Genomic DNA, 71,338 nt, shown 5'->3' with positions numbered 1-71,338 from the left:
CTAAATGTAAAACTCAAAACAATGGGAAACAAATTGTTTTCCCTAAGTTAATTTTTTCAATCCTCATAAATATTTAGATTCATGATTTTTTAAAAAAAATTTGTACTTTCATCAAGCCACTAAATCATACGATGAAAAAGAAACAGGAATAATAATGAAGTCTATACTGTCATCAATCAAATACAATTAGTTCATATTAATCTTCTACAAATATTGCTAAATCCATCAACTCCTTTGGCTTTGGAATTGAACAATGTAGTCAGTGAACCATCCAAAACCCCATGAACTATGGCTACCCCTTCCCTTTTTCTTGCTAGCAAACTCAAAGCAGAGTCTCTAGCAAATGCAAAAGTCAAATCTCTGGCTATATCTCATGCCCTTCCTGCTGTAACCCCATATACCATCCAAAAATCAATGTTACCATCAGTGGGAGTACAAAGGGAGTCATCATAAGCATATTCAAAGGGATTTTGAAGTGAAACTTCAATTAAAATATCCTAAACTGATTATCATAATATAATAACATGATATAGAGATTCTATATTAATTTGAAGAAGGCAATAAGACTTACAGAAAAATAATGACTTTTCTATCACTAAGACCCTTTCCCATCTTTATTGCAACAGTTGCTGCTACATTAGATGAAATCCCTACCTGAAACAAATATGCTCTCACATTCACCACAGAATTTGAAAACCAAAAAGTCTAACAAGTAGCAACTAAGAACTTTAGAAATTATGTGTTTAACCAATAAAATGAGTAAGGAATTTTTTTAGTTGAAGATTGGAAAAAGGGGCAACTATGGCTACCAAAACTTTTGGAATAAAACCTGAACCTAATTAAATCAATGAGTTTAGCATAAAACTCCTAAAAAGCAAAGAAAATAATACTATTGGTAATTCGATTCTAACTCTTTATTTAATATCATGGTGTTACTAGATGTGGTTGGTGTAATGGAATCTATTGGGCTCATTGAAATATTCACCTCCAACACATAACAAGTTTTTACACAATTGCGTCATCAAATCTTGTACCTTGAAAAATTACAAAATCCATTACTAAATCTCCTTCATATCATGTTCTATTTTTTATGCATTCTATTAGAGGTAGAAAGAGACTCGCCAAATGTTGTCATAAGCAAAAGAATTGTTAGTGTGTTGTGCTATAAGATAGATTGGTAAACAGCCTATTGGGAAGATTTCTCTGACAACTTCTTGGGTATCACCATAACCAATGACCCTATGGAACAATAATGGAGAATTAGGAATCAATAATCATAACAATTCATTTTGCAAGGAAAATAAAAAGTTTTTTTTTTTTTTTTGCTAATAATACTTACTGTAACAGCATCTATTTCATTCCCTCCAATCATGAATATGGCTAAATTAAGTTTCTCAACACAATTTATCAAAAACTAAAGAAACAATAAAGAAAAAAAGAAAAAATGTAAATAATAAATTTAACTTTGTTTTAAAAGCTTAATTCAAATGATAGGCTAACCATCAACATTGTGATAGATCCCACCGAAATATGTGAACATCCAATCCAGTTGAACATTGAGAGAGCTTCTATTAGCTAGCTATGAAATATTCTTTTTTGCAAGAAATATGTCAGTTACATTTGTTAGTTATGCAATACAATTTATATTTTAGGCATATTCTAGGCATATTTGTTGATAGATCAATTAGGTATTTGTCGGTTATATTATAGGCATGTAGTTTATACAATACAATTAAATTTTTTTAATGGCATATTACAAACCTTAATGAAACTAACAACACCTTAAATCTGCCAGGTTTAAAATGTTCTAAAGGAATGTATATGACATTGATAGAGTTACTGATTAATAAGAGAAAGCATCGCTGATAGCTCAAAAGAACTTTAATCTACTTATAAGTAGAGTATAAGGTCTTACCCTTTGGTGCTCCTTCTTTTTGTAGTAGTACGTGCCTCCCCTCTCTTTATGCCTCCATAACCCTCTTCTTTTTTAGTGAAGAACCCTAATTTCTTGTTTGCCATTGACAGAGAGAGAAAGAGCTATCAAGGATTTTAGAAAGAACCCACCTCATCTTTGTAGAGAAAGGAATTGACAAATATAAATCCAAAATACTTGAAATCAAAAAATACGAATAACTAGAAAATATTTAATAAGAATAGTCACAGCTGAAAAGCATTCATCATTGATCCTGAGAGATGCCTTTCAAATTTCATAGCATTCATTGAAAAAGAGGGGACTTGTATTTCTAATTTGCGTTTGATTATTGTAGAAGGGAAGGTGAACTTGTAAATATGCGTGTCTGATATTTAAAGAAGAGCAAAAGGTTTTATTTAGCCAAAAAAAAGAAAAAAAAAGAGCACAACATATAAATGTAAAACGCAAGATACATAAATAACCCTTTGAATACCCAAAACCATGTACCATAAATCTTAAGAAGTCTACAATTCTTATCCATAATCAGTGCATTTCATCTGGTTGTAATTAATCGGTGCAATTCTTTTTAAAAGAATTCTACAATTCTTATCCACATTAATTACAAATCGGTGCAATTCTTATCCATAAAGACAAAATGATTGTAATTAATGAATAACCCTTTGAAATGCACCTCCTTTGGAAAAGAAAATAAGAATTGTAGACCTCTTTTCCATCCATGTGTGCATCCATGCGCCACTTCTTTTCCAAAATTGGTGCATTTCATCCATCGGTCTAAAAAAAGTCAAATAAAAATGATTGTAATTAATGTGGTCTTTTTGGTTTTCGATGTTAATAACACATTTGTACAAATATTTAAAAAGTAACATGGTAAAGATGGAGTAAAATTGGACTCCAATTTCAGATTTGAATTGAACAATTAGAAGGATAAATCTAGACACATGGCACAAAATTAGGACTCTAATTAAGAATTCTAACTTGAGTTTCTCTCTACTTCACCTATTATTATATATATAGATTATCATGGGAAAAGCTTTGCTGCCTCAATACCTTTCCCAATTATCAATCACAATGTTTATAACAAAAAGGGCATACAACTATACAAGTAACTTTAGTTTACACTTTTTTTTTTTTTTTTGAAACCAACTTTTTTTTTTTTTAATAAACAAAATATTAGGTGAGGAGAGGTTACCTCATATTGGCTAAGGCAAGTTGTAAGCCTCAGAGAGGACTTATATTGGACTTATAAATCACTCATTAAGAAGAACTGTTGGTAGCGAAACTCAAACCTAAACTTGAACCTAAGGGTACATTTGGTATGCTGTAATAGCTCCTGTAATGGAATGGTTATTCATATGTAATAGTAATTCGGTCATTTGGTTGCATCTTTATTACATGGATTAATTATTACATTAGAATGACTATTTTTTAAATTGAAGAATAGCTATTCTTCTTTAAAATGGATGTAATAGCTATTCCTTAGTATATATAATAGGTTTTAAAATTAATATATTTCCAAAAATATAAAGTTTCCTTATATATCATCTTTTACAAGTTTTCTATATGTAACAACCAAACTTATGAATAGTAATAGTTATTCCATTACAATGTCTTCTATTCCCAGTAATAAAGATTACTATTCCTAATGTAATCTACATTCAGTGTACCAAACATACCCTAAGTCTTTTAGGTGAATCGTTCAAGCTTGATCAACTGAATCAACCCCCCTAAAAAAAAAAAACTGAATCAACCCTTAGAGCATCAGCATCAAAGAATGCTATGCTATACTATTATACCATCTCAAAAAGTCACTTTATTACTTATACCATCCCATTTTACAATACCTCCTACATCCTAAAACTCTATTTTTATTAAAATATTATTTTATAATCTTTCTTTACTATTTTTTTCTAACCGTAACTTCTGTTTTCCTACGCTTTTCCAAATTCATCACCACACACACACACACACACACATGCAAACACAACCATCAAACCTTAAACAGAGCAACAAACACACATAATCCAAATATCCGCCGGCGATTCGATTAACTGATTCCGGCGACATGTACAAATGAGTTTCTCTAAAATCCCACCGAAACAAAAATCCTAATTAAAAAAAAAAAAAAAACAACAAAAAAAAAAAAAACCAGCGTCACAATAGAACCCGATCTCCAATCTCTGATCTCCACTCCGATCTCCAATCTCCGATCTCCGTGACCCACGCCGTGACCAATTAGCCATACCCACAACCCACTTCAGCCCACTCCGATCTCCGACTCTGTGACCCATGCCGTGACCCGCGTTGTGACCCACTTCAGCCACTTCGATCTCCGATCTCCGTGACCCACAACTCACCTCAGCCATACCCACCACTTCCTTTAAGCACTAGTCACAGCCAAAAAAAAAAAAAAAGCAGATGAGAAAGAGATGGATGATGTTTGGGTTTGAAACCCACCACTTCCTTTAAGCAACGATCACAGCCAAAAAAACAAAGCAGATGAGAAAGAGATGATGATGTTTGGGTTTGAAAGAGGAAAGAGCAGAGAGAATGAAGAGAGCGGAGAGAGCAGATGATGTTTGGGTTTGGAAGAGGAAAGAGCAGAGAGAATGTGAAGAGAGCGGAGAGAGCAAATGAGAAAGAGAGAGTGAAGAGAGAGAAATACCGGTGGATTAAAATATATATATATATATATATTTTTTACAATTGTGCTACAGTATAATTCTAAAGATAGAATTGTATTGTAGCACTATTGTAAAATTTTTTACAATAGTTGTGTTTAGCATCCTTTGATGCAGCACATTTTAAGCCATAAAATGCTAAAAAAGGCTTAGATATAGCATTAGCATTTTTCAATAATGATGCTCTTTTATAGCTTTGAAACCAACTTTACTTTACGCGTTAAAATTTCCCCACCATTAAAATATATATATATATATATATATATATTTACACATTAAAATTTCCAAAAAAAAAGAAAAAAAAATGCACACATTAAAAGAAAAAAAAAAAAATGTAGAGGCTGCAGCGAGAGACATTGCAGAAACGTCAATATTTATATTGGAAAGCTGACAACGCTGAGCTGAGAGTGGAGAGTGAGAGACACTGTGCCATGAAACGCTTCTTCAAACCAGTAGAGAAGGAAGGGTCTTCGAAAAAGCCCTCTCTTTCACAGCCTGAAAAGGAAGAAGACGTTTCATTATCAAATGAAAACAAAGGAGAGCCATCAAAGTTCATGACTTGGAATGCCAATAGCTTTCTTCTCCGAGTCAAGAACAACTGGCCTGAGTTCACCAAGTTGGTCACCAGTTTTGACCCTGATGTCATTGCAGTACAGGTGACTCTCTTACAGTTCCTATACTCCCTATTTTGATGTACCCCTTTTGAAAATAGTGTTTTTTTAGTTGATTCTATGTGGGAATTTGATGAATATCGATAAGATGAATGAAATGGCAAGTGGGTGTTTTTTAATATATGGAAAAATTGATGAATGTGTATTAGAACATTGTATTTAAAGTTTGAGTCTTTGTGTTTTTTTTAGTTAATTCTATGTAGGCATTAGATGAATATAGATAAGATGAATGTAATGGCAAGTGGGTGTTTTGTATATGGAAAAATTGATGAATTTGTGTATTGGAACATGGGTATTTAAAGTTTGAGTCTTTGAGCATTGATGCAGTGTGGAATGGCACATTTGCTGTTTGATGATTTGGTATTTGATTGAGGTGTCTCATTATTTTTGTTTGTTTGTTTGTTTTTTTTTTTTTTTTTTTTTTTGGGTAAACAAATGAAATTGAATTAAATGCGAGTTAACGATCAGAGTGATTTATAGCTAGAACAGAAGAATATCCATTGGCAGATAGTAATGGATTAAAAAGTCTTCAACTTGTTTACAATACCTCTTGGCAAGGTCATCAGCAGCTCCATTGGCTTCCCTGAAATTATGCTCCAGTTTGAATTTTTGGAAAGCTTGGAGAATAGTCTGTATTCCATCAAAAAACTTTGTATTAGTCTTTCAGGAGAACCTCTGTTAGCAATAAGGTTAACAACTTCCTAAGCATCCATTACTACCCAAAGCTTCTCAACCCCTATCTCTTTAGCCATAATCAACCCATCATGCAACACCCATAGCTAGGCAATAACACTGACGTGATGCCAATGGCTCTAGAGAAACCCTGGACCCATCCACGAGCTGAGTTGCCAATAAGACCTCCCCCACCTGCTAGGCTGGGATTCCCTAAAGAAGCCCTATCTGAATTGAGTTGAAACCAACCCTTTGGTGGCTTGCTTCATTTAACTAAAATCTTTGCTTGTGAGGTTGGGAGGGAGGGAATGAGCTCAGGAACGATTACAAGATTCCACTACCTTCATACTTCTTAGAGCATTCATTATGAAGCCTTATATCGGAACCCTCTGCTTGAAAGACCATTTTGTTCCTATGAAGCCCTAGACACCAAATTCCAAACAAGAATAAGACACACCAGGGGATGTTATGCCTTTGGGAGCACACAAATGATGTACTATTTTTATAGAACCAATCATGAATGGTCTTAGAGAAGGAAGGTAACAACATATTAGGAATTCCAAGGTTGTTTCAGAAGGTCTTCGAGAAGATCCATTCTTGCACATAAGAGATAGTCTCCGTTTTTTCTGTTACAAATGGCACTTCTGGTCAAGGTTAAAACCCCATGCAAAATAATCATCAACAGCACTTGAGTATAGGGACGACTTGAATGTCTTGCACATAAGAGATAGTCTCCATTTTTCTGTTACAAATGACACTACTGGTCAAGGTTAAAACCCCATGCAAAATAATCATCAACAGCACGAGTAGAGGGACGACTGGAACAGTTTGCATGAATTTGGTCAGGTGTGCAAAGGATAACTGCTTCCAATTCCAGCTTCTGCTTTCCTCTAGCACTTAGTTCATCCTCAATTCTTCTTTGCCCCTATCTAGAGGACCACTAATATAATACGCAGAGTCCCTAGACTGGACCCTTAGTCTTTCCAAAAGAGGGTTGATTGACCATCATTGATGACCTTCCTGAGATTTTTCTCTAAAATGGGTTTTGAAGCCTTGGAAGCAACCCAAACTCTAGAACATGGCCTCCTTGGATTCCACAAACCCGACATTACATATCTGGCCTTTAAGGCTCGGGCCCAAGGGACTTATCTTCATTCAACAACCTCCAGTTGGTCTTGGCTAGCAGGCTTAAATTTCTAGGCTTTACTTACACCAAACCCAGACCACCACTCTTTAGGCATTGTAACTTTGTTATAGTTAACCAAGTGCAATTTCTTTTTTTCCAGTGTTGATCCCCATATAAAATTCCTGTTGGCTTGGCCAATTCTCTTACAGGTTCTGATTGGCAATAGAGAACCTTGAATAACAAAATTTGGGATTGATTTTTTGACTGATTGCATAAGAATCCTCCTTCCTGCGACTGAGAGGAGACTTGGTTTCCAACCAGCCAATTTATCTTGCAGCCTCTGAATCACAAAATCAAAATCAGGCTGTCCATGGTTACCATATTTCTGTGGGAAGCCCAAATATATGTCAAATGTTTGAGCTTTTGAAATTGTAAGAACTGCACAAATTCCATCTCTAGTTGAGGGAGGGGTGTTTCTAGAGAAAAGCACCTGTGACTTTTCTCTGCTAACTTTCTGGCTTGACAGATTACAAAATCTGGCAAAAACTTCATCAATCACAAGGGCATTTGGAGGCTAGATTCAACAAAAAGTATTAAATTATTAGCAAAAACAAGTGTGTAAACTCACTCAGGCCTTGAGCAAGACACTCTTACATCTTTCCAAGACCCATTGGCATGCTTCTCATAAATGAGAGATCCAAGATACTGCGTACATTTTTACATTATTGTTCTCTTTTACTTATCAAAAAAAAAGATACTCTGTACATAAAATGAATAGAAAAGGGGATATAGGATTCCCCTTGTCTGATTCCTCTTGAAGGGAGAAAAGACTCAAGCTAACCTCCTTTTTAAAGGATAGATACTGACGTTAGAGAGACGTAGCTCATGAATCATGATGACATTAATCAGGTTAGTTGGAAAGTTAAAAGTGAGATTACACCTCTCCAAAACACTTGTGTAAACTCATTGCTTAATTTTGATGGAGTTGTACATATTACACTGTTTACCTGTTGGATTTGAGGGGGTTCTTTCACGGGGGAAGTAGTTATATTTAAGCTGAGCCCACGGGATGGTTTGGCACAACTTATGTGTGCTTCAAAATTGTTTTGTGAATTGTTTAATTTTTTTTTTTTGGGCTTCATCCCTTTTTGTTGGCAACTAACCAGACATCACTTTTAGGAAGTAAGGATGCCTGCAGCTGGTTCGAAGGGTGCACCTAAAAATCCAGGAGAATTAAAAGATGATACAAACTCATCACGCGAAGAAAAGCAGGTAAACCATTTTCAGGTTACTATGACATCTCAATGAATTAAAGCTTTATAGATTCTCTATTGTAGAATGTAATTATTATGTAATGTAATTCTTTAGGGACTATCTTTGTATATACACTGTCTACGTTGGGTTTCCCCACTTTCAATAAAATTTATTACTTTTTTTTAATCAGGTGTCAATAAAACTTATCTCTCTCTCTCACACACATACACACACATGTGCACATGTGGATACATGTTTCCATTGAAACCCTTTACCTTTACCTTTTTTACTTAATAAATAAGTTTTATTCAACTGAGAAAGATCAGCTGTCCCCAATAATTTTGGGATTAAGGATTTGCTGTTGTTGTTGTTGCTGTTGTCAACCGAGAAAGTTGCAGCTGCAATAGCAGAACAAACAGTGACAGTGACTCCTTACTATTATGTGAATTTGAAATTCTTTAGAAGATTTTCAAATGTATACTAATCATATTGATGTTTGATGTATGATCAATTTGTTTGGTGTGTTGTGTTAAGTATTAACCATCAAAAGTTTGAAACTTATAATGTTGAATGAGTGCACTGCATCACTTATACTTTTTTTTTTAATCAGTAGAAGTGTGCTTTAAATCCTTCATCTGAATCTTAAGACTCAGTTCTAAATCAAATATTGAAGCTTTTTATTGGCAACCTTATCAAGTGTTATTACTTACCCATAAACATAGAGAACTTGAAGATAGCCAACCTAGTAATTGAATAGGGTTGTTATATCTTTCCTTGTCACAATTGGAAATGATAACGTTGCTTGGCTTTGAATGATATGGAAGCATATATCCTATTTGTTGTGGATTTCATTAACAGGTTTTTTAGAAAACAATTTGATATAGGTGTAACACTTATGATATCTCTAACGTTCAATCATTTTTGTATTTTTATCAAAACCATACAGATATTGATGCGTGCTCTTTCAAGTCCACCCTTTGCAAATTATCGTGTTTGGTGGTCTCTTGCAGATTCAAAGTATGCTGGAACTGCATTAATTGTAAAGAAGTGTTTCCAACCGAAAAAGATCTTTTTCAATCTTGACAGAATAGGTATTTCATTTGCAATAACTCATGTTTTCATTTTTTTTTTTATAAATAAAAGATTTTATTCTGAAATAACTACCTCATGAACAATACAAAGCTCAACATTGTCTAATAATTTTATCATAAGAGGATATCGAATTAGCGAACTTAGTCACTAAAGCCCAAGACAGTCGCCCATTCACTGAGTAATCTATGAAATGAAAGCTTCAACTACCCTTCTGAACATTCCATATCCTTGAAGGTGAGAGAATTCTGCTCATGCCACAAAAGCCAAATTGGACAAGCGTTTAACAAACCAATTCCTGAACCCAACCAGTAAATCAAATTGGACAAGCGTTTAACAAACCAATTCCTGAACCCAACCAGTAAATCAAATTGGACAAGCGTTTAACAAACCAATTCCTGAACCCAACCAGTAAATCAAATCTTCTACATGACATCGCCCAATTAAATCCAAAAAGACAAAATATATAGCCCCACAACATAGACAGAAACACAATAAGATAGCAAAATGATCCATTGACTCCCCACTACACTTACATAAACAACACCAGTCTACTAGTGTGATTCCTCTCCTTTTAAGGTTATCATTAGTCAAAATCTTCCCCCACATTGTTGTCCACACAAATAAGGCTACCCACTTTCGTGCTTTGATATACCAAATTCCTCTCTCCATGGGCTCTGAGCACACCATGGTAAGATTGCACATTAAAAACCCCTTTACCTCGCAAACTCCACCCCATTCTATCAGGACCTGTCCTCCTTGGTATTTTTTAATACAAGTAATCCAAGCAAGGAAGCAACCATGTTCATCTCCTAGTCATTAATTTGGCTTATGAACCAGAAATCCCAAAGTTTCTCCCTCTCATTGATATTGCCTTTCAAGTATGAAACTATGAAAGCTTCCTGGTCGACTACCAAAGAGTACAAGGTCAGGTATAGCTCCTCAAAATAGAGATCTCCACACCACCTATCATGCCAAAATTGCACACGTTTCTCCACTGCTGACCTCAAAAAAACACACATGGCTAACAAATATGTCCCACCCTGTTTTAATACTCCTTCATAAGCTGCACCCAACTGTTTAACACACAGGCTTCATTGTTCAACCCCCCCTATTGGCCTATCCTGCCCATACTTTAAGCAATGATTGGTCTCGATAAATGAATCTCTTAGCCAAACCACCACAAGCAATTGAAGAACAAATTGTATTCCAATCCACCAAGTGAAACTTAAACCACTCCCCCCTTTCCTCTCCATAAGAAATTCCTCTGCAAACTTCTCTAATCTATTTGACACATAAGACGAGATAGTAAACACAGAAAGGTAGTAGATTGGAAGGCTTGACAATGTACTCTTAAGCAGTGTTAGTTTATCTTTTCAATCTTTCCTCCATTTTCTCAATAAATCGATTCCACACTATCATAGCCTTAAAAGACAACCCCAAAGGTAGGGGTGACAAAATTGGACATGACCTGCAAACCCGACACGACACGACACGAAATTAGCAAGTTATAGGTTAAGACTTAATGGGTTCGTGTCATATTCGGGTTGACATGACTAATCCATATAATAAACGGATTGGGTTAGTGTTCAATCTATGGAACCCGTTTGACCTGTTTGACCCGTTTAGTTAAATGACATTTTACTAATATACCCTTTAAATCCTAGGTATATAAACTTATTAGTTGTTGTATTTTACTTTCTTTGACATATTGTGATTGATTATTTGTGATATTGAGATATGGTTTAGTTCTGAATGATTATTTGTGATGCAGTTATTCGTTAGTTCTTTATTTTATATTAAAAATATTTATTTGTTTGTTTTTACATAAATTTTTTGTTTTTTTCATTTTGATAAAATTTGATAAACAGGTCAAGACGACTGACTTGTTTAATAAATGGGACGTGTTAGGTTGAGGAATCTTGACCCGTTTAATAAACATGTTGGGTTAGTGTTGACCCAAATAGTTAGATACTCATGAGTTGACATGACATGAACCCGACACGCGAACATGAATTGCCACCCCTCCCCAAAGGCATTCCCAAATAATTCTTGGGTAAACTCCCAACTTTACATTAGTAAAGAAGCTAACTCCTCCAATCTGTCAATATCTCCGACCTTGACTACTTCACTCTTATTCTGATTAAATTTCAAACCTGCAACATCTTGAAGGAGTTGGTACCTTACTGCATTTTAAAACAGAATCGTATTGTCAGCAAACAACAGCTGAGATCTTAAACCATTATCAAAACCATTACCAGCATTGAAGCCAGATATGTATTCCATGCCCTCCATCCAACTCAACATTTTTCTCAAAACCTCCATCATCAAGATAAACAGCTAAGGTGAGAGAGGATTCCTTGCCTTCAGCCCATATTGGAAAAAGCCTATTGGAGAATTGTTTACAAGAATTGAAAACCAGACCGTAGTAATACACGTATGGATCCAACCCCTCCATCTCTCACCAAACCCTATTCTCTCTAGCAAATACAGTAGAGTTCCCTAGCTAACATGATCATAGGCTTTTTAAATATCTAATTTGCAAATCAAACCTTCTTCAATATTATTATTGCATTGTTTTGGTTTGCCCTGTGTCAGTAAACTTTTACTTTCTCAGATTGAATGCATGTTTAAGTACTTGCTAAATAAAAAAAAAAAAAATGAATGTTTTCATTTTCCTATTTTTTACATTTTTATTTCCATATTTGGTGAAGTCTTGGATGCATATTTATGCTTGGAATTCATCCCTTAAAATCTGTTCTTCTTTTCTGCATTTGCAATGGAATGCCAGTTGAATCATACACTTGTCTTTGTTGTTGCTAGCTTCAAAGCATGAACCAGATGGCCGAGTCATTTTAGCTGAATTTGATACATTTAGATTATTGAATACATATGCACCAAACAATGGTTGGAAAGAGGAGGAAAATTCATTTCCAAGGAGAAGGAAATGGGATAAAAGGATATTGGAGTTTGTCCTTCAATCTTCAGATAAGCCTCTCATATGGTGTGGTGATCTGAATGTTAGGTAATTGTTTTTCTCTTTCATTTATCACCTTATTCTTGGGGAAAAAAAAGGGGGGGGGGGGGGGGGTTGAGCTTATATACTCTTCCAACTGCTTGCATTTGTTACTTGCAGCCATGAAGAGATCGATGTGAGTCATCCAGAATTTTACAGTGCAGCAAAGCAGAACGGTTATGTTCCTCCAAATAAAGAGGTGTTAGTCTATTGGTGCTTGTTTGGACATTTGTAATACTTTAGTTCTCTATCCATTTGGCAAAATACTTGAGCTTTGTTTTTTAAATGTTTCTGTAAACATCATTACCATTTCAGCTAATGATGACTATTTTCTGAGATGTTTTGTTTATGAATTATGAATTGTTATCTAAACTAATTTTTTTTAATGACATGTAGTTATGTGCACTTTACTATGTAGTGTACTCCATATTTAATATAATTATGATTTGGCTTTTATTTAATTTTTTATGATGCAGGACTGTGGGCAGCCTGGATTTACATTAGCTGAAAGGAGGCGATTTGGTACTATACTGAAAGAGTGCGTGATTAGAAAATCTTTGCTTCCTTCATTTTGCATAGAAATTAGTATTGTGAAATTATCACCTGCAAGCAAATGGCTTTTCCATGAGACTGAGGTCAACAGGAGGGAAAAAAGGAAAAAAAAAGTGAAGTAGCAACTTGTTCCAACAATTGCTTTAGTCGCCCTGTCTTCTATTCCCCCCTACATTTAGTGGAAAGAGGAAAGCTGGTTCCAGTTTCCCCATTATATCTATTGCTGCTCTACCCCTTTTCTCATGGAGCAGAGGCTCTATTGGTCATGGATTCATGTATAATTCTTTTTTTTCTTTACTCTTCTCTCATGGCATGCATGTGCTTGGAGGAACATCATGGCTCCATTTCATACAGTTTCTCATGGAAAAGCTCCATTTTTAGTTTTAGAAAAACCTTTTGTTTATTTTCCCACATTGTTAAATATAAAGGCTCCACATTATATAAATTTTTTTAGCAAAAAAAAAAGGAAGATAATCTCCCAAACTTGTTTCAGGTATCAGCATGATAGTTTTGTGATTTTGTTGCAACAGATCTTCCAATCTTTACTAGTTGTGAGTAGGAAGAATGAAGTTGGGTTTCTTGAGCAGAAAATTCACCTAATATTAGCAGATTGTTGCAAATAAACTTGTCCTATAATCTGTTCTCTTTTTAGTTAAAAATGAATATTTACTTTGCCTTTAATCTGAACTTACATATGAATAAGTTGGTTTTATATTAAGTTCAATATATCAGGTAGATTAATGTTAAGTTCAATTCAGTTGTATGAGATTGCTTCTTTGTTCCTGAAGGAATTAGGAGTTTGCATTTATAATCAACAAACTAAAATATCCTTGTGTTGAACCAACTCGATGATGTGAGTTTATAACCCTTTTCATGATCCTGGGCTGGCATTATGGATGTTGTGTAGGAAGCTTATTTATTCATTTTGCTATATTCTTAGTGATTGATGACCAAAAATTCAAAGTTTGAACTCCATTGACTTCCTTATGGTTATAGGGTTTTTTTAAATTCCGTTGATAAATTTCTCAATTTATATGTTGATTAACATGGCTTATGCCTCAGGGGAAAGCTAATAGATGCATACAGATTCCTACACAAGGAGAAGGACATGGAGCGTGGTTTCTCATGGTCTGGAAATCCCATTGGGAAGTAAGAAATTGAAATCACAACAATCACTTACATATGTATATATATATATATATCACAACTATCCTAGCAAATTGATGCTATATTAACAATGTTGGATTGTTAATTTGTTGCACTTGTTGACATTGGATAATCAATATATTTTCTAGCTGAGTGATTAACTATCCTAGGCTGGGATTTACTTACTCATGAATGTAAAATGGGTGGTTTTCTTGCAGGTATCGAGGAAAAAGAATGAGAATAGACTATTTCACAGTTTCTGAGCAACTGAAAGATAGAATTACTGCATGTGAGATGCATGGGCAAGGGATTGAATTAGAAGGTGCATGTTATTTCATTTTGATTATACTCATAAAATAAAAAGTAAATGACATAGAAATTGTTTATTTCTTGATAGGTCAGCCCCTACAGAAAGTTTACTCTTTTTCTAGCATACTAAATTGTCTAACATTGATCTTAAACTCTCTTCAGGCTTTTATGGAAGTGATCATTGCCCAGTTACGCTTGAGCTCTCACAAGCGTGCCCCAATTCCAAGCAAGACGAAGTTTCCATGTAAAAGTTAATATGTGCTCTTTTTAAAGATTATTAAAACTTAAAACAGAGTACTATTATGGGAGTTTTTCCTGATGCTTTTTTAATATTTATTGTAAGTTTCCATTGTAGATTGCACATGATAACAATGATAATCTATTGAAATGAGCACTTTTATCGGGCTAAGTCTAGACTGACCCTGGCTTGGTATAGTAAATATGGACTGTGGTGACATAAACATGGCTGATTATGGCTAAGTCTAAATCAGTTTCTTCTACTTCTGCTATGACCATACCATTAGCCACAATTGATGATACGATCGACTGTGTGGTTGACGTTCACTTTTACTTAGATTCTTTTACCTTTTTTCCATCACATAGTCACCACCTCAAAATTATGGAAAAAATTGTCTCCAAACTTTGTCGAGCCAAAAAAAAAAAAAGTACATGCAAGTGGCCTGCTTGGATAAATACTGCTCTTTTAAGTTCTAAAACCCTTAGCAAAATATGAAAATAGAAACAATGACCTATACGTAACTTTTTCCTTTTTTTTTTTTTTTTTTTTTTTTTTTTGGGAGGAAATATACGTAACTTTATTGGAATACCTTTAAAATAACCATGATAACCCTCTTGCTTCTCTCTTTTTGGTTTTTAATCAATTTGGTTATGTCATTTTAACTGCCTCCTCAATCAGTTTCCTTATTCATTATCGTTGACCATTTTGTTTTCCTATGATTGAAATTACTTTATTAATTGATTTTATTTATTTTCAAAATAAATTAGCATAAGCTTCGTTGTGTAATTTTTTTATAGAGACTATAATAGAATCAATGTAAAAAAAGGTCATTAGAGGCACACCGTTAATATGCTTCATTTCTTTTTTCTTTTTTCTTTTTTTGATGGGAATATGCTTCATTTCTTTGATTGCATATGATGATAGCTCTTTTACAATTATAATAGAAGATTTCACAATCTCAACAAGAAAATATAGAGGGGAAAATTGAAGAAAAACTGTCATTCTAAATTTGAGCATAGGGATACAGGGTAAGGCATGCTTCATCAGATTCATTTTAAACTGTCATTTTACAATCACAATTTCATGATTGAGAAAAGCTATCTAACTATTTTTTTGGGGGGTAAGAGCTTCCTTCAAAAGAGTACATATTAGTCCCGCAGAAGACATGAGTTCAAACCTTCACACAATCTAGACATGGACACAGCTTTAATCATGTTGGACTTGGCTGCATCTAGCAATGGGTCTGCTTGGAGGGCTTTTTCAAAACAATACTTTGCTTCCTCCCAACGACCCTCAGCAACAAATACAAGTCCCAGATTGTTGAATGCAGGAGCATAGCCAGGTTGAAGTTCAAGTGACTTTGTAAACATTGCTTTTGCACGCTCATATTGTTTTTGCTGGCGGTAAAGATTTCCAAGGTTGGAAAATATAGCATGTGCTTGTCCAGTTAATGCCAATGTCAAGGCCCGCTTGTACACTTCTTCAGCTTGTGATCGCTCCTCTGATAGTTGCAGTGAGATACCTAGTGATGCATATATGTAACAGCAAGATTAATATATTAACAGAAAGCACTTACTTTTCTTTCCTTTTTTTCAGAGGAGACGCAAAAAATTGACATAAAAAAAGTCATGACTTGCACATACCAAGATTTGACCATGCACAACTGCACTCTTTAAAACGTGCTACTGCCGCTTTCAGGTACTTCTGTGATGTTTTGAATTGTCGAGTGCAGAGGCTATGAAGGCCAAGCTGATGCCACTGGACAGCATCATCTGGATCCTCTGCGATTGCCTAACTCCAATAGAAATGCATAGATTAATGCAAGATAATTTCATTTATTATCTAAAAAAAACAATGGAAGAATTTATAGACATGAAAAACAATACCAAGCTTGGTTCTAGCTAATCATTTACATCAACTAGTTTAATTCTATTAGGTGAGATCAATGAACTGTCTATTACTTTGCATAAATACAAAAGACATGAATTGGTTGTTCTCCAAATCTGACAACCATAAGAAAAAAGAGTACAAGTTCAATGCAGAAAATATACCACTAGAATAGCTAGGGGATACAATTCAATATCTTTTCATATTATAATCATCATATTACTATGATGTATACTGGACATGTAAAGTTTGATGCATAAATTCCTCCTGTCATGCAACCATTGGCTAATCAATATATATATATATAAATATATAAAAGTAGAGATCTCATGTTAGAGAGTATGGAGTTGTGCCATGTGGAGCATTCCTTGAAGTTCTCTTTATTTAGGGTTCTAAATCAACAAAGTTTGCATTTATATCAAAGTATTAGTTCATTAAATTAGCTAATAGAATAAATGCTTATATTAATTATCTATAGTTGTGCATTAATTATTTATATCAAATGAATTTATATGATTATTTTTATAAATTCTATCTAAAAGATAATTTTTAGTTGGAATAATAATAATAAATTTAGAATATGACATTCTTACTCATGTTTAATTGCTTTGACAACAATTGACACAAGAGCCATATAAAAATTAAATATTTGTGAATTCACTAAAATAAATCTTTTTTTTTTTTTTTTTTTTTTTTGTATAGGTGAACTCACTAAAATAAATCTTAGTCCTTTAAATTTCCTAACTCCTTTCAATCACATGTAATATATATGTGTGTCGCTAAAATAAATCTTAGTCCTTTAAATTTCCTAACTCCTTTCAATCACATGTAATATATATGTGTGTGTGTGTTTTTAATATACTTTTTCTACATTTATATGAGAAACAATAATTGAAGGATATATGCATTTTTTTAGTAGACAAGAAACATGCTTATCTAAATTAACCACAGTATCATGCAATTTTCAATTTGTGAACACACACACATATAGTATGATTTCTATTTTGTCTATAAAATAACTAAAGATTAAACTTTTTTACAAGGAAATTTATTCAATTTTTTTTTTTTTTTTTTTTTTACATCGATAGTTTGGGATATGAATCATGAATATATCTATTGGAAATTAAGGTGCCAACCAATTAACCTACAATATTCTTGGCAAACTTATTGAAATATTGGAGAAAACTAATAATAAGTTGCACTGCACATCGTGCGGGAATTTAGCAAGTTATTATAAATCAGAGGGTATCAAGTAAATACAATGCAGGTATTTCTACAAACAATGTTCCAAAAATACCTGCTTTAAGCTGTTAAATGCCCGATCTTCCAAATCCATCAACTCACTTTGCTTAGATTCAAATGCAGCAGAAATCTCATGTTGTGCTTTGTGAACCATGGCTAGCCCTGCCCATGCCACGGGAAGATCAATCAGAATAGAATCCCCATCTCTTATAATTGAAGCCATTTCATTTCCAGCCCAAGAAAGTTGTTCACTAGGATCTTGAGACCTTTCTGCATCCTTGATTCGGTTAACCGCAACAGCATATCGGGTAGACATACAATTGGGCTCCAATTTTGCTGCCTGTAGAAAAATAGCAAGCTTAAGTCAATTGAAACCCACAAGTTAAAAAGGCAGACACTTTTGTTCAAAAATAATTGAATTGACACACAAGCTTAGAAACAAAAATGGTAATTTTAACATTATAAATAAACACGTGCAATAAATAGCTACAATAATTAGTGTCAGACAACAAAGATGAAAACCTTTCCATTGAGTACAAGGAGACCATAGATGACCCCAAAAATAACATAATAATGACTTTAGCAATGAGCCATGAGCACCTTCTCCAAGCACTTGCCAGAACTCCTATGATCCCCAGTCATATAATATGCATTAGCAAGATTTGACCATATATGTGCTGCTTTTGGATCTGCTTTTAAAGCTGCTAGCAAACATTCCTTTGCAACATTGACAGCTGTAACCTGCTCTGTGAAAGCACCTTCACCAGCATTTGCCCCAGCACCTAAGAATTTAGAAAGAGGGAACTGCATTTATGAAGGATTCTTAAACAATCTAATAACAACATAAAATAATTATTCCACAAAGATTGAATTGAATCCACCAGAATCATACAATGTGCACAATAAGCACAGAGAACAACAAATCAGTAGAGTTTATCCCAAAATGAGTTCAAACTCTTCAAAAGCATACCTGCTACAACCGAGCCATGTTTACATAAAAGAAGGGCAGCATAGTTGATCAAGGCAGTAGGATGATTTTGATCCTTTAGAATCAAATCCTGGAAACATCTTTCAGATAGATCCAAATTTCCACTGCAGGGTAGAGTAATCAGTAACGTTTCCCAAGTAAGAAAATTATCAGTCGAAGCAAAAATTTTCAAAAAAATTTGGGGGGTGTGGGGGAGAAAACACTTCAACTGCTGTTCCCATATTCATCAACAGTGTAATACAAAAATCTATCCCATCCATATTTTTTTTTGGGGTTAAGTTATACCCCAGCCATATTATTCAAGGAAAATATATAAATAAATATAATAAGCTGCCAGAGAATCAACCAGAACATGACAATTTTTTAAAAAAAACACTCTTAGTAATCACAATCATAGAATGATTTTTGAGACAATACTATGGTGTTAAATACATTCATATTGCTCCTATATGAATGCATATAACACCATAAAGCAGATGAAGGAAACATATCTTCTTCTTTTAAAAAAAAAATATAAATAACATACTTTATTGGGTAAAAAAAACCACTGTATACAGGGGAGTATATCAGAGTCATACAAGCAAAAATGAGGGAAATGAAGGAAACAGACATTAAAATAGGTTAATCTTAAGTCAAGATTCATGATCTTTGAATTATAATACTTCATAATTGTCAGACCCATGCCATAAACCTTCTAATTCTATCATATATAATGATCAGTCAAAGAAATACCAAGAATAACTGGAAGATTCTAGAAGGGCAAAAATCCTGCTTCCTCAGAAGTACATCTTAGAAGCAAGAAACAGCATGCTTCAAAGTTCTTAAAAGAGGTGATAATCAAAACCAAACCTTCCACGCTTTTTTTACCCCCCAAAGTTTATACATCCATCCAATAATTGTCAATAAAGGTCCTTGATCATTAAGAAATGAGAATATGTGCTATGATTAGTAGAGAAATCATCATCACTAGCACTAGCAAGAGGACAATGACTAATCATTTAAAAATTTCGTACACGTTATTGTTGATATTTCTGTTTCTTTATCCTACAAATTCGAAATGTTTGATAATTTTAGTTCCCAGAATAACATGCTCATGCTCAAACTTGTCTGATTCACTTCTTGCGTTTGCACTCCACAATTGCATCCTTCATTTTTATGCTAACTTAGGTAACTCTGATGACAAGATCTTAACATACATGCTTTTGACCTCATTTAGATACAATAAAGATGGAATATTACTACACTCTTACTTTTGAAGGTAAGCAATCCCAAGGTTTCCAAGGCAATCATAGTTGTCAGGGGAAACAGCCAACAATGATGATAGAACCGTAATAGCACTCTACAGAAAATAGCGAAGTCCAAATCAGATTACAAAAGGAGAATACGCAACAGTGAACAAAAGAAGCTTCATACATATACCTGCAGACGACCAGTTTTAAGAAGTATCAAGCCTAGGGAGTTCCACACAGCTGCCTGCCTGATATCTGACTGCATTGACTCCTTCAATTTAGAAAGAATCTCCTCAAGCTCTTTGGGTTCAAGTTCTTTATCTGAATTATTATCCCCCGAACTTTCTAGTATAAGACACTACACAGTTGACAAAACATGTTACCATCCATTAGGACCATTCACTTAATTATCTTCTTCTTCTTTTTTTAAATAATAGTAATAAGTCACTTACTTATCGTGTTAAAAAAAAAAAATATTACATACACTGGAAACTAAAATAAAGTCATAAGGATTACTGCACCTGTGCATGGTGAATTTGAACCAATGAAAGCAACTCTGGCCTGTCAATCTCTGCCTCAGGGCGGAGTAAGATCTCTTCTGACTTCTCATATGCCGAAACTGCCTAAGAATATTCTAGAACTTGATGAAATATTTACAGAACTCATATTAATTTTTAAAATGAAACGTTCAGAGAGTTTCAAAGTCTACCTTCTGAGGTTGACCCAACCTTTGGTACATAAGGCCAAGTATAAAATGAGCATGAGCATTTTTGGGCATCTTCCTTGCAACATGAACTAATCCCTGCAAGCATGAAATGAGTACATCAGAACTACATCAAAGAAATTTTAAAAGATATCTGCCACAGTATGAGTATGACTAGTGTGTACAAGACAACCAACAAGGCTGTTCCAACTTCCACATGCACAATCACATCTGACAAAGAGAACAATCACATAATTCACAGAAGGGTATATAGATTGAGTTTAAAAAGCTGGAATCTTATTGATTTATTTTTGTAGAATAAACAATACAAATCTTGAGCAGTGGAAATCCAAAAGAGTTACCATAGATCAGCTGCAACTATTGTGCAACTGTGGTGTGAGCCATGGTAACATGAAAGGAGTTGACAAGCATGCTCAATGCCTATAAAATCCATCACATTTGATAGGCAGAAAAACATAAACAAAAAAAATATATGGATGAATCACTAGAGACTTTTCCTAATCATAAATCACATGAAATATCAAATAAAAAAGGTCATATCCAGTGTACAAAACTCCCACTTTGCAGGGTCTGGGAGAGGTGATTGGTAGGCACCCTCACCCCCTTTTTTGGAGAGGATGAAATATTAGTTCAAGGCACAAAAAAAAGAGTAATGGGAACAAAATCTAATACACTATCTCCTAACATTTAACTAAGCTAGCTGCTAACATAATCAGACAGAAGGAAACAAACATATGGAAACACAAACCTAGAAAACTACATACATCTATACACATAAACGCAAATGCAGCACAAACCCAACTTTTGGCAAGGCTGTGTCAAATGTTACAGAAACATGAACAAAATGCAGTAAACAGCATAATTTAAACGCTGAAAAATAGATACAGAGACAAAAGAGTTGAACTCACAGTTTTAAGACTGCTAACTTTCTCCTCACGCAACGAAGGAACTCCTTGACCCTGCTGATCGCCATCAGCATCAGCTCCATAATCAGGAGAGCAGTCCGCTTTACTATTTCTAGAACGGAATTTCCCTGATTTGTTTGACCGTTTAACTTCACCTTCCATGGTCTCGCTGTCCTTACACATCACTGTACTCTTATCCTGACTGCTCTCATCATTAGTCAACCTATAAAATATTACACCAAAGTTCAGACTATTTTTCCATACGAAACAATTATCTAAACTAAAATCAATTCATCAAAAACTGTAGCATTGAGCAATTTTTTGAATTACTTATCAAAGTTCCACTACACATTATATCAAACTACTCTCCAACACAAACTGTGACAAATCAATTATCTAAATTTTTTTTTTTGATAAGTAAGAATGTTATATATACGAATGGCTACTCTATGCATAAAAAAAAAAAAAACATAGAGCAAACCCAGAAAGTACAAGGAGGAAACAACGAAAAAGCAAAAAAGAAAACCAAACCACAAATTAATTACAAAGAGAGAGAGAGATAATGAAAGAAGGGAGAGAATCACTAGTCGTGAGTCCCCAAGCCCGAGACCAATCAAAAAGAGTCCCACTGAAAGAAGCCAGCATCTGATCACCGGAGCTAATCAAATCCTCAAAAGTCCGCTGATTCCGTTCCTTCCAAATACACCAAAAGATGCACAACGGAACTAAATTCCATATCTGAGACGAGTGTTTCCCCAACCAATTCCACCAGCCAAAAAGCAAGTCTGGTATGGAACTAGGTACAACCCAAGACAAACCAAAAGTTATAAAGACAAAGCTCCATAACCGATAAGCCATCTCACAATGAAGAAGTAAATGATCTACCGACTCTCCACAATGTCTACACATAATGCACCAGTCCACAAAATGCACCAATCTCCTCAATCTTAGGTTATCACCCGTTAGGATCTTATTCCAAGCTACACACCAAACAAAGAAGGAAACTCGCCTAGGGGCCTTTACTTTCCAAATAGCTTTCCACGGAAAAACAATTGAAGGAGAATTCCTTAATTTGTTATAATATGACCGGATATCAAAATCCCCATTAACCTTCAACTTCCACCTCATCCGGTCTCCCACATCCATAGGAGGAGTATTAGCTCCCAACATACAAAGAAAATGTATCCCTTCCTCCATCTCCCAATCATTAAATTCTCGAGTAAATTATACTAAATTATACTAAATTCATCAAAATCTCCACAAAAACTGTAGTGTTAAGCAACTTTTTCGAATTGCTTATCAAATTTCCACTTCACATCATATCAACCTCGTCTCCAATATAAACTGCGACGAAATTATACTAAATTCATCAAAATCTCTACAAATACTGTAGCATTAAGCAGCTTTTTTTTCCTACTGCACATTATATCAAACTAATCTCCAATACAAACCACGACGAATCAATTATCTAAATTACACTAAATTCATCAAAATCTCTACAAATACGGTAGCATTAAGCAGTTTTTTTCCCCTGCTTTCCACTATATCAAACTAGTATCAACTACAAACCGTGATGAATCAATTATCTAAACTATAATAAGCTCATCAAAATCTCTACATATACTGTATCAAAGTTCAACCGCACAGAATAGAGAATTTCATTGTGTATAATATTTAAAAGCTAAACCTAGTTTCCTTAAGCATTAAAGCAATGCAAAACCTTGTGTTCTTTCAGTTAGGGTTTGAGAAAGAAAGAAAATTCATTTTTCCTAATCTTTTTTTTCTCGGATTTTTCGAGCAACCAAACAAAGAGAAAGAGAGAGAAAGAGGGACCTGGAGAGGTCTGGAGGTGAGACGTGGAGGGAGTCGTTGTCGTCGGCTTCAGGAGGTTCGTCGTTGAGGTCGGCTAAAACGACGAGCTTAGGAGGTCGTTTTGAGGAGCTTTCTTCGACAAAGCTCTCTGCGGTTCGGAGTTGAGGTTCATGCGGTTCGGACATTTTATGCTTTTCCAAGTTTTATAGTGTCGAAGAAGAAGAAGAAGAAGAAGAAGAAGAAGCAACAACAAAGAGAGATAGTTGCTTTGCTTGACAGTTGAGATGGAGCTATAATAGGCTTTGTTTGTTCACAGTTCTGTGCGAGTTGGGTCGGGGTTTGGTTTCATCCTGCACACGAACGAACGAGGCGAAAATGGGTAATTACCCATAAAAAACAAACTATCTAGTTAGTAGGGTCCGTTTACAAACTATATGTATTTTTAGCAACTCGAGTCTCAAAGACTCGATTTTGGGCCCTAAATGTCGCGTCTACATGGAAATCGAGTCTCTATAATACTATATTGCTAAATTTTAGCTACACTACTGCTTAAATAATGCTCCAGCAGTGGAGCTAAATCCATTTTTTTTAGCTCCACTGCTACAGTGCACATCTATAAATAGATGTGCACTGTTCATTAGAGCTAAAAATAAAAATATTATTTTATCACCCGGTTTCTATTATTTTATTCCACCGGTTCCACTTGCTCATTTCTTTTTCATTGTTTTATTCGTGCCTCTCTCTCTCTCTCTCATTCACTGTCATCTCCTCTCTGAGACTTTGAAGCTCATTTCTCTCCATTCACTCTCTCAACTCCGGTCCAGTCTCTCCATTCACTCTTTCAACTCCGGTCCCTCAGACCCACGCCGCCGAATCCCAACGTCACCGAAGCTCAACTCAGGTCCCTCAGACCCACGCCACCGAAGCCCAACGTCAGCTCAACTCTGGTCCCTCAGGCCCACGCTGTCGAAGCCCAACGTCACCAAAGCTCAACTCCGGTCTCTCAACTCCTATCGAAGCTTAACTCTGGTCCCTCGACGTTTAGGTAGCTGGATTTGGGTTTGGTGGGTTCGATTTGTGATTTGTAGCTGTGGGTTTGTTTTGTGGTGTGCTGGGGGTTTGTTTTGTGGTGCTGTGTTGGCGGTGGTTGTGCCGTGTTTTGTGGTGCTGTGGGTTTTTTTTTTTTTTTGCTGTGGTGGTGGTGGTGGTGGTAGTGGTGGTGGCGGTGGCTGTGGCTGATGGTAGAGTGGTTATGGTCGGTGCTGTGATTTTTTTTTTTTTTTAATTGTAGTAGGATATATTATTTTATTGTAGTAGTTATATTATTTTAATGTGATGTTTATATTATTTTATTGTGTTGAAAGCTAAAATAGATTCACTGCTGCAGCACATGTGTAGGTAAAATAGATAAAGGAACTTTTGGTGGAGCTAAAAAGCTAAATTTTTAGCTCCACTGCTGTGGATGCTCTTATTGACCCAAAATGCAACCCAAGCGGAAAAAAAACGCAGAAAGAAAGAAAAAAAAAAAGAAAGAGAAGAAGAAGAAGAAGGAATGGAGATCAGCTCAAGCCGGCCGGCGACACAGGCCGTGCGCGACAAGCAGAAAAAAACGCAGAAAGAAAGGAAAAAAAAAAAAAAGAAAGAGAAGAAGAAGAAGAAGGAATGGAGATCAGCTCAAGCCGGCCGGCGACACAGGCCGTGCGCGACAGATCTAGGCCGGCGAGGCGACCCAGGTCGCCGCGACTATTTCTGGTTTTTTTTTTTTTTTTTTTTTCTTTCTTCTCTGATGAACACATTCTTGGTTGTTTTTTTTTTTTTTTTTTTTTTTTTTTTTTTTTCTTCTCTGATGAACGCGTTGTTGTGATTTTCTTTTCCTGCTGCCCTTGTGGTTTTTTTTTTTTTTTTTTTCGTTTTAAATGTAAATCGAGTCTTAGAAACTCGATTTTTATGTAGATGCCACATGGAAAAAGTGCCACATCAGACAGGAAAAACTCATAAAAATCGACCCTTAGAGGCTCGATTTAGGTGTCCAAAATCGAGTCTTTGAGGCTCGAGTTGCTAAAATTCCAATATATTTCCAAACCGGGCCAACTAACTGAATGGTTAGATTTTTATGGGTAATTACCCATTTTCGCCCACAAACGACCCCGCTCCATTAAAAATATACCGTATAGACTATAGAGCATATAATATAGTTTTTAAAAATATATATATATATATATATATATATATATATATATATATTATAAATCCAATAGTTTATGTGAATTTGAATTTGAATTTTTTTTGTTTGTTGATAGGATGTGAATTTGAATCTTGAATGTTTTAATCGATAACTCCTAAAAATACCGTTAAGTTTCTTTTTGAGAATAAAATACTAGTTTAGTTATAATACTCTTAACTGTTTAAGTCATTATTAAACATACTTATCTTTTACTAGTCTCATGACTCTCATCACACATGTTTTGTGCGTGTGATGAGGATTTTTATTTTTTATTTTTTGGTGGGTTTAGTGTATGTGAGATTAGAAATTAAGGAAATCATAAATTCAAAAAAAAAAAAACAGAATAATTAAATAAAAGAAACCGGTTGATAAAGTATTAAAAAAAAAAGTTAGAACATGGTCTTGAGAGAAATATCAAAGTGGACTAAGAAGTTTTTTTTTTTTAATTTTAATTTTTAGATAAGTTTGTTTTAAAGACATGAAGTAGCGTGTGATGAAACTTTTTTTTTTCTTTTTTTGGTTTAGTGTAGCTGTGTAGGTGAGATTAGAAATTAAGGAAACCCAAAAAAAAAAAAAAAAAAAAAAAAAAAGAAGAAGGAAAATGAAGAAGAAGAAGGAAGGAACGTAGTCTTGATGGGAAATATCAAAGTGGACTAAGAAGTTTTTTTTTTTTTTTTTTTTAATTTTTATTATTATAATAAATTTTTGGATAAGTTTGTTTTGAAGACATGAATTAGTAGAAGAGTGTCCTATTTTGTAATCAATTTATGTGGAGTTAGAGATATATTTTTATCAAGTTATCCTCAAGTTTTATCCTATTAAACATAAGATCTAGGGGTATTTCTGAATCACAAAAAAGTCTAATCCAAAGAGGGAAATCTTCTTAGAGACAGTATAGATTGCATAATTAGTTTTGTAAATTGACTTTTAATATTATTTTTTAGGTTCGGTTAACAGGTGTCCTTTGAGTATTTGATAATGGACTATTTTAGGAAAATTTTGATACCACTTTCATGAGAAATATACAAAATTGTCAAAAAAATCAGTTTTTTTTTTCTTTTTTTATAAAAAGTTTCTAAAAATATTTCCTAACCCAATCCTCTTATAGTCTTATGTCATTTGTTAACCCTTTTTTTTTTTTTTGTGTGTGTGTATTTAAAACAAGGTATTTGATATTTTGTTACATTTTCTTCATTTTTATTGGATAGGAAATTGGCATGTAAACATCATGTATTCATGTGAACAAAAACATGTGATATATGACATCATTCCTCAATTACAAAATTTGACTTTGTAAATTGACATTTAATTTTCATGTGAGTATCACATGTAAAGTTTTAATTAATTTCCACTGGTACGTGATAATTTTACTTCCAATAAAATGGATGGAAGTCTAAGAAAAAAATCAATTACGTTATATTTTAATTGCTTTAAAGATTTATTATGAAAATAAATATTACTATAAAGATTTAACTTAAGATCCCACAGTTTTAGAATCTAAAGCCTACAAGAGTATCGTCTTGGTATAATGGACTCTTTAGTCAGAGTCTCGACCTTTTTTTTTTGGTTGCTGAATAAGGCAATATATTAACACAAAAAAAGAAGAAGAGCAGAAACAAACAGAAGCAAGGGAAGGGGAGAGATTTAGCCTACACCTCCTTCCACAAACTCAGAAACTACAGAGAAAGGAAAGGGGGGACCCAAAACTGTTACAAAGTATGCCCATTGGGCTAGGGAATGGGCTACAGAGTCTCTAAAAACAAAATAGACATTCCAAGATACAAAAGAGTTTAGAGTCACGCGGATATCTTCCATAATAGCATTGATGGACCAGTGAGGATTTTGTAGATGGGTTTAGGAAAGCTTTTATCACAGATTGGGCATATCCTTCTAGCACAACTCTAGCAAAACCTTCTTTACAAGCCAAACTAGCTACTAAGAGAGCTGCTTTAGATTCTGCCCATATAAGGACTCACTTGGGCATTCTTCCTGAGACTGTGCTACTATTATGGATCCGTTGCTATCTCTGCAAACCACTACCAACACGACCTTATCAGGCTTCACTGCTGCATCAAAGTTACATTTGATCCATCCAAGAGGAGGAGGCTTCCATGAGGGAGAGTTCTCTTTTTCTCCAAGAATCAATTGCCAAGCTTGCTTGTGTTGAATAAATACCTTATTTAGTTGGATGGAGAGCTTGATTGAGTCTATTGGTGGGTTTCCCCACATTGTTTGGTTTTTGTTCTTTCAAATTTGGTCACAAAGAACTACTGCAAAAAGAGTAAACTCCTTTGCTTCCTTGCCGTGGATCTTTAACATTTCTCTTGGATTTATTATATAATCTTTATCCACTAATCAATATTCATATATTTGAATACATCCATGTTTAAGGCCAAACTGAGTTGGCCCAAGCTTGAACTATGATGGGGTAGCGTATAAAGACGTGTTCCACAGTTTCAACCTCTTCCCCACAAACTGGACAACTTATGTCAGGAATTAGAAATCTTTTACTAAGAATCTCCCAGACCGGAAGAGATTTGCAAATTATTCTCCAAAGAAGAAGCTTAAGCCTCTCATGCATTTTACTCTTCCACAACATCTTCCAAATTTCCAATACTTCCAAATTTCCAATACGCTTCATGCAAAGAAGAACAAAGAAAGAGGAATAGAGAAAAAAGAAAAGGGGCTGGACTTTCTGATCTGATGCAGCCAAGAAAATAGGATAAGGGAGAAGACTTTTGGGGTAGCAAAAAGGGGATAAGAGATGTGGACTTTGATGGAATACGTGTGATGCTTAGGAAAAAAAATCTCACAACCCACTTTTTCAACTTTTTGCATTCACACTCACACTTTTTTACAAAGAATAACATCACTTTACACACACACACACACACACACACACACACACACATATATATGTAGCCTTACCTTTATAAAGTTATATCCATTACATTAATAGAGCATATATGTTCTATAATATCACAATATCAAAGCTTCATGCACTTAAAAGTAATTAAGATAATAACATGCATATAAACCCATAAAATTAATTATGCAATTAGGTTGGGGTGTTACAGGAGTGGTCTCAATCTGTTTGCTAATAATTTTGAAATTATCTTATACAACACATTACAAAGCGAAATCGGCTTGAATTGGTTAACCATGGCAGCCCTCTCATGCTTGGGGATTAGGGTGATAAAGGTATGATTTATTTCTCTCAACATACAATCACCTCGGAAGAGGCTTAAAACTGCATCCACAACATCACCACCTATTAAGTGCCAGTAGTGTTCGAAGAAAAGGGGGGACATTCCATCAAGCCCAGGTGCTTTATGAGAATCCATCGAAAATATTGTTGTTTTGATCTCTTCCATCGAAGGCATGACTAGCAACATTTCATTATCTTTTGGAGTGATGCACCTTGGAATTAAATTATTTAGATCATAAGGAATATTTGGGGTTGAAGAAGAGAACATGTTATTAAAGAAGGTTTGAAAGCATTGACCAATCTCCTTCCAACTTGATATCCATTCTCCATTTTCTTTCTTCATAAAATCAATGGAATTTCTTCTATGCCTTATCACTGTACTTAGATAGAAGAATCTTGTATTGAGGTTGGAGCTTGTAAGTGATTTGATTCTGGGTTTTCGATGCCATAATATTTCCTCCATTTTCAACAGTTCTTGGATTTCCATACACAAATTTGCTTCCTTTTCCAAGTTTTGTGGATTTGGGTCTAAGCTTTGAATTTGGTCTAAATTCTTCCATGCCTCCTTGATTTTGGATTGTGCATTGCCAAAGGAGGATCTATTCCATTGTTTTAGCTTTATTAGCTTGTTTGATCTTCTTGCATAATCTAAACATTGGGGAGCCAGGGAAGTTGAGCCTCCAAGCATTCTCCACCACAAGATTACTTGCCTCCTCCCTTGTCCATATTTCTTCAAATTTGAATGGTCTTGGTCTACTACCCCATTCTCCTCTAGTGAAAAGAACAATTGGGATATGGTCAAAGGAATTTGAAGGAAAGTGCTTCAGCAGTACTCTTGGGAAAATTTCAGTCCACCTAGTATTAACTAGAGCTCTGTCAAGTCTTTTATGTTGGCAAGGCCTAGGCGTTTGTTGGACCAGGTGTAAGGTGCCCCTACAAATTTTACATCAATTAATCCCGTAGAATCTACCAATCCTTTCAATCCCCCCGTGGAAGATGAAGATACTAGTTTCCTACCTTTCTTATCACTTGGCCCCAACAAGTTGTTAAAATCTCCCATGCACATCCATGCCCCGGCAAATGACTCACCAACCTTTTGAAGATCTTCCAAAAAGGCTTGTTTCCCTAACCTTGCACTTGGCCCATAGATCATTGACAATAGCCATGGTTCATTTATTGGGTCCAAGAATACAAAGGCCATTTATCACGTTATCGTTTGACATCACAATTTCCACATCTACACAATTTTTCCATCCCAAAATGATGCCTCCTTTTAGACCTCTTGGTTCAACACATTCTAACTTATAGAAACCCAATGAATAAAGGAGAGATTTGACTCTATTTGAACTAATTTTAACTTCAGACAAAAATAGCAAGTCAGGACTGACTTATTTACAATGGCTTTGAGAGATCTTTTCGACTCAGCTTGAGCTAGGCCACGGCAATTCCATGGAAGGAGAATCATAGTTTGCCGAAATTAATTCACGGACAAAGAAGACGGCAGAGAATCGACAAGATTTTTGAAACGGGTTTATGATTATATTGATACCCACAAGGGGCAGGGACAGCCCACTAACAGGGCAGATGATAGCTCACTAAGGAGCCAAGAAGACCCACGAAGGGTAGGGAATAGCTGACAACGGAGCTAGAGCTCACGAAGCTGCCCCGGAAGACTCGCGCACGACAGCAGACAAAGCTAATCGTGCGCTGAGGAAGAAAGCTGGTACAGTCAGTCTTGACCTTGCCATGGCCCCCAATGAGTAATGACATTGCTTGTTCCTCAATCCCCACCAGTTTATGTTTCGAACTTTGTAAATTTAGAGTATATTATTATTCCTATGAGTCTCTTCTATAGCAGCAGCTCAACAAATCCAGTTTGATTTGGCCACGATAAACAAAACGTAATTCATCCAAATAAATCCATTGTTAAACATGAAAATACAGATTAAGAAGAAAAAAAAAAACCAAAAAGCTTTCCATGAATATGAAAAATCTAACTCTAACCATCATCATATTGCATGTAAACATGTCCCTCTCATTGCAACACAAGCCTAATAAGCTGTCAATGGAATAAAAGAGCAACTTTATACATCAGCTGAGATTAATAAGAATCTCCGTCAGATGAGATGAGCACAAAAAGAGAAGCATCAGAAACGAATTCAAACATCCCATATCCATCCCCGTTGAAGCGAATTCACCATTTAACAATAAAATCATGTAACGGGTAAGCACATACAAGAGAAAAACAAGTAAAAATACATGTTATTCTCAAGAAGCTGCTGCTTGAGTTAGCGAGGCGTCCGGTGCTGATGAACCAAAGGATGGTAGGAGCCACCCCTTCTTCTGGGCATGCTCTAGATAAAAATTGAATTTCTCCCCAGCGTTTGGGATGTCAAGAGCTAGATCATCAAGCCCATCCTTGATCCGAGTGAAGCCTTTTGTCATCTGGTTGATAGTGATCAGCCCTTCAGTAAAACATTCCTGCAGCAGATCCAGAATCCTATCATTCTTCTTCTCCATAGCCATGACCAATGCCTTCTTCACCACCTCATGGTTAAAGAAAGGCATGCCAAGATCCCGAATACACTGGCAGGCTTCACCCACAACACCCCCACTTTCATATTCCTCCAGAAGCTTTAAAATCTTATCCTTTGCATCCTCCACAGCCCAGCCAGTCCCACCTCCCCAACACCTCAAGATCCTCTCACCAGCATGTCGTGCAGAAAGGAGTGCCCGGGCCATTCGCAAAGTCTCACTCCCACTGGAATCTGGGGGCAACTTGCAGCTCATCTCTTCTAAATTATGTGGAACCAAGACATCATCAATCACTGCCCTAGCCAGAAAAAGCGCGAGCTCATTAGAAGCATCCAGAATATCCAGTGCTGTATCTTCTGCAGATTCCAAAAGCAAGAGAAAACCATTTGCTATATCGTCACTTGAGAATATCTCACTATGAAGAGAGGACAGCAAAACAGACGCCATTTCTTTTTCTCTGTTCTTCCTATCCATAGCAAGGGTGATAAGCTTCTTCAAAAAAATTGGGTTGTACTCTGGCACTCCAAGATCCACAAGGCTCTGGATGAGTTCGGGAATGTCATCTGACAGGAAATATTCATGAATTATTGTCACACACTCTTCCTTAAACCGCCTCACCTTCGCATCATCTGGTACCACCCCGTCTTCACCTGAGGGCTTTGCAAATGAAGCATCAAGCCATCCTTCAGATACTGCCTTGGGGACAAGTGATTGGAACAAAGTTTTTGCTGATGGAATGTCAAGGGCAAGGTCATCAAGGCTATCTGCCAAACGAGAGAAACCCTTTACCATTTGACTAGAACTAATCAGGCCTTCCTCAGCTGCTTCTTTTAATAGCTTAAATATAAGGGGTTCTGCTGTACGAATCTCCATAGCAAGTACCAAAGCCCTCTTCACAACCTCATGATGGAAGAACGAAACCCCTAACTCCCTTATGCACCTACATGCCTCGATAGTATCTCCACTCTCCACATATTCCCTCAGCAGATCGGCAATCTTTTTCTTCACTTCCTCAACAGTGATATGAGTGCTACCACCCCACTTCCTCTCCACAAGTTCTGCATGGTGTGGAGCTGAGAGATAGCTCTTGTCAGCAATTTGGATAGCCTGAACTCCCTTGGAAGATTCTGGGAGCCCTTTCTTTGCCCGATTCAGAAAAGCTGGAGGAATAATGTCATCAACCACAGCACGCGCTAGGAACAAGGCAAGGATATCAACTGCATCAAGGATGTCCACAGCAAGGTCATCAGCAGATTCAAGAAGCATAAAAAATCCATCCTGTATCTGGTCAGGACTGATGACATCAGCATACAAAGCTGAAAGCAGAACCGAAGCCATTTCCTTCTCTTTATCATGCCTGTCCATGGCCATTGAAACAAGCCGCTTAATAAAGTAAGGAAGATATCCACTTGACCCTTGTTCTCTGAGGTCAGAAGCTGCCAATTCTACATCTCCATTGCTAAAATATTCCTCTATGATAGAGGCAACAGCTTTCTTGTAATCATCTAAGGGGTCTGAAACAGATGTTCCAACAAGTTGATAGGGTTCCTGTTGAAAGCAAGGATAAAAGAATCACATTCAATAAGGATAGGAGGATGACAACAACAACATTAATGTTACAAAAAGTTATACCCAGTGAACAAGACACTTTTGTGTAGTCAAGGAGAGGAAAGACAGTCCACCAGCCCCGCCACCCCAAAAAAAAATGGAGGCGCTGATCTCCAGATTAACATTAACTACAAGTATTGATATATCTCATTACAGTACAAAGTCAAACTGCAGCTAGCACAAGTGCTATTTCCTAAATCCTGATAAAATATAACTAATTAATACACAGAAATTAAGAACTGCTATTACCTCGCCACTGTCATAATTTGGATCATTCCGATCAAGATGAGATTCACCATCAGTGTCTAGGAGTTTTCCCCACGTACCCTTACCACCAGCACCATCTGCACATATCAGTTAAAGAGAAGAGCAGCCAATTATTATACAAGAAAAGGTGCTTTGAAAAACCACTAATATCATCATATACTTGCACTGAAATAACTAAAGTATGACAAGGAAACATAAGGTAAATGACTCAGCTACCTTGACTAACATCCATCTAAAACTGGCCGAAAGAGAAGAAAGATGACAATCGACAATCATAGGGTTATGGAAAATTGACAATCACCCCCAAGAATAATGTAAAATATGACTACCATCGGTTTTTTCTTTTTGATAATGAAGTCAAAACTCATCATAGGGTTATGGAAAATCTAATAGCAAATTTTTAAAATTTTAATAAAACTAACATCTGCATGCCTCATTTTTGCCACTTCATAAAAGAATATTTCTAGTCTGAAATCAGAAACACAGTGGCACATTATAGATTTTTAATATTCATTTGTTTCTTCCAGGTTGCAGCATTCTTATTTATTCAGAATAGATCATGAGAACATAGAACTCTAACAATTGAAACAATCTAAGCTTTGACCTCTACGTGGGATTAATTAGTTTTAAAAAAGATTGTTGAAGCCACCCTTAACTAGCCGTTAGATTGCTGTGGCAAATGAAGAAGAACATTATAAATCTGTAGTCACTATTGATGGAGGCCACAGAATATATAGAAATTTTCCAAACAATGCCTATCAACTGCATTCTAGACAGTGTTATTAAATCTATCAGGTAATAATTTACCAAGACTACACCAATATCCATGAAAATCAATAATCTTCAGCAGTTACAAAGACAACATTAGTGCAAAAGGAGAGAAAAAAGAGAGTGGGGAAGGGGGGTAAATAAAGACCAATCAAAAGGGAAACAAAAATAAGAACAAATCTATACTCTTGCGGTTGTGTATGATAGATTCTTAAAAGAAGATAAGAAAATTAATTTCAAAGGTCAATCTGAATCTGAAAGTATTAAAAAGATAAAGAATTGATGCATGAAGCATATTAGAACCATTGCATATTTTCACATGCTTTCACTATGCAGGAACTATAAATCTTAATAAAAAGATCATCTTCATTGAAGAAAACAAATGAGCAGGTAAAAGCATTAATTTCCAATCAAATGAAAAACACATTATTTAACATCTAAAAATTCAACATGAAATAGTTCCAACCTCAACTGTTCCTACTTTTTGATCAACCCCCAATCCCCCTCTCCCCCCACCCAAAAAAAAGCAGCAGCCCACAGAACACACACACGCAACAGAAAATATTCATTTTAGCCACTTTTACTTCCAATAGTGAAAGCAGCTTAACATATACATAGCAGACAGCCACTACCAATAATCCAAGAATATAAGACCAACTTCCATGTTAAACACCCCATATACCATTTGTTTTTCTTTTTTACTTTCCCCCATATCCATGATGAACAACACCCATGCATAATTCTTCCAGGGATCAACCTAACTAAACAATTCAATTGTAGAAAATTCAGGAGCCTCATTACTACAGAAACTACCAAAAAAAAAAAAAAACTAGACATCTGTTCATAAAATTGACTTGGGTATTTCCAGCTCAAGTGAAAAATTGTATTTAAGCTCCTGACTATTCCATAATTAACTTGTTCAATAAGCCACAAATTAAAGTGCAGTAATCATACACAAAAGACCAAAACATTATAACCCAGTAAAGCACATAAAGAACCAAAAAAAATCGTTTCTATTCCCTTAAATCACTCCATCAAGTTAGGAGAAACCAACAAATGAACCTAAAGCACATAGAAAAAGCTATTCATGAAGTGATTGAAACACTGAAACTCTTAATCATCCTAGCACACAGCATGTCAATATCGCATTAATACAATACAAAATATAACCTAATTCATCAAATTCATGGCGAACACTCACCCTTCTTCACCCGCACACACTTCCCCGAATGTGACCGGCGCACGTGCTTCACGGCAATCCCAGCACTGGCTGCCTTGCCGCCACCGCCACCGGCAGGAGGAGCTTTTATGCTGTATTCCGAAAGCAAATACGTTGGCGATTTCGGCGAAGAAGACAAACCCCAACTCTCCACATTTTGACTCGCTATCTTCAACTTTTGCCTCTGTTCTTCCGTCAGAAACCCCTCACTCGACGCCATTCACACTAACCAAATCCTAAACACAATCTGATCAACAACAACAACAACAACAACAACAAAAAAAAAAAAAAAAAAAAAAAAAAAAAATCCAATATTTTTTGCACTTATTCTATAAATTCTAATCAATAAAAAAAAAAAAAAAAAAAATAGTATCAGTGTTTTCTAAGAAGTTAGAAACGAAAAAAGAAATCTAAGATTTCAATAGTTGATTCCGTATTTTCCTAGAAACCAAACCAAACAGGAAGAGAGTGAACCTGTAGTGAATCTGGCGGCGAATCCGGTAGTTGAGTGCTTGGCCCGGATCTCGAGCCAAGCGAACCGGATCTTCGAAACCACGCTCCAGAAAGAAACCCTAGATCAGGAACTAGGTCCGGCCGGTCCGACCCGGAGCGGATCCGAATATTTTGTTTGTTTGTGTCTATTGAGTCTGAATCGGTTAAGAGAGAAAACAGAAAATGAAAGAGAGAGAGAAAGAGAAAGAGAGAGAGTGAGAAACGGATGAGAATGAAAAAAGAGGGATAGAGGAAAGAAGAGTATTTATAGGGAGGCTATGGTTTGAGAGTGACACGTCATCGTTGGATTAGGGTGTCCACGTGGCACGTGGCATAAAAGGAGCTGCTAGCCAGTCACAGTGGTGGTGGTGGTCGACACCCCAGGCCCAATTGGGGGGGTTGTGGAGGTGGATTTACCAAACTAGCCTTGTATTGTTTTGTTGTCCAAGTCTCCAAGATTTGATATTTTTATTTTTATTTTTTTAGGGTGAGATTTGAAATGAAATTAGAAACATTAGTTACTAGAAGAAGACTATAAATTTAGTAGATGATTCTTGATGCTTGCACATCAAGACATTTGTTTTTAGCGTCTGATTAACGGGTGTCCTCAATGTATTTGTTTTTTTTTTTTTGAGAAACAACTCAATGTATTTGTTAATGAACTATTTTAAGAAAGTTTTAATTTTTAATACCACTTTTATGAGAATATAAAAAGTTGTTGGAAAATTTAGCTACTTTTTTTTTTCTTCCAATTAACTGTTTTTAAAAATATTTCCTAAATTAATTTTTCTCTTTGTTTTAAGTCATTCGTTTGTTTGGGGTTTAGAGAATTGCATTTAATGGATCTTATGTATTCTTATCCTTCAATTAATATATAGAAATGTTAATTCTTAAATGAAATTTATTGCAATTATTATTATTTAAGGATTTTTCCTTGTGTTTACTATTTTGTGACATAGACAAGAGACATAAAAGTTTATGTGTTATTTTCATGTCTGGTCCAATACAATGAAACACTAGATCGAAACTTTACTCATAATTAAATATTTACGATTTTATTCATAGCAAAATATAGAATTTTCTTTTTAGTATGAGCAAATCTCAGTGTCTATGACACATACATAATATGTGATAAGTCATCAAACGTAACATGTGAAAAGTCATGTATCATTTCAGTGACACGAACATAACATGTGAACAGTTATCAGACAAAACATGTGAAAAGTTATGTGTCATTTTTGTATCCGGTTCAATGCTCTTGAGTATGGAAACAAAGCTTCACCCATAATCAAATAATTGTGATTTTATTCATAGCAAATTATAAATTTTCTTTTTAATATGGGAGTTCACTTCCTATTGAGGCAATTTTCTTGCAAAATCCAATTGTTTTCAACACTATTATAATTAAAAATATATGTTTTTTTTTTCATTGGATTAGATTACCGATTACCATGGTCTCCTAACAACATAACGTGAAAATGTTTGCTACTGTTTCTTAACCTTTTACGTAATGGCAATATATATTGATTTGTTTTTAAAAGTATATAATGCCAATAGTTTTGCAAAGTGAGAAAATGATATTTAATCCACTAGTTTTCTTGAAAAGAGAAAGGTTGAATGTAAACATGTAATGACCTTTTCTTTCTTTGGATAAACATATTTAATGTGAACACCTAAGTGACATTTACTATATTTATGTTCATTTACCAAAAAAATACTATATTTATGTCCAAAAGTTTAGAGTAGACAAAAATGTGAAGTAGCTTGCAGGGCAAGTAAAAATTTGATAAGACAGCTTTAAAAAAACTGGAATTACTATTTTGTTTATTTTGGAGTATCATAAATTATAGGTTATTGTTGTATTAATTTTAGCAATCAAGGAAAATGCCAAAATTTCATAATTTTCATTATTACCTGCCCTTTGATGACATTTATTACTACAAAATCCCATCAATCCTGAACGCGTTTACCATCATTAAATGAATTATTGAGGAACGCATTGCCCAATTTGTCATAACAGTCACACACCACCATTAGATATTATTGGCATTGCATTGAGATATTGTTTGCCACATCTTTGCCAATAAATGTTTTTTTAAAACTCTATAACCCTTTTTTTTTCTTTTAACAATGAGATTAGAGTCGCAACAAAAATTCATAGTTCACAAACAACAAGTTAAACGAGAAAAAAAAAAAAAAAAAAAAAAAAAACCAACATGAAAATGTGGATGAAAAGCTTCTAGTGAATGTGGTGTTTATTAAATAATTGAAGTGAGCCTAGTCCAAATTATAGCGGTTTTTAATTTTAAATAATATTAGAGATACAAATTATTTTATAAAAAAATTTATAAATTATTAATGTGATGAATGATTATTGATAAATAAAAAAATTATATTAATAATAGGTTTAGATAAAAACTAATAAAAAATTGATCATATCAATTGTGGGGACATTAGAAGGCTTTTGTCCGCTTTGGGGAGCCAGTCCCTCACGGTTTTGTCCTCGTCCCCGAGTGTGGTTGGGGGATTTTTGCCCTTGAGGTGATTGACACCTAGTCTCACCTTTGTCTCACATCGGTTAGAGAACCCTCCCACTCAAGGTTTATAAGCTTCTAGAGCAACCAAGAGTGTACCACTACTACACGTGAGGGACTGGCTTCCCAAAGCGGACAAAAGCATTCTAATGTCCCCACATCAATATTTTATAAAAATATTATAAAATAATTTGTAACCGTAATATTACTTATTTAGTTTTTTCCTATTTATAAGAAAAGCCAAAAGTTATTTCCAATTGGTTTTTTCTCTAAGAAGGTGGAGGGCTTTGTCGGTTTGTCTTTAGAGGCTGGCAGTGAGTGTGTGAGGACTGAGGATGCTCAGACTCAGTGCACGCATGACACATCAAGAGGCAAGTACAAGTAGACAGCCTTCTAATTAATATATATAATTATATATATATTACAGGTAGATAGTCAGTCGACATATATTTGATTTATTTTATTTTAAAAAAATTACAAACTATCTGTCTTTTTTTCATTAACAGGGATTAGATTAGACTAATATAAACCGTATAAAACAAACTTACTACAAGAATGGGCTATAGAAAGCCCATAGAATCACAAAATATAAAAAAGTCCAAAAGAAAAGTAACTGGGTGAGTTTTAGTTAGTATAATTAATAAAGTTTACTGTGTAAAAGATCTAAGATACCCACTTACATAAAAAATAAATTGAGGTCTAGGCCCGATGATAAATAACGATTATCATAAAACTGATGTTATAGATTGAACGCTTATATTATAACGTTTAGCCAATAATATCGTAACTTTTTTTTTCTAGAAACTATAATATTATAACTTAATTAATTGGTATCTCTCTAAGTATCCGTAATATTTATGGTTCAAATTTCAAATTATCCTTTTCTACTGTAGCTTGTAAGTTTTATCATATTCATCTATTTTTTTCTCCAACTATTTTGCAATGGATTATTATTTTCTATTAGAAACTCATAGTTCTCAAAGAAGTTGCGAAATTTAAATAATAATAATTTTTATTATTTGAAAAAGACGTTTCAAACCAACAATCAAAAAAAATTACGGCCTCCTATAGTTAGTATTTAAAACTACAAAAGTATTTGCTATTACATCATAACTAAGCAATTAAATCTTATACCTCATATGCATCTTTAAAAATTGATGGTGTCATAAACTTGATAGATAGTTTATGAAACTAATCGCTTTCACCATTGTTGAGAGAGAACTAATAGCTGGGACTAAGGCCAATAAGCATTATGTCTTGAGTTCGAAACCTTTCCCCACTAGTGAAGTGGTAATGCTTCTTATACTTCATAAAAATGAGGTATTGCCCCAAGGCGGTTAAGGGGTGACTATCCCCTCATAACCATTATTTTTTCTACCCAAAAAAAAAAAAAAAAAAAAAACCTATCCACTTTTGTTGACAAAAACAATAAATAAAAAAATTTCTTTCAAACTAGATTTAAGAAAATCCTCAGACCAATTACATGACAATTCATATCATCATTCATATATATTTGACTCACATAAGTTATAAAATCATTTTAAAAAATCACATGATTATTAAATGGATGAGTAATAGAATATAGACCATGTCTTCACATAATGGTGGAAAGAGCTTTTCTCTAAACTTGTTTTAGGAAAATTCTGTCCAAAATAATACTTATAACTTATAAGCGTCCAAGCACATTTGGAATTAGAATGATGTATGATTGACAGAAAATAATGATGAGATTAGGTGCAAATAATACTAAACGATGATTAAAATAAAAAATAGGGAGCAACTGAGTACCCCAGCAGAATCTTGAGAATGAGAGGGACAAACCATAACTATGAATACTATTAGTAAGCACAATATATAAAAAAGAAATAAAGAAAAAGACAGCTTCAAAAAGCATTTACCATTACATCTATACTACACATTTAGACAAAATCTCATAGCTCATATGCATATTTAAAAATTGAAGGTATCATAAACTTGATGAATAGTTTATGAAACTATCCACTTTCTTTGACAAAAATAATAAACCAATTTTATTTCAAACTAGATTTGAGAAAATCTTTAGACTAATTATGTGACAATTCATGTCGTCATCCATATGTATTTTATTCAAATAAAATATTTAATCCTTTTTAAAAAATTACATGATTATTGAATTAGTAAGTAATAGACAATGTGAATGCTTATTTGAGTCTTGACATAATGGTGGAAAGAACTTCTCTCTAAACTTATTGTCAGGAAAATTCTGTCCAAAATAATACTTATAAGTGCTCAAGCACGTTTGAAACTAGAATGATGTATGATTGAAAGAAAATAATACTGAACAATGATAAAAAAAAAAAATATGGAGCAACTGAGTACCCCAGCAGATTCTTGAGATTGAGAGGGACAAACCATAATGATGATTATTATTAGTAAGCACATATATATAAAAAAGAAATAAAGAAAAAGACAACTTCAAAACTATTTATGAGTCAGTTTGGTGCCATGACCAATTAAGTTTGAAGATCAAGGAATCTTAATCCTTGCAGAGTCTTGAGAGGAAAAAACAAAATCAATACAAGTGATGCTTAAATCAAATTTCAATTAAGTACATATAAGAAAGTAAGACAAATAAAAAATAAAACAAAAGAAAGAAGTAGACAAATCACTTGTGAGTGGAATCACTGGTGCATGTCATAACCAATATCAGGTATGAAAAGAAGGATAATACACGATGCCTAAACAAACCTCAACCCACAAAATCTGACACAGCTTAAAATATGATTTTGCACTCACATTATATGACAGTTGACACCACAAGACAAAAGTGTGCATGTGTGAGTATTAATCAATTTCTTTGTACTGTTGGAAGAGACCAGCCATAAGGCCCATAACATGAATGCCACAGGTTTGGACGAGTTTTTCTATTGTTTGTTTGTGAGTGGTGAGCTTTCCAAATTTTGAAAATTTCTTCATATACAATTTAGTAATTTTTATTTTAGGTGATTTACATTATTGGGCATGGGATACCATGTTAGTTGTACTGTATTCCGAGAGTACCTAATGCTTTTCCTATGATTCGTACTCTATGTCTAATCCATAATTCCAATTCTATATGCAATTATTGAAATTTGAAACACAGACATACTGCAGAAAAGTTGTAACAACCTTCTGATAGTAGAGTTTAAAGTAGCTAGGGGGCTATAGATATATAGTGTTAAAAGCAAGCAAAGTATAGTCTGCCACTGATTTACCAAAACAAGAGAATGGAGTGAGGCTTGTTGTCACTTGTCATGTTAAGCAATTGGTCATCACTCATCCCTGCACCCAGTTTGTCCAGTCAAAATCTTAAGTCTAAACACCCCCCCCCCCCCCCCCCCCAAAACACCTTCCAAATATTTTTAATTCCAGAAAAATGCCTTGTACAAGCATCACCAAACCTTCAGTATATTCCTAGTTCTTCAGTGTATCCCTCCACAAAGAAGAAAGTTATTCTGGGCTTTGCATTTAAAAAAAAAAAATGCAGTTTCTCAGCTATATGCTTCTTGGTATATGAGCAATGTGCTAAAACAGAACCAGTTAAACTCAACCAAGTCAGCTTAACAAAGTCCACATCATCTTGTTTGCCCCTAAATCTTCTTACCCAGACAGCTCAAATACTTTCTCTTAAGGTATGCCACCCTTGGTCCCATATACTTCCTCTTAAGGCTTACAACTACTACAACCAAGCCTTGATCCCAAAATTCTGAGATTGGCTAAGGATTTGCAACATCCCACATGATTTTTTATTTATTTTTTGATAAGTAAGAATGATATATATACGAAAGGCTACTCTATGCAAGAAAAGCATAAAGCAAACCAGAGAACATCCCACATGAATTCTTTACTGTCATAATATTTTATCCGAAGTTATACCCTTTGTTTTTTCCTTAATTGACATGTCCTTTTTTACTACTTCTACATGGTTGGATTACACTAATGAAAAATAAAACAAATGGGAAAAGTTGCACTTGAATATTTTATATACTTTACTTGTTCGTATAATATGACAACATGATTTTACACAAGGGATTCACTCAACAAGGAAAAAGAATAGCTTTCAATATAAATAAGGCATGGACCAAGAAAATTACCCAGTTCATCACTTGGCATGGCATGCATCCACTGCAAACAATGTCTCTGTATGAGTACTGTTCTGTGAAGGCTTCCATTATAAGAATGACAGCAGGACTATGCTTTTCCCAACAGTAGCAATCTCTTGTATGAAAGAAATATCTCGTTTAACAACAACCAAGTTTTAGTCTCAAAATTTTTGGGGTCAGCAATGGATCCTCAACAGACTTATTGGAGTCAGCCATCAGTATTTTTTTCCCCGCTATTCTATTCTATTTGAAGCAAACCCTCAGGAGAAGCCATTAACTGACACAGTGAAGATAGCTCAACCATACAGAGAGCCTGTGTGTGAAAATGATTTTACGGGGATCACAGGACTCCACCAATAGCATCATCATTGTCCACCATGAGCAAAACTATGAGTTCTAACACTTTTTTTCTTGTTCTTCCAGAACTCATCTTTCTTTCCCTTCTTCTTAGCTTTCAACAAACCCTTTTGGCTATTAATTATACCAAGTATGGCACTCTTGTCCTTCCTGTTCTTAACTGCAGCTTTTACATCCAAAATTGCCCTAAGCTTCTGATAAGACTTGGCATCTGGCACTTGTCCACTTTTTACCATCTTTTTGTGGTAGAAGAATGCCCTCTTGAAATCACGGACACGAACAAAGGCATAGATCATTGTTGAATAAGTGACAGAATCAGGTTTTAGATTCAGAGCTGCCATCTCATTTAACAGTTGCGGCAACTTTGAGTGCTGCCCTCCTCGTGCATATGCATTCATCAACATATTAAATGTCATGACAGTTGGATGTAAGCCTATCTTCCCAAATTCAGAGATCACATCCCTTGCTTCAATGTAGTGACCTTGCTTAGCAAATCCATCAAGAAGAATGTTGAATGTTACCCGAGTCCCTTCAACTTTCTCACTGATCATCAATTTCCATATCTTCATCAATGTCTGTGTGTCACCAGCACGCCTAAATGCATCTAGTAAAGTAGTATATGTTTCTATTGAAGGTTTTATTCCTTCCCTTTGCATGTTCTCAAATGCAGAATAAGCTTTCTCATGCCAGCCACTAACCGAATAAGCATGGATAAGAGCTGTATAAGAATGCGAAGTAGGTTTTATGCCAACTTTCTTCATCCTCAAAAATGCATCTGCTGCCATGTCACTCATCTTCTTCTGCCTCCCATACGCACTAATGAGACATGTATATGATTTGACATTTGGCTTCAAGCCCATATCTTGCATTTCTAGCAGCAGCTTCTCAACAATGTCAGCCTGCATTCTTCTGCTGTATGCATCCATTAGAGTGTTATAGGTAGCAGATGTGGGTTTTAGCCCATTCATTTTCATCTCAGAAAAAAGACCTTCGGCTTCTTCAATTTGGTTGGATTTACCAAAAGCATCCATTAAAGTGTTATACACTACGGTATTTGAGGAGATTCCCTTTTTCAGCATTTCAGTCTGGATGATAAGGGCTTCATTCTTCAGCCCCTCATCACAGAATGATTTGATTAGAGTACCCAAAACCTCTACACTCCATTTGACTCCTTTCCTATTCATTCTCTCAAAGAATTCCCATGCATCTTTTGCACTGCGACCAGTTTTTCTCATGATTGTAATCATAATAGAACATGTCACATGATCTGGAAGCACATTATTTGTTTCCATTGCCTCATACACCTGCCAAGCATCATTGTACCTGAAATAAGTCAGCACACATCAATAATGAGCTCTTGTATATCAACATAATATGAAACACTTTCCTCTATAGTAGCAGAAGAAGCTTTTAAATATATATTGAGAGGGAGAGAGAGAGAGTAAGAGAGAACTACATAATAATTTAAAAAAAAATTGATATCTAAATTATAATTTGGGCACTGAGAATCCCAATAGGACCACTGAAGTGGTACCCTATCTGATATGAAAATGAATGCCTTAATGTATGCCACAAAAACATTGTGGACGTCTTTGTAGCTCATCATAAGCAGATGACTTCTGGGTATTGACTCATCAATTGTAGTCCTTCACAGTCTTCTTAAATAATAAGAGAACCCCCCCACCCCCACAAAATGAGAGAGTTACGAAATAACTAAGAGGGAAAATCACTGAAATGCTATTTGCCATCAAGGACACCTAAACCAGTAGATGAAATGCATCAAAGGTTTAAGACATAAAGAACATAGAGTTGCATTATTTAGAAATTCAACAACATAAGCTTAATAAGGAAAATGATCCAGATCACTTGGAAAAATAAAACAAGAAAAAAAAAATCAATGTGTTTTTTGCCCATCATTGTAAGAATTGTATCAGATTTACAATTTTCCCATTTCCAAACTTCTTTTCTCAAGTATGAAATTCCCTCAACACATTGATGAAAGATGTAATCAAGTGCAGAAGTTGGTCAAGCTGATAAAATAGACAGTCTATTTTGAAAAAAATCATCAATAAGCTGCATTTAAAAGAATTGGTCTACGACAAAAATGGGCTGCTACATTCATCCTATGCTTTATAATTTCATCATTTTAAATTAGTAACATTAATTTTATCAACAACAAAAAAAAGGCACCTACATTCACGCACTATAGACAACTGCTTTTTTTTCAAAAGCAAATATTTTTTTATACATCAATAATTGGGGGTGGGGGATTTGAATCTCATATGTCTCTGTTGAAAATACCAGGAGATACCAAGTGAGCTATAACGCTCTTGGCACTGAAGCAACAATTTGCAAAGGGTATAAATTCACATTGAATTCTTCCACGGGATAACAGCCTTGATATTGCTTCACAGCAACTTTATTTGTCCCCAATTAGCATGACTCTGCTACAAAACCCTTCCTGATTGACATGTGCACAAGTGATACTAATGAGGCAAACTATAATGTCTGAAAAGATGTGCTTTACTCTTGTTTGACATATAACTTAGAGCACAATAATTGAGGATGCTACTATCTCTAGACTTGGCCTAAGTTAAAGCTTATTTTTTAGCTTTTGAAAATAGGTTGTTTGGTGGGTTCTAGTTAGCTCAACTAGAGACCAGGGTACTGATGAGCTATAGTGCAACTGGAAGTTCCTCTTCCAGTAATAATGGGATGGAGGCTGAGGTTGTGGGTGCCTATGTAAGAAACTAATTAAAAAAAAAAAGTTTTTCGAAGAAGTTGTACCAGAGAAAGTGATGTTTTAGAAAGCTGTGATTTGAAACAAACGGGTTCTAGACAACATAACAAAAACATCAGCCAAAATCAATAACCACCAACTTATAAGTCTAAATTACTAGACAACATAACAAAGAGTAATGCTATAGTATAATTACTACAAATTTTATTACATAGGCTTTACAAACCAATGTGTAACTTTTGAAAAACAAAACAACAAAGTAATTAAGAAATAAATTTTCTACGTGTTGATGCAGGACCAATCACATTCATTTGCACATCCTTTTATCACCATTTTGCAGTAAAATTTGTAGTACTTTTAGCATATTCTTATAACAAATACATAAAACCAAAATCAATAATTAAAGAATCCCATACCTTCCACAACACAGAAGCCCCGAAATGGCAGCGTTATAAACATGAACATCCCTGAATTCTTTCTTGGGCGGCAAGTTTCTAAACAAGACCATTAACTTCTCACCCATTCTAGCTCTTCCCAACACTGGAAACAAAACTGAACACGCTCGAGGAGTCAGAAGCAAAGGTTCTTGCAACCCCATCCATTCAAAGAAATACAAGCAACTCATTACAAGACCCTCCTCACTCATCAAACCCAACACCTCCACACACTGTTTCTCACTAACCCTTTTCTCAAAACCACCCAATGCCTCTCCTAGCGTCATATTTCCAGGCAACTCCCTCGCAGTTCTCACAATCTCACCCACAATTCCCTCCGGCAACGGCCTCGAGTTTGACTTCTCGACATGACCCACTTGTTTTTTCTCCTCAAAGATTACGTTTTCGACATCGGTTTCGGGTTCTGTTTCGGATTCCATATCGGAAGCTAGATGCCACGTGGGGCGGCGATTCTTTTGGAAGGAGAGTTTGGATTCGCGTTGTGGGTCTTGGGTTGAAGACGAAGTGCGAGACTTGAAGAATCTTATCATTGAGTCTTCTTCATCTTCTTCTTCTTCTTCATCTTCATCTTCATCTTCTTCTACTTCTTCTTCTTCTTCTTCTTCTTCTTCTTTATCAAGTTGTTGTTGGGGTTCTGGGAGTTCTTCTTGTTGGAGAAAAGGGAGGAAAATGTGGGTTGAGGAGTCGGAGGAGTTTGTGGAGGTGGGTGGAGTTGAGAAAAGAGAGAAGAGGTTTGGGGTTTTGGATTTGGACTTGGAGAAGAGTGAAAGTGAAAGGTAAGGAGTTGGATTTGGAATTGGATAGTGAGTGTGAATGAAGGAAAATGGAGAAGAAGAGAGGTGGTGGTGGTGGTGTGTGAGAGCCATGGTGGTTTTTTTGGATAGCTTGCTACTCAGCTTAGTAGTAGTCAGTAACAATTACTAAGCTTAAGCTTAAGAGGAGAAGAGATATGGTTCTTTTTCTTTCGGGAGGTTTATGCTATGTCACCGTGCGACAGCGTTAACGGTGAACTTTGAGGAGAGAGACACCAAGAAATTATACAAACGACAAGTCGTTAGTGGCAGTGGACAAAATTACAAATTGTTCAATGTGTAGCTCTGTTTGGTGAGCAAGTTCTAACACACATTTTCATATTTTAAACAACTTTACACATATTTCAACACACTTTTTCACCCACATGTATATCAAAAATACTCAAACAACATTATTCAAATTCTTCTACCAAACGGGCCCTAGTCTCTGGGGATTGTCAATTTAAATTTGCTCTACGGATATTTGCTTTGCCCATTATTATGATTTGAGAAGGTTTTATAATGTTAGAATTTTTTTTTTTTAAAGAAATTTTTAATTAGTTTTAATTTAATATATTCAAAATAAAATTTTAATGAATTATATATATAATAAAATTGAGTGTGGCAGGATGGATACCCGCAAATATCTGCTAGAACAGGGTGGGAAAAAAAACCTGGAAGTGGAAGTGGGGCAGGGACGAGGAACATGAAACCCGCCCCATACCAAGCAGGTTGTTGCCATTCCTATTGTGTCTACTCTATTTATTTATTTTTGGTGGGGAGGGGGAATTTAGATTCTAAGATTTAAAGTTAATAATTAATATGGTGAAACAAATTAAATTTTCTAGTTTCAAAAGTAATTAATTAAATTATGAAGTTCAAAAAATAACAAATTAGACGTTCAAAGAGTAATAAATTAAACATAGAGATTTCAAAAGGTAACAAATTAGACCTCCGCTCATTTAAGTGGATTGTGTATGAGGTTTAATATAAGTTCATATTTAATTTGTTACTTTTAACACTATAGGGTTTAATTTATAACTAAAAATTATAGGATTTAGTTGCTTATACTCTAAGGATGGCAAAAATTCCACCGCACACTTGATTTTCCCTTCCCCACATGAATTTCCCCCAGTTTGAAGAGGTCACAAGAGAGAGACAGATTTTGCCCGCCTTGTCCCGCCTTGAATGTTATATATATTAATAATCTTATACATATTCTATTACCATCCTTAAAGCACTTGATTTCTCTCTTTTTTTAGTGCACTTGCTACCTCCCTTCCATTTTTCTTTCATTTCTATCTCATTAATGTGGAAACAATCTCATTAGGGATACTAAAAGATACCTCCAAACCAAACCTGTTTCACTCTCGCCCTGTAAAGGGCACGGAAGACCCCTTATCCGACTTTGCCCCATTGCTATCCCTATTACAACCTCTAAACTATACTGTTAATAATAAATAGAGATAACAATTTAGATCATCTTCAAGAAAAGTAAGGTCGTCTTGGTAATGTCTTTGGACTTTTTTTTGGCTTTTCCTTTGTAGGTTGCTAAAGAACCTTACAGAAGGATTAATCGTGCTATTATAAATTTAAAAAAAAAAAATCCAGTCAAATATGAATTCAGGAATCATCCTCAGCCGAAGTAACAAGATTTGATTTCTTCAGATCCATAATATTTGAACTTTTTACACTTCATTGAGAAAGAGAGAATTTTCATACTGTTGTTACACTCTATCCACCATTTTGTAAAGGTTGAAAAGAACTGCTAGGATTTCTTAGAACGTGCAAACTTTTTAAGCAATTTAGATTCATATGCAACTAGCACAGAGCAGTGTTAAGTAGTAACATGGGTTTCAGCAGTAGCAAACAGCTATAGCAACCAACACTCCTAAAGTAAGTTATATATAAAACAAGGGTGGCCCAGTTCCACAATTGAACAAGAAGCTGATTCAACCAGAAAATAATGGCAATGAGAAAGAAATTGACCGTACTTCATCGTATGCAAATCACAAAATTAACTATGACTTTCAAAAGAAGACAAAACTCACAATTGGCAACTATTTACCACTCCCAGTTCACCCTAAGTTCCAACAATTTTTTTAATTCATTTTTGGGTAGTCAACATTGGTTGCATGTACATAACTTACTGAAAGGCTGCCTCTTCTGCAAGGAAATTAGAGGGTAAAGAGTTGGTGGTAACTCCACCTCGATTGTCCAAATCACACCATGTTTGGTCGTTGTGGCAACAGAAGATTATAAAACTTATCATGTAAGAAGAAGCTCTTTCCCTTGCTATCAACAGCCTTTTTCCACCCACACCATCCACCATTTACAATTTTCTTGAGATCATCATTGCCAGTGTAGTGAGGATCAAGTATGAGAAATGCACAATCTCCGCTTGCTTCGTTATAGTCAACTCCCAATAGGGTATATGCAAGAACACCACCACCTGCATTCATTTATATACTTAGAAAGAGCCAAATGTTTCTAACTATTTACCAGACCAACTCGTGATATCTAGGCACCTTGTAGCCATAGGAGGGCCAAACATAATCCTAAATAGGAAATTAATTTTCAGCAACTCTGTTGACGCTATAAGGTGCAATAGTACATCACTTTATCTTTACTTGAGAGAAGCCACAAATACATGGCAGATGAGTAAAAGAAAACAGTTTATTTCAACCAACTAACCAATCATAATAGGTGTTCCCTGATTCTCAAAGTGCAATGCCAGCTCTCGACACTTCTCAGGAACCTCAGCTCCAGATCTTAAGTTCATGACTTTGCAACTGACCTGTTCAAGACAGCAACATATCCCGTCAAACTTGAAAACTAGGAAGCACACTTCATTTAAGGGTGCCCATGTCGTACCCGTTCCCATGCTTCCTAGGTAAGGATTAGTAAGGGCTAATTTTTTGAAAATTGTTGTGTTACTGTGTCATACCCATACCGATTTGTGCATAAGACACAATTTATTAGATATATGCATAAGATACAATTTATTAGATATACTTTCTAGTACACTGCTTTGATCATCTATGGAAAGGTCAAATTTACTTTGTGTGTTATTCAGGCAGAGGACTATTCATAGTACCAGTATTATTCAATCTGACAATTCATCTCATTCTCATGTCCATGTGCAGACTGGAAAAGCAAAAAATAATCAAGTGACACTTAAGAAATTGCAAAAGTTAACTTACACCCAGAAGTTTGTCCAAGACAAAGCTCAATTCAATGGCACCAATCCATTCACGTGAACCGATAAAAGAAGGATCCTTATCGTCAATCTCTACAAGTGACTGCTGTATTTCCCTGATAAATTCAACTGATTTGTTAGATTTAATTTTACAAAATTGATATGATCGCAAGGACCCTCTTTACTCAGTTATGACTTCCTCTTAATTAATAAAGTACAGAATTACAGATAAAAAATAACACAACTTCAAGTAATGAAATTGATCAAAATCAAACTTCAAAAGCAGTGAGTTCTTAAGAGCTCAAAAGCCTGATGAGCACACTACCTAAACAGGTTTAGAAAGAAAAATCTGAAGCTCCACATTCTAAGCATTGACTTTTCCGTACCTATGTGAAGGAACATCTATGGATGTGTAGTGCTGGAGTCTAAACCATGAGATGATAGTCTGAAGAGAACGGTAAGCACAACCCCATCCCTGGCAAGTGAAATATAATTGCAGAATTTCAAATACTAAAACTAAACATGACAATGATAAGATATGCCATCCAATATTAAACAAAATGTTTAATTATATGATAAGAAATTAGAAGAGTAGCTTGGCCACTGCTCAAACCAAGCATGAGCAGAGCAAAGTGACACCTATGATCTTGTAAATAAGCACCTCCCTTTCAGCAAGAAAATTAACTTATATTTTACCTAAGATGAATAAGACAGAAAACCTAAAAATCTCAAAGGAAGAAATATCTATAACGTGGCAAAGGAATGTGCATGGTTCTCACTGAGCCTTAAGAAGCTTCTTTTCACAACTAAAATTGCCAGAGGAGTCATATTCAACAATAATTAATGGTTCACCCAGTACATGAAGTCTCCAAACGGCCAACTAAAGTTCCAGCTATCTCTCATAGCACCACCTTCTGACAACCAAAACTGCCATGCTACAAATCCCAAGCAGAGAGCACCCATGTCAATTAAAATTGACTTCAGTCAAAGGAAAAACCTTCCTCAAGAAATTGAGACGTTTCCTTCTTCTTTTTTGTATGGGGGGGGGGGGGGGGGGGGTGTTGTGGGGGAAAGGCAAGAATTTAAAGAAGATCTGATCTCTTAATCTGGTCTCTTGATAAAATAGATATAGCCACTCCTTGGATCTACTAGATAACTGAAGCTAAGAGAAAAGAGTGCAAGTAAAAGACACTACCCATAGTGCTTTTAGTATAGTTTCTAGTAATAATTCGTTTAAACATTAAATATAATTATAAGATTATACATGCAAGCTTGAAGAAAGGATGCTGGCCAAGATTTGAATAACAATATATAAAGCTTTGATAGGACAACATGTTGAATTATAAAACATAAACAAATTAATTATTTCATTGCTCAAAGTCAGATTATTAAATCATGATTACTAAGTACACATTACAATATGTTCTATGAAAATATAGTATCAAAACATTGAAGAGAATCTAAATATAGTTGACATTAACTATGTAAATATTAGCAAAAGTCATCAAAGTAATTTCTAAGCATGTTTTTAATATATTGAATAATAATGTTAGTGGATGTCACAGGTAATATGTTTGTTTAATAAAACATTAAACTACTAGGGAAAAGAGAATCTACATTACCGAATCATTAAAACCATCTTGAAGATAGTGATAGTATTCATAAGAACCTTGAACTAGAGACATACTGCCCCCTGAAACTGCATAAAATAACAGACTTCCAGTGCATATAACTAAGAGGAAGCAGGGAAAAGGAATCAACAGAAAACAATGGTAGCCACTCACCTCCACTGCTTGGAATCCCAATATGCACATCTTTAAGAAAAGTAGAACCTGATATTACCAAAGAGATCCGCCAACATAGTTTGAGAACAAAACACACAGAAAGATGAATGGGGGAGTGGGTGAGAAGAAAAGGTTTGCCTCTGACTTCAAAAAAAAAAAAAAATGGTTGCCTCTCTAGTTGAGAATGGTTACCCTTTCGTATTGAGTCACTCCTTCCACCGACATTTGTTGTAGACAAATCAAGCACATTAGCAATCCTTAAGAGAGGACGATCAAAAGGTAATCCCAGCCTTAGGTGTAGGGATTTTCTAATTTCAACTGCAGAAAGTAAATACCATAAAAATAAGATAATATTAAGAGTCTCAAATATAATACTAATTGATTAATAAGAGTACATAAAATTACAAAATAGATTAGCACACTAGTTCTTCCTCTCCGGAATTCTCCATTTATTTAAAAATTAAAAGACATCATTTTTCCTCGTCAATAAACACCATTTATGGTAAAAGGTGTATTGGTACATTTTAATCTTGAAGGGCCCACAAAAATAAAAATAAAACAAAAACAAATAAACAAACAAATAAACTCTATGGCTGAACAATGTGGTCGAACTTGTCACTACTTTGAATTGTAGGCATGACTGTAAAAGGGGAAAAGACAGAAATCTACACTACAAGATAGAGCGAACTTCACAACCATCAAGGAACATTTTTCTGTGACCATTCAACCTTTTCTCCAGCCATTATAGGTACATAGTCACCTAAAGCAGAAAAAGTTAATTAAACAGCTGCATACCTTGTTTCATTTCTGTCTCCCCATAATTAAGTTCATAGATAACAGTGATTGGATGCAAAACTCCAGGAGGATTGAAGTGATAGGGACGAAGCTGCAAACACATAAAATGAACGTCATTAAGATGTATTCTGGGAACATAATTGTAGCAGACGAAAAAAAGAAAAACCAAACCATGGTACAAACCAAGAATCAGATATATTAAACATAAAAAGCTCCCCAAGAAAAAATAGGAAAAAGTATTCATTTTATCCAATAGCAGGAGAAATCTTCTGAATTAACAGATAAAGAATTGACACTAAAAAGAACATCTTGTGATAAGGAAACCTTGTAGGTTGTTATTATTACAACTATGATAGGATTTGAAACTTATGGTGTTCGCTCAACGATGATTGCTCATTACCATTAGGCCAAGACCAATGGGTTTCTTTTTTGGTGTAGATGAGATTCGAACCTAGGTACTTTAATCAATGACAAGAGAATTTACCAGTTGAGCCAATTGGAATTCACTGTTTTTTGATAGGAAAAAAAAAAAAAAAAAAAAAACTTCATATACACAGTTATTATTGACAACAACAGCACAAGGCTAATGTGCCAATGGTCCTTGGACTAAATGGCATCTCTTTTCCTTCAAGTGGAGGGTTAAGTCATGGGTTCAATCCAGTGTAAGTGTGGAAGTTTTGTAATTACCTATCCAAAAGTACAAGGCTAATGCTCATTTTCTTGTTCTCACTGTGAATAACTTCGTGTACACAGTTTTGGAACTATTTATTCAGTTCATTAGATTTAGAAGCATTTACTAGTTTATTTTATACTTGGATACTTGTAACCTTTATTTCTTATCTAAAGAGACTAGTCTAGGTGCAGTTCTATAAAACAATGAACTTTATTGTCCTCTTTTGTCCTCTTCTCTCAAGAAATGCCGTGAATATGCACTGGATACTTTCAGATCTCCTATTTTAAGCTTACCCTTGGGTCACTTCAATGCTAAAGCATTCTATTTATTGTAGGGCATGTTCTTTAGTTTCTTTTTTTGGACTCCTCTGCCACTCAACACTTGTATCTGGCATATTTTACTTTATATACATTAAATATTTTTTTTTGATAATTCGGCTAGGGAATAAGAAGTGAGAATGGACATTAAATATTAACTTATAGTAATATGTATCAATGCATGTGTATGTGCATCTGTGCATCTTAGGTTATCACGATATGTGCATATAAATGTGTATTTGCATAGGCAAATTCTCTGGAAATTCTCTGGAATCTGCAGGCAAGGGGGAATGAGATGGGAAAAAAGTTTTCTGTCCATGGCTGGACAAGAGGTGCAATGACCTGAAATGTAAATTATGGAGTGCAAAGAGTTCATATTCAACTAAATGCCTTGACCACAAAGATCATTGTGTCAAAAGAACAGGCAGCAGAAGATGGAAGAGGGAGTCAGAGCAAAAAGAAACATTTTGTGCTAGCAACGTGCATGTTTGTGAAGGTATGGAATATCGATTGAACTGGTGGCATAGTTGAGAACATGACAAGCCTAGTATACTTTCATATACATAATGAATTGTCTTACCTGAGGATGTTCTGTTAAGAGGTTGGGCAATATTAAGTTCTTCATTGAATTTAGCTGATCAACCAAACCAGGGATGATTAACTTAGAAACTGCATACATCACTGGAATATCCTTAGCCGCATAACAGAGAACTTCTAGCTTAAAGCTTACAACTAAAAGTCTGGCTTCTTCCAAAGCTGAAACCACACAGTTCAAAAGTGAGTTGAAGACTTGACTACAAAGCTGGAATTATAAAATTATTCTAATGTGTTAATAACATCAATTAGTTAACATTGAAATTGATACCTGGAACATATTCTGCAACTGGTGCAATGGATTTTAGAGACTTTTCTGAGTTATTCAGCAGAACACTTACTTGAATAGTATCTGCATTCTAAGTAGTAGAACTTGTCACAAAAATAGAACGATGATAGTCCTTGTGAGTTGTGACTGTAAACAAAGGATACAATATAAAACAAACTACCCAATAAAAGAAGGTCATTCAAACTCTTAAGGACCAATCATACAACCAAAATAACACTTGTGAATCTCATATGCTATTTTCTTACCTCTGCAGAAAACTTTTGTGAGTCAGGTTTACTTTTCAAACAAAAATGTGCACATGGTATACACTTTGGGTCGGAACCTTGAGCATCTTTATCCAAAAGTTTAATATTTGAAACATCGGTTTGAAAGTCCAATTCTGCACCACGAAGAATGAGAGGTTTAGGTCCTTCTGCAGAAGTTTTTCTTATTGTTTCTACCACGTAAACAACCTGTGGGTCTTTCAACTTGGCAGCAACTGCTTCAGTTGCACGCCAATATATCTTCTCTGCATCTGATACAAAAAAAAAAAAAAAAAAAAAAAAAAAAAATAGAACACAATTAGTTATATACTAACACAAGTGTCCATCAAACTACATGAATATATATGCGTCTAGGAAAATTGACAAATGCTTAGACATTACCAACGTGAAAATTTCGAAACTCAAAACTCACAAGCTTAGCAAACAAGTTAAACCGACAAAGAAGTATCAACCCAATGAAGCTTAAACTCCTTAACTGCTTTGAGACCAGTTCTTATTCTAGTCTTTACTTGTCAGGATCCGTCCATGTTAACAAGCTTATTCAAGCCGCATTCACAATTAGAACAATGCACATGCCACTTCTTTCTAAGCATCATGGCTTATGACCTACTTTGAACTACATTCTCAAACCATTAATAGACACCATCTCTCATTTTTGAAGATATCACTATCTTCTACAAATCCTATAACAATGCTATCAAGCAAGAATGTGTGCTCTTTGAACTACCAAACTTACTCATTTAGTCCAATTTTCTACTTTACACTAAACAATCACCCATAAAATAATCTCTGATTATTCAAAATCAATCACATAATTTGCGATCACCTCTTCAATCATCTATACTAAATGCATTGTAAATTTGATAACCCTTGATTGCTCTACCAAACAATCCCAAAGCTCAATGTTCAACACAAATTAGATAATAATACAAACTTAACACTCAAATAAGCACACAATTGCATGTAAAACTGAAATTTACCACCTTTCCAATCATCTATACTAAACACATTTTAATTTTGAGAAGCATTGATTTTGCTACCAAACAATACCAAGCAATTGCATGTAAAATCGAAATTTACTGCCTTATCAATCAACTATACTAAATGCATTGTAAATTTGATAAGCCTTGATTGCTCTACCAAACAATCCCAAAGCTCAATGTTCAACACAAATTAGATAATAATACTAACTTAACACTCAAATAAACATGCAACTGCATGTAAAACTGGAATTTACCACCTTTCCAATCATCTATACTAAACACATTTTAATTTTGAGAAGCATTAATTCTGCTACCAAACAATACCAAGCAATTGCATGTAAAATAGAAATTTACTGCCTTTTCAATCAACTATACTAAATGCATTGCAAATTTGATAAGCCTTGATTGCTCTACCAAACAATCCCGAAGCTCAATGTTCAACACAAATTAGATAATAATACTAACTTAACACTCAAATAAACATGCAACTGCATGTAAAACTGGAATTTACCACCTTTCCAATCATCTATACTAAACACATTTTCATTTTGAGAAGCATTAATTCTGCTACCAAACGATACCAAGCAATTGCATGTAAAATAGAAATTTACTGCCTTTTCAATCAACTATACTAAATGAATTGCAAATTTGATAAGCCTTGATTGCTCTACCAAACAATCCCGAAGCTCAAGTTCAACACAAATTAGATAATAATACTGACTTAACACTCAAATAAGCAGGCAATTGCATGTAAAATCGAAATGTGCCGCCTTTTCAATCATCTATACTAAACACATTAATTTTGAGAAGCATTGATTCTGCTACCAAACAATACCAAGCAATTGCATGTAAAATCGAAATTTACTGCCTTATCAATCAACTATACTAAATGCATTGTAAATTTGATAAGCCTTGATTGCTCTACCAAACAATCCCAAAGCTCAATGTTCAACACAAATTAGATAATAATACTAACTTAACACTCAAATAAACATGCAACTGCATGTAAAACTGGAATTTACCACCTTTCCAATCATCTATACTTAACACATTTTAATTTTGAGAAGCATTAATTCTGCTATCAAACAATACCAAGCAATTGCATGTAAAATAGAAATTTACTGCCTTTTCAATCAACTATACTAAATGCATTGCAAATTTGATAAGCCTTGATTGCTCTACCAAACAATCCCGAAGCTCAAGTTCAACACAAATTAGATAATAATACTGACTTAACACTCAAATAAGCAGGCAATTGCATTTAAAATCGAAATTTGCCACCTTTTCAATCATCTATACTAAACACATATTAATTTTGAGAAGCATTGATTCTGCTACCAAACAATACCAAGCAATTGCATGTAAAATTGAAATTTACCGCCTTTTCAATCATCTATACTAAATGCATTGTAAATATGATAAGCCTTGGTTACTCTACCAAACAATCCCAAAGCTCAATGTTCAACACAATTTACATAAAAATACTAACTTTTAACACTCAAATAAGCAGGCAATTGCATGCAAAATCAAAATTTACCGCCTTTCCAAGCATTGTAATTTTAAGAAGCACTGATTCTGCTACCAAGCAATTGCATGTAAAATCAAAATTTACCGCCTTTTCAATCATCTATATTAAATGCATTGTAAATTTGTAATTTTGAGAAGAATTGATTCTAAAACCACACTAACACCAAAGCTCAACGTTCAACACAGATTTTAGATCATAAAAATACAATCTTTTGACACTCAAACAAGCAAGAAATTGCATATAGAATCGAAATTTACCAATCGGACTATTCACAGGAAAATAAACCGGAAACCGAATTGGAACCTCGCAACGAAGCAAACAACCAGTCTCCCAAACAAACTTCTCCGGCTTATCTTCATGCACAACCGAATTAACCGGTTCAATGCTCGTCGAACTTGCCGATTTCGACACGAAAAACCGAATATCGGTTTTACTATTCAAATCCACATATGCACCGATCATTTCCTTATTCTCCAAATCTCCACCTCCATTAGAGAGCAGCTTCCTCAACCTACGAGCAGCGTCAATAGCTTCGCGAACCTTCGATTCCGAGTCGGATTTTCCGATCACAAAAGCTCCAATCACGTCGAATCCCTTCAAGAGCAGAGCTCGAAGATCCTCTGATTCTTTGAGGAGATCTGGAGCGTCGGAGGGAGAGATGGTGTGGATGCATCGGACGGTGGAGATTATGGTGAGAGGAGGGAAGAATGGGGATCCGATAAGCCATTGGAAACCCGGTTCGTTTTTGTGTGGAAGGAGGAGCTTTGGGCACAGAACTCGTACGCTTGTGTTTTCTTCCATAGACTGAGAGCTTACCTTCTGATACTGAAGAGCACTTCGGTTTTGTTGTTTTGTTTTCAAAGTTGATTTGTTCTTATCGATTTCAATTATATGCAAGCCAAGCGTCGTCGTTTTGAAAGAGTAATACTATTTTTTTTTTTAACAAAATAAAATATTGTAAAATTCTAACCAAAAGGAATAATGCCAATAACAACAAAATTTTCACAAATTTTTGTTCTTTTATTGTTTCACAATTTGTTAAAGCATTATTTTTGAGGTGGCAGATGTATGGCTTTTAAGGTGAGAAATTTTGATTAAGTCCATTACTAGAATAATTTTATTATAAATATTTTTTAAAAATTATTGGGTAAATTCCAGAAAACACCCTGAGGTTTGGGTTAATTACAGTTAGGTCCAAGATATTTTGAAAATGACCAATTTGATCTGCTTCTCAAGAAATTCTTTCTCTACGATTTTCTCTAAATCTTATTTTCTGAGTTTCGGTTTCAGGTAATGATGATGATGCCAATTACTCAGTCCCAACGCCAACTGAATCCTAGCAGAGGTGTGGTTGCCTTTTCGGTTGCCACCGTTGGCATCACCAGGTCTATCTCTATCTCTCTTTTTCTAATTTTAGATTGTTTAATAAATAATGGAAACCCATAGTTCTAATAGTTCTTCATTGCATGAGAAGAGAAAAGAGGCCAACCCCATCATCCTCAAAGTGTTCGACAAAATGCCTGGCTTGGAGGTATGGCTTATAAAGATAGCTTTTGACCTTAACATAGTCCAAGTTTGTTTTGCATTGTGTTTATCAGTGAATAACTAATGGACTAAGAAAGCTTAGTTATAATCTATAATCAATTCAATTTAGTAGATTCTTTTTTAATTCTCAAATATAAAATTGTTTGCTTATTGTCTTCCTTGATTTTGTACTCAACCGTATATCATGGTTTAGATTGATTTTATTAGGTATGCATTTATTTGTTTAATTGATTGAAAAAAAATTTTAAAAGTCTTTGTTTCCCCATAATTTATAAGATCCTTCTATAGTGGTGGCTATTTCAAGAGATGCTTTAAGTTCAAATCAATATGTGTCAAATTGCCTAGCCAAAGCATCCGACAACTATAATTATGAAAAACAATAACTCAGCCCTAAAAAAATGTTTGAATTTTGGCAGTGTTTAAATTTTCAATGTAGATTTAACAATGTTTCTTTCTCATTGTAATTTGTGATATATGTTAATGATGATTTTAGGGTCCTGCAACTCATGAAAGTATGCAAGATTTATGTTTCTTTCTCATTGTGTTTCTTCCAACCCAGATAGATACAAGAAGAGAGAAGTTTTGATGCTAAGGTTGACAGTCATAAGTGGAGAGATTCCTAATCCAATTAAGTTTCCAATACATATTCTCTTTGGATCTGCTGATTTTTCATACTTTACATTGTTTTTGGGCAGTACTGGTAACTGGTAAGTTCAAAATGCTCATTTTCTTTTTTAGTAGCTTTAATCTTGTGCTTTCTCTGTCATATGTCTCTTCTGTTGTTGATCATTTAGCGAGGCCATTTATAAGTGAAATGAACCTTCTATGTATTCTTGCATTGCCATCACTATGTTAGTTCTATTTTTTTTAGTGTATTACATCAATGTTGGTGTGTATCATATTTCTATGTTTCTTATTTTACTCATTGATTGTTTAGTGAAATATGATACCGAAACATTGAGCATGTGTGTGAATTTAATTAGTAATGTATATATGAAAAGTTAATTGTGTAATTTTCTTTTAGTGTTATTAGTGTGTGGTTGATGCATTGCTGTCTATATAAAAGGTTTTAATTCTGCATTGTTTTGGTTTGTGACTTTTAATATCTCCCCCAAATTATTTCTCCCCCAAATTTCGATACTTCCTACCCATGGACCTCTACATTTTTCAAGTATGTTGGCAAATACAAAACCCTATATTATAAATAGTGTTTTTTTAGAGATTATTTGTTACAATCGCAATTCATGGCTTAAAATTTGTATAGTTTGATAGGTGATTTTACTAATAGGCTTTGGCTTTAGGATTTATTTTATTTATGTCAAGTTCTATAAAAGGAGCACTGTGATTTGTTCCTATGATTTAATTTGTTGTATTGGTTGGTATGTGATTTTACTAATAGGTTTTGGCTTTGGGATTTTTGTTTCTAACATGCATTCGAATCTAAATAAATTAGGTTTCGTATGTCAATTGCTATAAAAGGAGTAATGTGGGTTTGAAGGTTTTGTCTTGGTTATCTTTGTGTTTGTTCTCTATGTGTAAAATTTGGTCTATGGATCCAATTTGTTAAAATGTTTTCTTCTTTAAAACATTATTTTTCTGCACTATTTTTCTACATAAAATCTGCACTATTTTACATCTAAAATCTGCATTTTTTTTTACAACCAAAATTTGCACTGCATTGTTTCATAAAAATCTGCACTGCACTGCACTGCACTGTACTATTTCATAAAATCTGCATTGTTTTGAATAACTTTCTGCATTGTTTTTAAATAACTTTCTGTATTAAGTACTTTTTAGCACCTATAATATAACCAATTTTCTGTTTCGTATGTCAAGTTCTATAAAAGGAGCAATGTGGGTTTGAGGGTTTTGTCTTGGTTATCTTTGTATTTGTTCTCTATGTGTTTGTTTAAATTTCTCAGCGAATATGTAGAACATATTGAATGTGTGTGTGTGTGTGCGCCTTGGATGATCTTAATTTGAATTCCTTTGACATTGTTTCCTTCATATTCAGAATCAATAATGATTAGATTACTAGGACTCTCCTCTATGTGTTGGATTGAACTTTTTACTTTAGCTCCCAAATTTAGTAGCAACCCTCAATTGTATTTGGTATGAAGGGAGGTATTACCTATGTGATTGATAGGAAGTGTTTAGCCATTCCTAACTGTGACTTGGATGATTTTTATGTTCTAAATGCTTTTGTTGTACTTTTTTCTCTGCATTTTTAGTTCTTTTCCGGCTGCAGTTGGTTTATTTAATTTGTTCTATTCTATTAATGTTTCTTGAATGTTGGCTGAAAATTGGATTTTATTGTTTTGTAGATAGGTATTTGGCAATTTTTTATTTGGGTTATTTGGAACTGTGGATCCTTATCTGTGTAAGACTCTTAATACGACAGCAAGATGAGAAAAGCCAGGTATTTACCAGTCTTCTCCTTTATTCTGTATTGTTTCTTGCATATTTATTGGTAATATGTTTCTAGAAAGAATTTGAAATTGGAATGTGATTTCATATTTCAATTTCTTTGTTATCTTAAACTTGGTTTTATGTTTGGTTTAATTAGCAAAATTACAAATTTGATATTTCACTTCTATATGTTGTAATAGATTTCTCAACCTATTCTATTGACAGGCTTACATCAGTGGTATTTCAAATGAATGTGACAATAAGATGGTGATTCTACAAAGTTTCAAAAAGTTGATGTTGAAAGCAATGTACAACTTACACTAACATTTGTAATCAAGAAAAATAAAAGGAGTAATTTAGTGGCTACTATGAAGCAACAAAGGAAGAAAATACAAATAATACTTTAAAGTTGGCTTTCAATTTATTTCAAATATTAATTAAGTAGTTCTTTAAATTTGTGTTTCATATATTTATTGGATAATTAAGAATGTTAAGGATTGGAATCTTAATTTTAATTTAAATTTAAGTTTGATTTATATTTTTCATTATGTAATTTAATGTTTTATATCAAGGATAGAAAATTCTAAGGCTGGAATCTTAATAAACAATCAAAGAGGAAGAGACAAATAATTGTTAACATCTACATACATAATAGCTTTCCCGTGCATCGCACGGGTTAGCGACTAGTTTTTTTTATAAGAATTTCATTAAATTGTTGAAGTCATAATAAGTCATTAAGTTCTAATTAATATAATATTATTTAGTGGAATAAATTATATATAAATTAATTCCAACTCACAAAAGGAAACCATTTAAAAGTTTTTATTTTTTATAATGATTTTTGTGGTAAAATTGTTTAAAGAAACCAACTGTGCAATATACATTTCATCAAATTTGTTTCTTTTTTTTAATAATCATTTCATTCTTTATATATATATATATATATATATATAAGAATTTTATTAAATTGTTGAAGTCATAATAAGTCATTAAGTTCTAATTAATATAACATTATTTAGTGGAATAAATTATATACAAATTAATTGCGACTCACGAAAGGAAATCAAAGAGACTATAAAATAAGGTAATCGAATGAAACCAAAGAATCCGTTCTCAAAAAAAAAAAAAAAAATGAAACCAAAGAATCACTACAAAAAAAAAGGTCTAAAGCTGCGTTTGAAAAACGCAGCTTAAGACCCCAAAAACGCGGCTATAGGCTTTTAGCCGCGTTTCCTATGGCCGCGTTTGTAAACGCGGCCTAAAGTCCGCGTCTCAAAGCCTATAGCCGCGTTTTTTGAAAACGCGGCTAAAACCGGACCTGGAGCCGCGTTTTCTAACCGCGGCTATAGGTTTTTAAAAAAACAAAAAAAAATTCTGGGTAAATTTTTCCCCAGAAAATTCAAAATTGAAAAATCAAATATAAAAAATTCAAAATTAAACACAAATACAAAAAATTCAAAAACAAATACAAATCTAGAAAATTCAAAATCAAATACAACATACTCACAATACAAACACACCCATAAAATTTTAAATTAAAGAAAATATACTCACAATACAAACACATGCACCCAAAAAATTAAAAATCAAACATAAACCCAGAAAATTTAAAATCAAACACAAACCCGGAAAATTAAAAGCAAACACAACATTCTCACAATACAAACACAACGAAAAAATTCAAAATCAAACAAAACGTGTTCCAAAATATAAAACAAACCCATGAATCTCCTCTCATTCAACAAAACCAACCAAATCTAACACTAATTCCATTCAATAAAACAAAAGCACAAGCTCAGAATCAAAAAAGAACACAAGCCTGTGAAGAAGGAAGAAAGAAAAAGGAACAAAAAAAAAAAAAAAAAAAAACGCAGTACCCAGATGTGAAGGAAGAAAGAAAAAGGAAAAAAAAAAGAAAAGAAAAGAGAAAAGAGAAAAGAGAAAAGAGAAAAGAGTTACCTGGATGTGGAGAAGGAAGGAAAAAAAGAAGAAGAAGAAGAAGACTTACCCAGATGTGAAGAAGGAAGAAAGAAAAAGAAAAAAAAAAAAAAGAAGAAAGAAAGAACCATCTGAAGAATGAAGAAAGAAAGGGAAAAGGAAGAAAAGAGAGCAAGTGGGGGTAGGTGGGAAAGTGGGGTGCAGGTGTGAAAGGTAGTGTACGTGGGAAGTTCAGGAAAATTTTTTCTTTTTTTTAAGCGCTACCTATAGCCGCGTTTTTAAAAAACGCGGCTATAGGTCGGCGCTTAAGTACGATTTTTACAGGACCTATAGCCGCGTTTTTAGAAAACGCGGCTATAGGTAACCTGTAAAGCATTTTTGAAGCTGCGTTTTTTAAACGCAGCTCAAGCTATAATTTAAAAAAAAAAAAAAAAAAAAAAAAAAATCCGGACGGGACTGAAGCCGCGTTTTGGAGCCGCGTTTTTGGAAAACGCGGCTCCAGCCTTCCCTTTGAGCCGCGTTTCTGGAAAACGCGGCTCGAGCCTTCCCTTTGAGCCGCGTTCATGAAAAACGCGGCTCAAAGGAAAAGCTGTAGCCGCGTTTTCCAAAAACGCGGCTAAAAAACGCGGCTGAAAGTCGCGTTTTTTGTAGTGAATCAAGTCCAAGCCAAAGAAAGCTGTTCTCCATCCATCAAATATAATCAATGGCCCGAAGTTATAGTTCCTTGAAGAAGATTCTGAAAGAGCAAGACATAACAAAGCTGGGATGCCCAGTTGCACAACCCAGATTCATAAGACGCCCCTCAGCAAGAACAATGATACTATTATCGGTCTCTGGGAACACCCAACGATCAGTCTGTGGCTTGATTGTGATGCGCTTTACACCGGGGTAAGTTTCCAGACCATGCATATCAATCTCATTGTCAAAATGGCCAATGTTGCACACAATTGCATCGTTCTTAATCTGCTTCATGTGATGAACCATGATGATGTTCTTGTTCCCCGTGGTGGTCACAAAAATGTCAGCTTCTGAGACAACATCTTCCAGTGTTAGGACTGGAATGCCTTCCATAAGGGCTTGAAGAACGCAAATTGGATCAATTTCAGTCATAATCACACGAGCACCAGCTTGCTTGAGAGCAGCAGCACAATCCTTGCCAACATCTCCATATCCACAGACAACAGCGGTCTTGCCAGCAATCATGACATCGGTGGCTCTCATGAGACCATGAGGGAGTGAGTGTTGACATCCATACAAGTTATCAAACTGCATTAACATCATCACAACAGAACATTATTAACTTTAAAAATGTGACAAAAAAAAAGCACCTTTATGAAACAAACCCAAAAATAAAAGACCTACTTTTTTACCTCTATGCATCATAGATTAAATCTGCATTAATTAAAACTGTACAAACTACAAATCTAACACTGCAATCTTCCTCAGGTACAAAACCAAGGAAGTAGAAATGCTATTTGACTGTAAATATCAAGATTTCATCAAAATACAATGCAATGACTGCATGGTTAGACCGACCCACCATGCCTACTCACATCAGCAATATGTTTGGTTGGTGAGATAGAGCTAGAGTAATAAAATGTTCCAAAAACTGGACCCAATACGGTATACAGAAGTGAAAACCCTAACAGAAATCAGAATATTTTCAAGCTAAAACCCTCCCATAAAAAAACCGCTACTTTCCATCTCTACCCATCACAATGTACATTGACCATGTCAAAAATCTAATTCTCCTATGAAGAGTGGACACTACAAAATGAGTGTCCCTGGCCCAACACGGACACACCAAGGATATTCTTGCATGCTTGTTATTGTTGCATCTTGCATGCATGTCCTCATTGTTTTGGGACTAGGGAGGAAAAATACATATTTTATTTTTAAAAACTTCCTTGATATTTAGATATATATGTTTATAAAGATTTTGATAGTTGTTATATACTTTCAAAACTTAACATAAACATAAAATATGATGCCTAAAAATAAATAAAACAAATCTAATGATATGTATTAATTAATTAGTAGTCCATATTGTGTACTAATTTGTCAAGAATTGTCATGTCATTGGTCCCTAATTTTTCAATCCATGTTTATGAGAAGTGTTATGTCTACAATATTTTCACAATACTTTCATAACAAATTCTAGGTAGTATGTTGTTACAGGTTCTAATTTGAACCTACCGCTAAAATTACTTTTTTGTCCATTAATAATAACTTGCCACTTAGGATTTGTTGTAAAAATGTTGTAAATATAGTATTTCTCTTCTCTCTCATGTCTATTCTTGTTAGCTATTCTTCAGCATTATGTTTTGCTGATCATAAATGGTAGAAAATAACAACAAATTCAAAACCGAGTTCCATTTAACAAAAATCCACATAAACATAATCTAAATCTAAATCATCCCCATTTAAAAGATATAAAAAAGCCACATAAACAGAATCTTATATCATGAATTCAAAATCTAAATAATCTCCATTTCTAAACCAAGCATAAAAACATAACCTTTCATCATGAATTCGAAATCTAAATCATCAGCATTTCTAACCAAAGCATACCTTGCTCTTAGTGACAGTCATTGACATTAATGGCAGGAAACAAGAAGGTCCCATTAGCTTGCATTTGATACAACCTCTTAACCCCAGTAGTAGTTTCCTCCGAAACACCAACCAACCTTTCCTTCATCCTCCTATACTTAGTGGGGTCCACAAGCAACCCATCTTTGATAATCCTCAACACAATCCTAAACTCCCCATTTTCACACCCATTCACATCAGGCAACTTCCCACTCTTCTCATACTCTTCCTCAGCTTTCACCCCTTCATGAATCAACAAAGTTGCATCTCCACCATCATCCACAATCAAATCCGGCCCGCCACCTGTATTAGAATTATGGGTACGTGATAAAATTTACCATTTCGTAATAGCTAATTTTAAGATACAGTAATTTAACATTGTATCAAAATAAGAGATTCAAAATTCTCGTTAAATCTCACGTGTTGATTCCCACTTATTAAAAGGGAGTTTAAGCTCACATGTGACCACAAGTATTAGAATTACAATTAAATAATCAAATTCATCATTTTTAATTTTAAAATATTCGATAATTTAACCATGTATCATTGCAGATATTCAAAGTTTGATCTCTGTCTCCACTCTATCTCTCATTTAAAGTCCACATGTTGATTTATACTTATTAAAGGGCGAGTTTAAGCCCACACGTGACGAGTATTAGAATTACAGTTAAAGTAATAAAATTCACCGTTTCCCTAAGAGCATTCATATCCCAAAATTCTATCTCATTGTTGAGGGCCATTTGCGGAAGCCCAGGCAGACAGAAAAGCCCAATAATGAGGGCTACAAAGAATTGACAAGGTAAATAGCAAAAAACCCATTAAGCCCAAGCGGCATGAATAATAGATCATAGGCCCAACAAATAAATAAATGGGTTTTGAAGAAGCAAGCGGGCTCAAAGAAGTCAGGAAAGAAAGAAATAGCATCCCATGGGCAGAGTATGAGGTAGAAAAGTGAGAAAGGGCCGCCGCAGGCCCAAGGCAATGCAAACTAAGAGAGTAAGGGGTTTATGGCAGGCCCATGAACCCCAAAGATAAGGATAAGGTTATTGGGCTGGGGAAGCCCAATGAAGTTAGTAAAAAGCCCATGGGAGTGTGGAATTAGCAAACGGGTCGAGGAAGCCCAAAGAAATCAATCGGGCCATGGATGCCCAAAGGAAAGCCCAAAGGGACATAGGAGCCCATGAGTAAAAGCAAAACAGTACCCATGACAGGCCACTGAGAAAAGGGATAAACGGCTGGCCCAAAAAAGAGGTCCAGCAGGATTAAGTTATTACGGCAGGAATAACATTTCAATGTGGCAGGCAATAAAGAAAATCAAAAGTGGGCCAAAGAAATGTAAGGCCCATCATCATATGAAGCCCAGCTCCTGAATCGAGCGAAAAAACCAAAGGAAAGCCCACATGAAAAGCCAGGAAACGCAGACAGAGAGTCTCCAGGTCGCGGTAGACGCATGAGCAGCAGGCAGACTTTTGGACAAATCCGAAAGGGAAGCACGCGCAAAGCCCAGGCACCGCCAGCCTGTACCCAGCCAATATAGGACATGGTGGGGCCATGGGCCAGAGGTAAGAGGTAAAGGAGGTCTGGTTTGGTGGTGGGGAGAGGGGAAAAGATCTATTTGTGGCTCCTGCCCAAGCCTCTTTTGGGAGGTACGTCCTGCTGAGATGATAGACCACCCAAAAGAGGCAAGTTTGAGGGGGGACCGTCGGGTGCATGCTCTGAGAGTAGAGAGAAAAAGCATTAATACCGTGGCAGGAAGAAATGTTACGGTATACAGAGGAACAAAACAAACCCTCCTCTGCCTGGCGAGGGTGGATGTCGCACAGTCCTGGTGGTCGGCGAGTACACCCAGACCAGACAAAGGCGGTTAAGGGGCAAAACGGTAAGACACTAGCAACGGCAGGCGCTATAAAAAGGCTCTTGCCATGCCCTGTAGAAGGGATCGAAAAACAGAGTAAATTTTCGGGAGTGAAAAGAAAAAACAGAGCAAGAAGAAAAGAAAAAAGATAAGAAAGAAAACAGAGAAGAAAAGAAAGGAGAACTAAGAAAAAGGAGAGTTAGTTCAATGGGCATGCACCAATAGATTGGTTTCTCTCTCTCCCCTTTCAAATCTCACCTTCTTCCAAAACGCAAACAAGGATTCTTTCTTTTTGGGCAATAACCATTCAGGTCCAACTCCCTCAAAGTCATTAATCCCCACGGCAGGATCTTTTTCCTAGGGGGGTTATTTGCATTGAGAAGAGGTGTTCTCTCCTCTTTGGCTTTGCTACGGCAGACTAAGCTTAAAACTTAATTTATGCCCATTTAAATTAGCCAGTATTATTTTCTTCATTTTCTTTGTGATTGACATCAATATGACTGTAACCATGCTTTATTAGTAAGGAGTACATAGCCATTTATTTAAATAGTCAGAATACTCTGTTTTAGTTATTATTATATCTGCATGCCGTAACTCGTCTGTAACAGTTCTGCTTGCCGTAAGTTTGCTCCTGGCAGACAAGGCATAAGTTTGTGCACAAACTGCCCCAAGTTGAGTTACAATTGGACCGGCCCCAGCTCCTTTACTCAGAAACACTAGGGCCCATCACTGCAGGAGGCAGCCCAGCCCATTACCGCAGGAGGCAGCTCAATACACCATATACAAAAAAAGGCCCCTACACTCATCATATTTTACCATCTCAAAAAGTTATTTTATCAATTATATCATACTATTTTACAATATTCCTAGTATCCCAACTTTTATTTTACAATACAATATATTAAAATAATATTTCTATACAATAAAATAATATATCTCAAAACTCAAATAAAAACAAAAACTCAAAACCCAAAAACTAGTGAGAGAGAGAAATTGATAAGTAAGTGAATAAAATATTATTTTATTATTATTATTTTTTACATTTAAGCTACTACAGTGCAATCTTAACTTTTCCTTATATATGGCATATGCAATTCCCAATGTGAAGCATAATTTAGCAACCTGGGCCCCAGTCTAAAGCCTTCTTTGTACACCACTAGTACTCTTCCAAGCTCTCGCCTTTCCACGCGAAAATCGCGGCGGCATCGTGGTCCTGGGTTAAGAAGATGTTGCACGAGCACCACCGGACTTCAGCGCCGAGGGCGGTGAGGGTCTCAATGAGGACGGTGGTCTGGATCATCATATGGAGAGACCCAGTGATGCGGGTGCCTTTGAAAGGTTGAGAAGGGCCGAATTCCGTGTGGCAAGACATGAGGCCTGGCATTTCGACCTCGGCGAGCTCGATCTTAAGGCGGCCGAAGTTGGCTTGGGAGATATCTTTGACTTTGTATTCGCTGCTAGTTGGGGTTTTGGAGACGGTGAGCGCCATTGGGGTTGGGAGTTTGGGACTATGGGGAAGTGTGGACTGTGTCTGTGTGGAGGTTTTTGATTGAAGTGAGGTGTGCGAATATATATATATATATATATATATATATATATATATATATATATAATGGAGGTAAGAGATAGATATTTTATTTTTTTAAACGTATAAAAGGTAAGGTGTGTGAATATTAATATATAGGGTCATTCTACGGTACCCACTGTTTTTTTTTGGTGGGTACCGTACCCCCATAAATCTTGACCATTGATTTTATTTGTTTTAATCTTGATCATGTATTCATTCTTAATGTAATACCAGTTACCAGTCAAGCAGGTAACGTATAAAATTAAAAACATGTGGAAGAAAAAAATAGCAGCTCCCTTCGGACTTCTCTCTTGCATTCTCTCTCTCTCGTTTTGCGTTCACAGAAAAATCAAAAGGACTATTTTTTTTCTCTTTTGTTCTCTCTTTCAAATTGCTCTCTTGCTGTCAAATCAATATCCTGGGCAAATCTCCTATTGGAATCTGAATGTTTGTTCTCTCTTTTCTTAGATCAAAATAGATTTGTAAAAGGTAAGGATCAAAAAGACAAAACCCTAATTAATGCAAGCTGTGAAATCTTTGATTTCAACCGATCACGGCTCTCTCTCTAATCTCTCTCTCAATTTGATAGGATCAAACACTCATCGTGCTTCAATTGGGTACTTCAGATAATGTTTTCAAATTTCATTAGTGTTCTTATGCAACTTACTACGATAGAGATAAAGGGTGGGAATAGAAGAAACTATGATAATCTGCTTATATGACTCTTTTTTGGGGTTGGGATTGATAAATATTGATTTTTGGAACTTAAAGACATCTTTTCATTGAATTGCATCTATTCAAACTATCAGTCATCTTGAAATAAAGATCGGTAAATTATCACTTAATTCAGAAATAAAGATAGGTAAATTATCTTCATGACAAATTTTTAAAAAAATTTATAATGATTTATTTTCATTATATAATTTTGTTTTGTTTTTTTTATTTATTAGTTTTTTATTTTTCATTTTTCAAACATGCTTGATTTTTGGTAATGCAAGTGGAGCTATGAGAAGGAGAAAATTGAAGAAGCATAAACTATGGAGTGCTGTTGGCTGGAGTACTAGTTAGGTCTCGGATAATTGTTTTTTGCAGAAAGAGAATCTGGTCGTTCTTATCTAATGATTGAATTCCTTTTGAAAAGGGAATATTGCATCTTCATTGTGGAACTTCCAATTCTAATTGTTTTAGAAGATACATTTATTCCATATGATCAATTTTTTAACAGCTTGATAGAATGAAATTGTGCAGGTTCTATACAGACAAAAGTTACATGTTTTCACCATATATGCAAGTGAAATGTGCAATTTATATATGTATATATTGTTTAAATTGCACCAACAAACCTGTGTAGAGTTGTTATATGATATGGTTTGCATCGTACGGTTCTCATCAAGAATTTGTCACCCTTCTTCTAAAGTGACAAGAATAAATTAAGTGATAAAAAATTGGCTCATTGGGGCCTAATTTCTATTTGATAGAGTTTACTCTCCACTTGGAAATCAAGCTTTCTTGCATGCTAAAGTCATATATAATTTGCAGAAAGCAGAACCAAGGCTACAGAGGAGAGAGAGAATAATATAACGTTAAAAAATAAGTAGCAATGCACTACACAAGTGTTAAAAGTAGGAGTTTATTGTAGCCAAATTGTAAATTTTTTTAAGTTTAAAAACTCGAATGTAGAGTGTTTTTTGGTGTTTGGGTTGCAAAAATAGCATTTGGGAATTTTAGCTCACCCAATACTAATGCTCTCATTGTGGGTCTAAATGGACACCTAGTGTTTATTTGATATTATGTGATTTACATGAAATTTTTTATTTTGTTTTAAAAGAAATGTTACATTTATAATGTTTTCACAATAATTTTGCAACAAATCCTAATTGAAAAAAAGTAATTGATTTTAATTTGGACCCACAATTGATTGAATATGTTCTTTGTTTGCAAGGTAGGTCGGACTTTGCTGTTTTCAGCCATCTGTTCATTATACATGTCAGTGGAATTTGTTACAAATGTTCAACCTTCATAATAGCAAATAGGTGCCCACAAGGATATCCATACAACTAGAATAGCAAACAAGAGCACTTCAGAGATTGATCAACTAGACAATACACAACCTCCCATCTTGAGTAAGGGGATGCATACTGAGATAAGGTGTACGTATGATAACCTTCCTTATCTATGTAGTAAAGCACAATGAATTTTTGTTCATTCAATAATTCTTCT

At 34.9% G+C, this 71,338-nt stretch overlaps 6 protein-coding genes and 1 pseudogene across 9 annotated transcripts; 1 reads left to right on the top strand and 6 right to left on the bottom strand.

Annotated features, from left to right (window-relative positions):
- The first annotated feature begins 4,933 nt into the window (after nucleotides 1–4,933).
- LOC126701652 (DNA-(apurinic or apyrimidinic site) endonuclease) lies at nucleotides 4,934–14,855 on the top strand. The gene is made up of 9 exons (XM_050399945.1): nucleotides 4,934–5,267; nucleotides 8,260–8,352; nucleotides 9,281–9,425; nucleotides 12,247–12,448; nucleotides 12,560–12,638; nucleotides 12,916–12,977; nucleotides 14,054–14,140; nucleotides 14,356–14,459; nucleotides 14,609–14,855. Exons 1-9 carry the CDS (start codon nucleotides 5,043–5,045, stop codon nucleotides 14,692–14,694), a joined length of 1,083 nt encoding a protein of 360 aa, XP_050255902.1. The 5' UTR covers nucleotides 4,934–5,042; the 3' UTR covers nucleotides 14,695–14,855.
- An 801-nt stretch (nucleotides 14,856–15,656) lies between these two features.
- LOC126701610 (probable UDP-N-acetylglucosamine--peptide N-acetylglucosaminyltransferase SEC) lies at nucleotides 15,657–23,826 on the bottom strand. Its single transcript, XM_050399831.1, has 11 exons — nucleotides 23,493–23,826; nucleotides 21,663–21,882; nucleotides 20,740–20,832; nucleotides 20,552–20,653; nucleotides 20,221–20,388; nucleotides 20,052–20,140; nucleotides 18,784–18,905; nucleotides 18,414–18,595; nucleotides 17,869–18,153; nucleotides 16,328–16,475; nucleotides 15,657–16,206 (listed from the first exon to the last, which is right to left on the bottom strand). Exons 1-11 carry the CDS (start codon nucleotides 23,654–23,656, stop codon nucleotides 15,833–15,835), a joined length of 1,947 nt encoding a protein of 648 aa, XP_050255788.1. The 5' UTR covers nucleotides 23,657–23,826; the 3' UTR covers nucleotides 15,657–15,832.
- Nucleotides 23,827–30,888: 7,062 nt separating this feature from the next.
- LOC126702667 (MA3 DOMAIN-CONTAINING TRANSLATION REGULATORY FACTOR 1-like) lies at nucleotides 30,889–36,038 on the bottom strand. Of its 3 annotated transcripts, none has more exons than XM_050401478.1 (4): nucleotides 35,775–36,038; nucleotides 35,283–35,547; nucleotides 33,296–33,390; nucleotides 30,889–32,986 (listed from the first exon to the last, which is right to left on the bottom strand). In XM_050401478.1, the coding sequence occupies exons 2-4, from the start codon at nucleotides 35,518–35,520 to the stop codon at nucleotides 31,172–31,174; spliced, it is 2,148 nt and encodes a 715-aa protein (XP_050257435.1). In that variant the 5' UTR covers nucleotides 35,521–35,547; nucleotides 35,775–36,038; the 3' UTR covers nucleotides 30,889–31,171. The 3 variants fall into 3 exon arrangements, with proteins under 3 accessions (XP_050257435.1, XP_050257433.1, XP_050257434.1); XM_050401476.1 differs by having other exon boundaries at nucleotides 35,283–35,536; XM_050401477.1 differs by having other exon boundaries at nucleotides 35,283–35,525.
- A 6,262-nt stretch (nucleotides 36,039–42,300) lies between these two features.
- Nucleotides 42,301–46,983, bottom strand: LOC126702172 (pentatricopeptide repeat-containing protein At5g50280, chloroplastic). The gene is made up of 2 exons (XM_050400828.1): nucleotides 45,961–46,983; nucleotides 42,301–44,127 (listed from the first exon to the last, which is right to left on the bottom strand). Exons 1-2 carry the CDS (start codon nucleotides 46,863–46,865, stop codon nucleotides 42,813–42,815), a joined length of 2,220 nt encoding a protein of 739 aa, XP_050256785.1. The 5' UTR covers nucleotides 46,866–46,983; the 3' UTR covers nucleotides 42,301–42,812.
- A 1,683-nt stretch (nucleotides 46,984–48,666) lies between these two features.
- Nucleotides 48,667–58,076, bottom strand: LOC126701514 (probable Ufm1-specific protease). 2 transcript variants are annotated; one of them, XM_050399656.1, is made up of 12 exons: nucleotides 57,473–58,076; nucleotides 54,687–54,955; nucleotides 54,424–54,511; nucleotides 54,139–54,314; nucleotides 52,569–52,659; nucleotides 51,966–52,091; nucleotides 51,774–51,821; nucleotides 51,612–51,688; nucleotides 50,376–50,464; nucleotides 49,994–50,105; nucleotides 49,485–49,587; nucleotides 48,667–49,242 (listed from the first exon to the last, which is right to left on the bottom strand). In XM_050399656.1, the coding sequence occupies exons 1-12, from the start codon at nucleotides 58,014–58,016 to the stop codon at nucleotides 49,013–49,015; spliced, it is 1,953 nt and encodes a 650-aa protein (XP_050255613.1). In that variant the 5' UTR covers nucleotides 58,017–58,076; the 3' UTR covers nucleotides 48,667–49,012. The 2 variants fall into 2 exon arrangements, 1 of the variants encoding a protein (XP_050255613.1); XR_007647384.1 differs by having other exon boundaries at nucleotides 48,968–49,242; nucleotides 49,485–49,582.
- Nucleotides 58,077–63,821: 5,745 nt separating this feature from the next.
- LOC126704300 (adenosylhomocysteinase-like) lies at nucleotides 63,822–66,015 on the bottom strand (annotated as a pseudogene).
- Nucleotides 66,016–68,707: 2,692 nt separating this feature from the next.
- On the bottom strand, nucleotides 68,708–69,040 carry LOC126704299 (adenosylhomocysteinase-like). The gene has a single exon (XM_050403299.1). It carries the CDS (start codon nucleotides 69,038–69,040, stop codon nucleotides 68,708–68,710), a length of 333 nt encoding a protein of 110 aa, XP_050259256.1.
- Nucleotides 69,041–71,338: the final 2,298 nt, after the last annotated feature.

Source organism: Quercus robur, chromosome 10 (genome assembly GCF_932294415.1).
Source record: "Quercus robur chromosome 10, dhQueRobu3.1, whole genome shotgun sequence".
Taxonomy (NCBI): Eukaryota; Viridiplantae; Streptophyta; class Magnoliopsida; order Fagales; family Fagaceae; genus Quercus; species Quercus robur.
This window is presented reverse-complemented; position numbering and strand designations above follow the sequence as displayed.

Bases quoted from the DNA above. Each gene is read 5' to 3' on its own strand.
- LOC126701514 (XM_050399656.1), bottom strand. From the start codon at position 58,016: ATGGAAGAAAACACAAGCGTACGAGTTCTGTGCCCAAAGCTCCTCCTT. The intron at 54,315-54,423 runs GTATCAATTTCA...GTGTGGTTTCAG, and splicing joins AGTTGCAGAATATGTTCCAG to CTTTGGAAGAAGCCAGACTT. The intron at 51,822-51,965 runs GTAACCATTCTC...TGGTAATATCAG, and splicing joins GAGTGACTCAATACGAAAGG to GTTCTACTTTTCTTAAAGAT.
- LOC126702172 (XM_050400828.1), bottom strand. From the start codon at position 46,865: ATGGCTCTCACACACCACCACCACCACCTCTCTTCTTCTCCATTTTCC. The intron at 44,128-45,960 runs GTATGGGATTCT...GACTTATTTCAG, and splicing joins GGGCTTCTGTGTTGTGGAAG to GTACAATGATGCTTGGCAGG.
- LOC126701652 (XM_050399945.1), top strand. From the start codon at position 5,043: ATGAAACGCTTCTTCAAACCAGTAGAGAAGGAAGGGTCTTCGAAAAAG. The intron at 9,426-12,246 runs GTATTTCATTTG...TGTTGTTGCTAG, and splicing joins TTTCAATCTTGACAGAATAG to CTTCAAAGCATGAACCAGAT. The intron at 12,639-12,915 runs GTGTTAGTCTAT...TTTATGATGCAG, and splicing joins ATGTTCCTCCAAATAAAGAG to GACTGTGGGCAGCCTGGATT.
- LOC126704299 (XM_050403299.1), bottom strand. From the start codon at position 69,040: ATGGCGCTCACCGTCTCCAAAACCCCAACTAGCAGCGAATACAAAGTC.
- LOC126702667 (XM_050401478.1), bottom strand. From the start codon at position 35,520: ATGGCGTCGAGTGAGGGGTTTCTGACGGAAGAACAGAGGCAAAAGTTG. The intron at 33,391-35,282 runs GTGAGTGTTCGC...TGATATGTGCAG, and splicing joins GTGTGTGCGGGTGAAGAAGG to ATGGTGCTGGTGGTAAGGGT. The intron at 32,987-33,295 runs GTAATAGCAGTT...TGCTTTCAACAG, and splicing joins CAAATTATGACAGTGGCGAG to GAACCCTATCAACTTGTTGG.
- LOC126701610 (XM_050399831.1), bottom strand. From the start codon at position 23,656: ATGTCCGAACCGCATGAACCTCAACTCCGAACCGCAGAGAGCTTTGTC. The intron at 20,833-21,662 runs GTGAGTTCAACT...TCATGCTTGCAG, and splicing joins AAGTTAGCAGTCTTAAAACT to GGATTAGTTCATGTTGCAAG. The intron at 18,906-20,051 runs GTAAGAGTGTAG...TCTACCCTGCAG, and splicing joins GGGATTGCTTACCTTCAAAA to TGGAAATTTGGATCTATCTG.